The sequence below is a fragment of the Theropithecus gelada genome, chromosome 1 (genome assembly GCF_003255815.1).
Source record: "Theropithecus gelada isolate Dixy chromosome 1, Tgel_1.0, whole genome shotgun sequence".
In the NCBI taxonomy this organism is placed as follows: Eukaryota; Metazoa; Chordata; class Mammalia; order Primates; family Cercopithecidae; genus Theropithecus; species Theropithecus gelada.
The window spans coordinates 173816176-173888264 of NC_037668.1; the positions used below are offsets into that span (position 1 = coordinate 173816176).

The 72089-nt window shown below is 34.9% G+C and overlaps 1 protein-coding gene across 2 annotated transcripts; it reads right to left on the reverse strand.

Moving 5' to 3' along the window:
- Positions 1-919: 919 nt before the first annotated feature.
- RGS18 (regulator of G protein signaling 18) lies at positions 920-48920 on the reverse strand. 2 transcript variants are annotated; one of them, XM_025401224.1, is made up of 6 exons: positions 48905-48920; positions 27446-27688; positions 26884-26985; positions 25770-25831; positions 5425-5591; positions 920-2434 (listed from the first exon to the last, which is right to left on the reverse strand). In XM_025401224.1, exons 2-6 carry the CDS (start codon positions 27562-27564, stop codon positions 2177-2179), a joined length of 708 nt encoding a protein of 235 aa, XP_025257009.1. In that variant the 5' UTR covers positions 27565-27688; positions 48905-48920; the 3' UTR covers positions 920-2176. The 2 variants fall into 2 exon arrangements, with proteins under 2 accessions (XP_025257009.1, XP_025257000.1); XM_025401215.1 differs by lacking the exon at positions 48905-48920 and having other exon boundaries at positions 27446-27727.
- Positions 48921-72089: the final 23169 nt, after the last annotated feature.

Sequence of the window (72089 nt, forward strand, 5' to 3'; positions counted from 1 at the left end):
TTTCTGGGTTTTCTATAATCTTGTGCCCTATTCCTAGACAAACATCCCATGTTAACTTTTAGTCTTAAGTTTTCCTTCATTAATTATACTTATTTGCCTCTTTTCCTTGGATGCACGTCAAGAGTTGCTTTGGAGAATATCAAGTGAACAAATTAGAATTAATGAGTGTAGGGACCATAAAGAACACTAGAAAGTAGAAATCCTGAGTCTTTATCTTAAAACGAATGTGGATGGAGAGAGTCCTTAGAAGTTATATAAACTTCTGAGGATCCCACATCCAGTTAGAGGAACTCGCATACTGAGGCTCTCAAGTCTAGTTTCAACTTGTGCATTCTGTCATCATTCAGCCAACACTCAGTGCTTTCTGTGCATCTGTGCTTGGCTACTTTCAGTTGTCCAATTATTTATTTTGTTTCTGTATTTGTCCATGTTTTCTCCTTCAGAGAGTGCAAAGTTTTTGAAGTCAGTGATTAATTTTATGAAGAAGTCCTGGTATGCTTTTGAAGCATCTCATTGAATATTTCATAATTTAACAAAGAGATCAGATGATTTTGAACAGCATTATATATGGAAAAGCTACATGATACATATTTGTGGTACCTGAACAATGCTATTAAAATCAGCCCATGATGTTTCTGATGAGATCACAAAGTTTGTATCAAGTCTTAACTCTGTATATGAAACAATTAAATTCTATACAGAAAAAGAAAACAGGAATTAACCAAGGAAAACATAAAAATCACCTTTTTAGTTGATTTCTGAAATGCAAGATACTTTGTTTTTATATTCACAACAGTTTAAACAACTGATACAGCATTAAGATCAATGATACCATAACTCAATACTTTCTATCCCAATATTACTCTAAAAGAAGAAAACATGTTTATTCCTTATTACATAACAGGAAGGATAATCAACATTCAGTGAAAGCTTTTATTGTCAGATAAACTTAACTGTATGAATGAAGTTAAAAATATTTATCACTACAAACGATCTAAAGTTTTTACATTTTACATTTCCACTAACATTATGTTTCCAAAGCCTAATGCACGGCATTTTTAAATACAAATATTTACAGACCATGTAACACATTTAAAATTAAATATCTCTTTAAAACAGTGACATATAAATGCATTAGTATAATCTTATTTGAATAATAATTACTTAAGCAGATTTGTTTAACAAGAATATAATCAATGAGATAACACTTTCTGAATATGAACCAATGCAGTAGATGACCAAATCGCCAGGGCCTTAGACTCCTTGCTGCTTCTCCTCATCTCGTTTCTGATTTCTACCCACAATTCCAAAGGGCCAAACATGAGACCTCCTGGGCAAACCCTTCTCTGGTTTTTATTCAAGCCATTGATGGCCTAATAGTTTAGTAGCAAGTTTTCTTAGCAGGTGATAAGGTAGTCTACTCGGTTCCCTACCTGGAGATATGCAAAATCTAGTCATGTTTCTGTGACCAACAGAAGTGCTTTTTATAACTGGGTATGTCAATGCTCACTTAGGAATGAGTTCAGATGTGGATCTTATTCTCAGTCATTAATCTAGATTATATTTAAACTGAAGTTCTGTAGAGATGAATGTGTCTTCACAAAAGTTCCTGTTGCTGTTTTATAACTAGAAGTGATGTTACTATTCTTGGGACAGGGTTAGTAGTAACCCAATAATAAATGTTCTTCCTCTCCCATTGTAAGAATCAGATCACTTCTGCACTATTACCGATAAAAGAGAACATTCATTATGGAAGATGTTATATGAACATTTGGATATCTGAGTATTATTTTGTTTATATAACACATATTATGCCGCTTTTGTAAAAAATCCCAACTAGATTTTTGTTTGAACTGTTGACAACTTTGCAAAAGCTTAACTTTTACTTAACTCTACAATCTTATAAAACATTATTACTTTTTTCTACTGCCTTTTAATTAAGAAATAAGTTTTTTTCTGATTATGAATGGAATGACATCAAATAGAAGGTTTTACAGAATATACTGGCAGATACTGTATGTATTTTGTTAACAAAAAGTTTAGTTTTTACATTTTTAAAATCATTTCACATGACATATTTCAGTTTAAAGGATGGGGCCAGATCTTAACATAAACATGTGATATGTTAGAAGCAGATGTATACGTTTGTCATAAAAATGAGCAAAATAAATTTTCTTTATAACCAAATGGCAACATCTGATTGTACATCTTGGAATTCATTGCAGGTAAATGAGCGTGATCGTCTCCTAAGATTTGTTGGTCTCTGAGGTCTTCCTTCAATCAAGTCTAAATAGATGTCAGATTTCAGAAAACGTGTATAACTGTCTTGTTCCATGAGCTGATACACTCTGCTTTGTGCAGCATCAAAACTGTGGAGGGTAGGTTGAGTGATGCTCTTTGTAATGACTTCTTTGGTGTGAAAATCAAGGTTAACCTGGATAAACAGGAAAAAAAGTGATATTATAGTTAATATGCTTATGTAAACAACTTTGAGAAATAGTACAGGACTGATGCAATGTTGGAGTGGGCATAGTGGACTTAGAAACTGATATAGTTTGGATGTGTGTAGCCTGCCCAAACCTCAGGTTTAATTGTAATCCGCAGCATTGGAGGTGGAGCCTGGTGGGCAGTTATTGGATCATGGGAGTGGATTTTTCATGAATGGTTCAGAACCATCCCCTTAGTGCTGTCCTCGCGATAGTGAGTGGTTTCTTGCAAGATCTGGCTGTTTAAAAGTATGTGGCACCTCACTCTCTCTCTCTTTTGCTCCTACTCCTGAAATGTGAGATAACTGCCCCTCCTCTGCCTTTTGCCATGATTGGAAGCTTCCTGAGGTCTTCTCAGAAGCAGATGCTGTTAGGCTTCCTATATAGCCTGCAGAACCATGAACCAGTTAAACTTATTTTCTTATAAATTACCTAGTCTCATGTATTTCTAATTTTTTTTAGCATATACCAAAAACTTTATTCTTTCTGTGGCTGAATATTCCATTCTATGGGTATACCACGTTTCATTTATCCATTCATTTGTTGCTAAACAATTGGGTGGTTTCCACATTTTGGTTATTGTGAACAATGCTGTTGTGAACACTGGTGTTTATTACAATGCAAGAATGGCCTAATATAGATGCTTGGGTGTTTTCCTCTATTCTTTTTTTTTTTTTTGATATGGTTTTTTTTAAAATTTATTTATTATTATTATACTTTAAGTTGTAGGGTACATTTCTTGACTAGCATTTCATCTGGTTCTTCTCTCCTGGAATTCCTGGTCCTTCTTACTCTCTACGAATTTAGAATAATGGCATATTGAACCGCTAAAGATCATTTAAATAATTAAAGCATAACTCATTTTCAAAATAGGTAACTAAACCTCACAGAGGTTAAATTATTTGAGTCATGGGAAAAAATGAGCTGGGGCATATTTGAGATTTTAATATGGGACTTCTACTTATTCCAGTGCTTATTTCATTACATTATGATGCTTTCCTCCAAGCAAACATATGCTGCAGTATGAATGTCTTTTAAAGATATAAAATTCTTTAATGTCTTATATCATAGCACTGCATATATATCTGGTTCTGATGGTGGTAGGTTTTCAGGTAGAGGCTTTCTTTCCCCTTGTCCATAACACAATGCAACTAGTTGCCTTTTTAAAAAAACAAAAACAAACAAACAAACAAAAAAACGATGTCAAACGTTGGTTTTGGGAGAATCACTATTTATAAAACACATATTAGAAAATTTGAAACTCTAATTAATATTTGAGGGCAGTCAAGTCATATTTGCTGGTTTTATAACCATTTTAGCAATTGTTTCACACAATTACTTCACACTGAGTTTGGAGTAAAAGAAAATCTCAATTGTTTTCCACTTGAAAACTTGCCTAGTTAGGTTTACCTCAACTCTCTATTGTAAGATTTTTCTTTTAACCTGTCTTTAAAGTAGCGCTAAAGCAAACAGAAGTCTGTATAAATAGATGAGCCAAAATTAAAATAGTACATGATACAAACTTCTTGATGTCTCTTGACTTCATCACTTATAGAAATCTTTAGTTTCTATGAGAGGTTGCTTGTGCTAAAGTGATTAATTAAGTGAATGAATCTAAATGTTTCAATTACTCATATTCACTCTTAGCCTAGAAAGAAAATAACTCTGAGAAGTGACTTTAATTGTACTTTTTCTTCTATGATAGTATTTTACAATGTCTTCCATTTGTATGGATAAATCTGTATAAATATCTTCACTCCAGCAACATCATGAACATTCTGGTAGAATGTATGAGGGTACAAATTTGATAAAGGCAGATTACCTAAAAAATTTAGCTCTGAATAGACATTCCTCAAAAAAGACATAAAGTGCCATTTTGGACAAAATGTTCAACATCATTACCCATCAGGGATATGCAAGTGGAAACCGTAATGAGATATCAACTCACTTCAGTTAGAACGGCTATTAATGAAAAAGACAGAAAATAACAAATGTTGGTGAGGATGTGGAGAAAGGGAAACTCATGCATTGGTGCACTGGTGGCGGGCATGTAAGGTAGTTCAGCCATTATAGAAAATAGTATAAGTATTCCTCAAAAATTAAAAATAAAACTATCATATGATCCAGCCGTTCTACTTCTAGGTATATATCTAAAGGAATTGAAATCAGCATGTTAAAAAGATATCTACACTCCCATGTTTATTGCAGCACTATTCACAGTATACAAGAGATGGAATCAACCTAAATGTCCATCAAAGGATGAATGTATAAAGAAAATGTTTACACTATTTCTTTATACATTACCACAATAGTGGTACATATACATATACCACAATAGTGACACTATTGAGGTATAAAAAAAAACAAAGAAACTCAGTCATCTGTGGCAACGTGAGTGAACCTGGAGGACATTATATTAAATGAAATAAGCCAGGCACACAAAAATAAGTACCACATGATCTTACCTGTATGTAGAATCTAATAAAGTTGCTCACATAGAAGTAGAGAGCAGAATAGTGGTTACCAAGGGCTAGGTAAGGTAGGAAGGATGGGAGGATGAAGAAAGGATGAATCAACAGGTACAGAGATAGATAGGAAGAATAAGTTCTGGTGTTACATTACCTAATAGGTGATTATGGTGAGTAATAATACATGGTATATTTCAAGAGTGCTAGAAAAAAACATACTGAATATTATCACCACAAAGAAATGATAAATGTTTAATTTGATGAACATGCTGTCTGATTTTATCATTATACAATGCAGTATATATATTAAAACATGACAATGTATTCCATTAACATGTATAATTATTACATGTCAATTATAAATAAAATTAATAAAAATAAGTTGGGAAAAATATAATTCACAATTTTAAATAAAATTATTAAAAAATTTTGAAAGCAGTTATGCATTTTTACAGTTATCTTTACTGTACCTCTTTTGGAGCATCAGTCTTTATAAATTTCTCATATATTGCTTTTGCTTTAAGGTGAATTTGTTGAGGTCCTTTGCTTTTCTTGAAATCTTCACAGGCTATCCAAAATTCAATATTTTCCTCACTGAATTCAGTTTTAAGAAATCTGGTAAAAGCCTCTAGTCCATCTATCAAGAGAAAATAATATAACTACAAAATATTATTAATGTTGGAAACATTTACTGATTGATAATAATTGATAATAAATAAAACGTAGTTGGAAATATTAACAGAAAAGCTACATCCTCCCTCTAATGCAGCACCGCAGGACACATCTTGCACAATACACATGAGAGACCTCATGTAGTTTTCACAACCATAAAAGGAAAGTATTATTCCCACTGAAATAAGGCCAGTATCTCACTCAGGCTTAAGTTTGACTTTAGGACTAAGATTAAGAGGGACCCCCTACAGTGGACCTCACTTTGTGTCTCTTTTATCCATTCCCCTCCCAGAGTGTGAGGGGTGATTGCACAGAGTCAAGAAGCCATTACATTTGGAACGGATCCTACCTACTTCTACACCATGCCTTTGAATTTCAGGATCTTGAGACTCCCTGACTAAAAGCTCTATACTTCCAGCATTTACACAGCCTTTTCTCCAAGTCCATCTACCAAAAACACACTGACTCACTGGTAGGTATACCCTTAGGCCTGACTATGAACGAGGCTTCAATTTCCAGGCTGGAGTGTGTACTCAAATGTGCGAAGAGCTGCTCACAGTGTGAAACCAAACCATGGGGGGAAAGAAAAAGGTGCTAGGTCATGTTTATAGAGTGGAATTGTTAAGTGTCTGAAAATTTTAAATTCAAACATCATCTTCCAAGTGGCTTACAAAGTATATTTGTCAAAGCAGAAGGATAACATATATATTTATTTTAAAGTTATTAGTTTCCATAGCTCATAAACATTTAGACATACAGCATGGGACCTCTTTTTCACACTTTGTCTTGCCCCATAAATGTTAGGGGCAGCTATCAAGTCTTGTGGAAGACAGTCTGGGCTCAAATTAGTGTTCATTTAGTTACTCTGTGGCCCTTAGCGTATTACGTTTTCTTTCTGTGTCTTAGTTTTTCAATATTTATTTATTTATTTATTTATTTATTTTTTGAGGCGGAGTCTCCCTCTGTGGCCCAGGCTGGAGTGCAGTGGCCGGATCTCTGGTCACTGCAAGCTCCGCCTCCTGGGTTTACGCCATTCTCCTGCCTCAGCTTCCTGAGTAGCTGGGACTACAGGCGCCCGCCACCTCGCCCGGCTAGTTTTTTGTATTTTTTAGTAGAGATAGGGTTTCACCGGGTTAGCCAGGGTGGTCTCGATCTCCTGACCTCGTGATCCGCCCATCTCGGCCTCCCAAAGTGCTGGGATTACAGGCTTGAGCCACCGCGCCCGGCCTAGTTTTTCAAGATTTAAAATTAAGATAATAATGATCCCCACCTGATAGGGCTGTTGAGAAAATTAAATGTGTTAAAATACACAAGGTGTTTGAAACAGTAAGTGGGACATATTAAGAACTCCATATGGGCTCTAATGGTGGCTGTGATGATGATGGTGATCTTGATAATTTTTATTTAAGGCTCACGAATATGACATTTACATAACTAAAAAAGTGGCAGACTGGATTCAACCCTAAGACAATGTGACTTCGAAACTAGGGCTCTTTCAACTATCCTTTTTAACACTCTACTTATTTTTAAGCCTTTTAAAAGTTAAACTTTTTTATTTTGAGAAAATTATAGATTTACATGAATTCGTAGGAAGTAATGAGAGAGACCCCCATGTACTCTTTATCCAGTTTTCACCAATGTAACAACTTGGAAAACTACAGTGAAATATCACAGCTAGGATAGTGACATTAATTAATATAATCAAGATACAGAAAGTTACAAGTATAACTCATGTTGCCCTTTTACAGCCACCCTTACATCTCCGCACATATAACTCTTTTTAACACCAGGTAACCACGAATCTGGTCTCCATTGCTATAATTTTGTCAACTCAAGGATGTTATATAAATTAAATCATATAGTATATGTTGTTTTAGATGTTTCTGTTTTCCACACAGTATGATTCTGTGGAGATTTATTCAAGTTGATGGATGTATCAATGGTTTGTTTCTCTTTGTTGCTGTATTATATTCCATGATATGAATATACTATCATATGTTTAACCATTCTGCCATTGAAGGAAACATGGGTTATTTCTTTTTTTTCTTTTTTTTTTGTTATTACAAATAAATCTGCTATGAACATTTATGTATAATTTTAAAAAATGTACACAAGTCTTTATTTATCTGGAATAAATTCCAAGGAGTGAAATTGCTTGGGTGTTTGGTAGCTGCACCATAGAAATGTTGAGGGAAGGGAAATATGTTCCTAATGGATTTTTCAGATAAACTTTCTCAGAATAAATCACATTTGAGTTGGATTTAAATGAGTTTTAGCAATCTTTCTTTAGATTCACTCTCACTCTCTAGTTATAGCCCATTTCTCTTTCTGCTGTGCTTATGTAAGTTATTGCATAAGGAAATATCATGAGTCCCATCTGGACTTCCCACTTGGTAGCATCTGATAGTACTGACCCCCTCCTTTTTCAAATACTCTTCCACATAGGATTGTAGGATGCCATATCTCCTAGTTCATACTGTGTGATCGTTTCTTTGTGTGTTGTCTGTTTAGGTTTAACTCCCTCTGTTCTCCATTAAATGTGCTATTTGCTAAAATTCTGTCCTTTACATTCTCCTTTTCCTTCTTCTTTCCTTTATCTTCCCTATTTGCCCATCTTCTCTCTTGACATTTTCCTGAACTCCTTCTTTCTGACATCCAACTGTACTTTATGCATATTGTTAACACCTACAGACAAAATGAGGCATTAGAAACAATTCTGAAAAATAATAAAGTTTTTCTTTTACATGTTGATATCATTAAAATATTTTAATCTTCTTACAAGAAATTTTTTAAAAAAATCTTAACTTCAAATATTCCTCTAGCTACTAACATATCTTTTCTCCTTACAAATATAAAATCTTTGATTAAGTTTTCTACACTTCGTCCCTTAATCCCCTCTATCTCATTTACTTTCCAACACACAAAAATGTGGTTTCTATTCAACACTTTACTCAAATTATTTTTGCCAAATTGACTTAATGTTATAGTTAGTGAACATTTTGTTTTCAGTCCATATGTTATTTCATCTCTCCACAACAGCAGGCACGGTAGAGAATTGCCTGTAATTCTCTTCAATGGCAGCTAAACTCCAGAGTTTCCTATTACACCTCTGACTATTGCATCCCCAAATCCTTCTCAGTTTATCCTTCTTCATCTTTCCCTTAAACTCATTTCCTGAAAAATTACTTCAACACCCAAATACAATCAATATGCAGATGATTCTTAGAACTTATCTCAAGCCTCTTTTTCCTGAGCTCCAAGTTCATATCAAGCAACATGTGAGAAACATCACTGAATTGGCCATTGAATTAGTCATATGAATGGTGCATTTATCATCTTTACCCCAAACCTTCCCTGCATACATTTCCCATTTATTGACTCTATCCACTCAGGGATATAAATGGGAACCCTGGCATTTATTCTCAGGGATTTTTAATTTTCCTCTTATCTCACACATAGCTGATAATCAAATCTTGTAAAATTTCCCCTTTCATATATCCTACGTCTGTCTTTTTATTTTTGTGCGATCTGTAATTACTTTTATTTAGACGGGAACTGTCTCTCACACAAATTATTATAAAAACCTCCTAACTAGTGACCCTGAATTGAGGTTTTCCTTGTCTCTTCCTCCAATCTCCAAGTGTATTATCCACATTCTAGTCAGCAATATCTTTCTGCAGTACAAATTTTATTATGATTCTTCACCGTTTAAAATGTCCCAATAGCATTCATCTCTTCCTACCATGTTTTTACACTGATTTAAGCTCCACTCACAGGGAAACATGTATAGTTCCATTCATGTGCCATGTTCCTGAATCTCTTAGTTTTAGCTCCTGTTGAGAATACTTTTCCCTTCCTATTCTAAATCCATAAAGCAATTTTATTAATCTAATCCATACAGCCTATATTCATTGAGGTTGAAATTACATTTCATCTTGTCTGGAAAGATTTCACCAATCTCTAAAGAATGAGTTGGGTGTCCTTCATATATGGCCTTTTACTGTGCTGAGTAAACTTAAAATATTGTACTGCAGTTGCCTGTTAACTTTTGTTTTCCAGGCTACACTGTAACATACATAAGATGAAGACCCTTGTCTAATTTGGTGACCCTTGTCACCAAATTTCCAGTACCCAACATGAGAAATAACGCAATAATTATTTAATAATACTAAAATAAATTATCAACAAATAATTGAATTAATGATAACAATACAGAATTATATTTAAAAACATGAAACAGTTCTAGGAAATATTTTGTGTACTAAATGAAATATCAGACCTATCATATTTACAAGAGATATGGACAATCAGAGCTAGTAACATAAAGCAAAAAATAAAATAAAAATCCACAAAATTTTGTCCTATTGTGAATATGGACAAAAATATGTAATTAAAAATAGACCAGTTTATTAAAAAAGTTAATTCTTAGCTTGATGACGTTAATCAATTAATATTCTAGTTTCATGCTTGGCAAGCAAAATTTTTAATACACTTTGGCGGCTTCTTTGGTCGTATGAAAAGGTAGAGAAATGGCTATCAGTGACAGTTTTATTTCTGAATCTATATTATTAGTTTGGAATTCAACCTTATGAGTTTTGCCAATGTGAGCCTTCCACTGAGAGCTGGGTCCTTCCTGGCATGCCAACAAGATGACAGCATCAATTTTGAGAACTTGTAAAGCAGAGTTTGTGGTGAATGCCAGTTTATATGACTTTGGACAAGCTGACAAACATTTCTGGAGGTACACTGCTCTCTGTTGGATATCACTATAAGTTATTCAAATATAATGTATTCCTTATTTTGTTCAACTACTTTATTAAATATGTTTGTTTGCATCCTGAACTCCCCACTGAATAATTCATTAGTTAATCTAAACAATATTGATCACATGCTATGTTCCAGACACTGGTCTAGGTACCAGAAGTGGACAAAGCCTTTGATTTGATATTTAATCTATAGAGCCCTACCTTAAATAGAAAAACAGATTACTATTACACCATTAAGAAGAGGAGAGTCATTACAAAGTAGTGGGAACCAGACTTGTCCTCCTACCACAAATAACTATAAAACTAGAAAAAATATTGAGGCAGTAGTTTTCAAGCAGCATACAACTGGCAACAGGTGAGAAGAAAAACACATAAAGTGAGTGCTAGGTTTGTTCTGGCTTTCTACCTGGGGGCATTTTTAAGACTGGAATGCATGAAGACGGAGGCTAAACAAACTAAGAAGTCTTGCTGAATTGAGGAGGCAGAGATACGAGTTTGGGCATTATGATGTATTTGGAATTTGTGGGTCAGGCTACTGAAAAAAGGAGACATGCAGAAGGGTGTGGGACAGTTTGACAGTTTAAGTGACCTTGTACCAACTTCTTCTCTCTTTTTTGTCACTTGTAGTTCTCAAAAATAAATGTACAATGCGCTGACAATGCAACATCCTGAGATAAGAAGAAACTGACCAGAATAACCGTGCCCTGTTCCTTTGCCACCCCAAAAGAGGATCTTCTTTAACATTTTAGTCCAGGGATACCTGTATTCCCTCAGACACAAAAACCAAGACAGGCTGCTTTCTGGGATCCCTCAGCTGCAGTGCAATTGGAACATCATAGATAAGATTTAATTCACTCTTAACAGCTTTTCTGAGTGTTGAGGGAGCAGCTCATTATGAATACTAGGCTTCTGTTATCCCTTGCTGCCTATTTGCAAGTACTAAAGTTGCTTTGCCCAACTAGTTGTATCAGTGTTCTATCATAGTGGATTTGTGCAAGTAATCAAAAATTGTAGCCCAAGATATAGGGGGCTTAATTGGTAACCAGTGCACAGTGAATCTGCTTTATAAGGGGACTCGGAAGCCTGCATGCAGTTTTCCTGCAGAGTCTTGACTGAGGGCTAAGCTGCACATGAGCAGGGCAAATTTTGTGAAGTCTAGAAGAGGATAGATGCTATGGGACTGAGGCAAATGGAGATAGGAGAGTTTTGATAAGTCTGGATGACTTTGGATTTCTGGCTCAGCCATAGAAGAGATACCAAAGAAAGGTCATGTTTCTGGTATAAATACTATGTCTTGTCCTACTACTAAGAAAGGTCTTGTCCTCATGCTAAGACAATTCTGAGAGACACCAGCCTTAATCAGAAAAAAATCAGGAGGATACAACAGTGATTTAATTCACTTCCAGAAAAATGATTCAATACTCTTTAAGGGAAGAACACATAATTTAGACTTCTATGTCTTCCTCCATGCTCACATGCAAAAAAAAATTAGTCATGTAAGGAGATTTTCATGACTCATTATCAATATTTTGTTAGTTGATAAAATATCAATAAAAACTGATCATGAGGTATCTAAAATGTTAGAAATAGCAGACAAAAACTTTAAAAAAGCTCATATAAATGTTTTGAAAAGCACAAAGGTTAAAAAAGACTTAAGACAAAATTTAAACTATAAAAATAATCGAGTTGAAATTCAGGAAATAAAATGTAAAGTATTTAAAATAAAAAAATATTGGATGGTCATGGCAACAGATTAAAGACTGCAGAAGGGATGGGTATGCTAGCAGGCAGTTGGATAGAAGATAGATTTACTTAATCTAAATAAGGTAAGAAAGGAGAAAAAGAAAAAGAACCACAAAATGAAGAAACAAACAGAAAATAAATAATAAGATACTAAATCCAATTCCATATATATCAATGATGAGATAACATTTAAATGAGCTAAACATTCCAATTAAAAGTCAGAGATTATCTGACTGGGTTAAAAAGTAAAAACAGACTACATATTAGCAATAAGAGACACATTAAGTGAAAAGCATCAGGAAGACAAAGAAAATGGATAAAAATGTTACACAGTGCAGAGGTTAAGCATAAGAAATCTGAATAAAAAATCTTCACATGGCTTGAAAAAGTAACTTCAAAATAAGGAGTATTTCTATTTTGTAATTTTTATGTGAACAATTATTACTAGTACATAACAATCCTAAACATATATGAACTTAATTTAGAGCTTCAAATTATATGAAGCGAGCTAATAGAACTAAGAGAAGTAGAAAAATTCACAATTTAGGTATAGATTTTAATTCTGCTTACTCATTAATTCATAGAAAAAAGGAGACAGAATATCAGTGACAATATATAAAACTTAAACATCATTAATTCGACTGAATTGAAAATTACAAAATGATCTACCAAACACATCTTTTCAAATGCACAAGGAATATTATCCCAGATAAACTCTGTGTTAGACTCATAATATGAGCCTAAATAAATTTCAGAAAACTTGACACCTTACAGATATGTCCTTTGCCCACAAGGGGTTTGAATTAATAACTGACACTAGTAACATAGATAAAAACAAAACAAAAATAAACATTTGAAAATAAGCACACAATAACCAGTGTGTTTGTGATAAATATGTAATAAACACAATAACCTACATGTTAAAGAAATCACAAGGAAAATTAGGAAAATATTTATACTTGAATTATAGTGAAAGTACAGCAGATCAAAAATTTGTGAGATGCAGCTTAAACAGTGGTCAGAGATAATTTTATTACACAAAATGGTGGTCTAGTAAAAAAAAAAAAAGAAAAAAAAAAAACAAGAAGGGTATAAAAATTAAGATCTAGTTTCCACCTTAAGAAACTTGAAAAGAAGAGAAAATTAAATACACAGTCAGTAGAAGAAAAAAATAAAAATAAAAACAAGAGGAAAAATATACGTAATAGGAAAACTACAGAGAAGATTAACAAAGTCAAAGTTGGTTCTGAAAAACATTAATAAAATAGAACCCCTAGCAAGAGTCTTTCACATTAGGAAGCAAACCATAAATATTAGTATAGATCTTACATATATAACAAATAAATGAATATTATGAATGACTTAATGTCAGTAAATATAATTTATATGACATAGGGAAATTGTTTAAAAAAACAATAAACCTATACCCAAACTGACACTTGAAGAAGTAGAAGATCTGGTAGCCCTAATTCAATTAATAGATTTTGTAAGAAAACATTTCTCTCCCCCCCAAAATATCTGGGACCAAATTTAGTAAATTCCATCAAACATTTAAGAAAAAAAAAATGTATTTTAATCTTACACACTTGCTTCAAGAAAATTGAGAGGGGGTGAACACTTTCCACCTCATTTTATGAGATGAGGATAACTCTAATACCAAAACTTGACACTCTCCCCCATAACAAAATAAGTAAAGACTAAGAAAGAAAGGAAGAAAGTTACACAATATCTCTCATGACTATAGCTGCAAAGATTCTATACCAAGTATATTTTTTAAAAATCCAGCTATTTATAAAGAAGGTGCAAATATTCTGGCATTATGGCTGAAAAAAGTTGAAATAAATGTAGCTTTGTCTGTTCAACTCATTTTAACTTAGATTGCCACATTTTGTTTTAATGTTTACAGCTCTCTAGAACTATTCCTCATGGTCAATGACTATTGCTAATATAAAAAGTTCCATATAAAATGAAACAAGAAGAATACATTTCTATTGGTAGAATTACGGTAATAACTAAGAGGTTTTACATTTATTACATGTTTAGAGGTTTTGAAGGTTAAGTGTTATTTATATACATTACCTCATTTAATTTTTATAACAGATACATGGAATATGTCTTATTTTCATTTTCTTAGATGAGAAAACTGAGATTCAGATAAGTTCAATTGCCCCAGATTTCATACGTGTGTGTGTGTGCATATTTTTTCTCAGGACAGCATTGTCCCCTTTGGTAGGCAGAGAAATAACCCTCCAAAGTTGTTCATGCCCTAATCTGCAGGACCTGTGTGAAAAAAAGGAACTGAATATAGTGCAGGACCTTGAGATGGGGGAGATTATCAGCGTAGATCTAATCTAATCACATGAGTCCTTAAAAGTAGAAGACGCAAAAGAGTACATCAGAGAGATTTGACCTAAGAAGGACTTGACTCTGCTGCTGGCTTTGAGTATGAAGAAGATGGACATGACCCAGGAAATGTAGTATATTCTACAAAGTGGGTGTCTTAGTCTGCTTTGTGTTGCTATAAAGGAATACCTGAGGCTGGGTAGTTTATATAGAGAAAAGGTTTATTTTACTCATAGTTCTGCAGGTGGTATAAGAAGCCTGCTGGCATATTCTTGGCTTCTGGAGAGGGTTTTGAGTCAAAACATGGTGAAGACCAAAGAAGAAGTAGGCATGTGCAGAGAGGGATCAAACCCGCGGGGCATCCTGGCTTCATAACAACCTACTCTCGAGGGAATAAATCCATTCCCCTGAGAACTAATCCAGTCTTTCAAGAGTGAAAACTCACTATTGCTGAAACTGCACCAAGCCAATCCTGGGGGAACTTCTCTCATGGTAGAAACAAGTACCCTAGGTGCCCCCTTCCAACATCACCACATTGAAGATCAAATTTCAACCTGAGATTTGGGGTCAGCGGACAAACAAATCACATCCAAACCACAGCAGTGGGAATGATCCTCTGTCTGTAGCCAGCAAGGGAAGGAAGTAGCTGGTCTATAACTGCAAACAGCTTAATTCTGCCAACAATCCAAATGAGCAGAAACGGGATTCTTCCTTAAACCCTTCAAAAAAAGAACAGCCTGCTGACATCTTGATTTATTTTGATCAAATCCATGCTGGACTTCTTACACAACTGTAAGATAATCAAATTGTGTTGTTTTAATCACTGTAGTTGTGGTAAGTTGATACAGCAGCAACAGGAAACCAATACAATCCTGAAATTATTCTTTTTGCATCACCATTTATTCCTCCTTTATATAGACCTTATCTTCTTTGTCATGAAGCATCATTTTTTAATGTTGTAAGCAATCTTTTTCATGTATGAGAGTTCCAGGAACTTACTGTTTAGGAAATCAGTAGTTAGACAAAGACATGACAACCTACAGAAATCCCTAAGCTTTATAATATGGAATGATTCCAGCCACTACCACGAGAAAAGGATGACATAGGGTCTCTTCTGCACCATGGCTTCTTCATTGGGATGTTTTCAACGGGACAAAGGGAGATCCATTTCTTTTCCTCAGTAAATTGACCATGAGCAACAGATGTTAGTAGTTACATATTAGTTAAGAAACTAGAGAGACAAGGGAAGGTTGGGTTCAAAAAGAATTTGACAAGGCATTGTAAAACTGACAAGCAACTTACAGAACTTGTCTGCAGTGGTGAGATGCTGGTAAGATAATTTCTAGTCAAACACAACTCTCCAATGAAGGCCTTATTGCTAAGTGATTCCTGAATGAGTCAGCAAACTCTGACCACTGAGAAGCAAGAGTGATCAAGTTGCTCTTCTTTCTCTAGCTCAGTTAGTGTATTATTTTCAAGATTGATTTCTCACCCTGAGTGATATGCTTTTCTCAGACTGTAAAAGGGAAACATAAATGAACAATGGTTCTTTGAGGCATTTTGACACATTGTACATTTCCTTCGAATACCTAGAAATATATAGGTTTTCAGAGTAAAGTTAATGGTCTAGCTACAAAATAATTGCCAAAGTGAACAGCAGGGTGTCAGATTTGCTGGTTGTACTGTGGCTTATTAATAAGCGCATAAGAACCCATAGGGATTATTGTTCCTTAGAACGTTCCTATTTGATTTTCCTTCCCATAATTCCTTTCACCATCTGCATTTGAGAACTTGGGCTTGTATAAAAACAGTTTGTGCCATGAATTGTCCAAGACTATATTCCCTTAATTTTTAAAAACGAAATTGCAATATCCTCTCAAGACTTCACGTAAACCTGGAGCCTTAGACTGATGACTTTAGGAAATAAGTTGAATAAGTATTGCTTGGCTGCTGATTGACAGCAGTTTGAGAATTTATTTCTTTTCCATTATGTAACTGGAGGGATGGTTTTACTACTTAGTCTATGGTTTTACTTGTCTTTTTTTCCCCCCCCCTAATTTCTCCTCCTCTGTCTTCTATAATGATCTTGGAATAAAATAAGGAGACAAAGACAAAACATGCTGACATGCTGTGTTAGTTCATTTTGCATTGCTATAAAGGAATACCTGAGGCTGAGTAATTTATAAAGAACATAGATTTATTTAGCTCATGGATCTGCAGGCTGTACACGCATGACACCAGCATCAGCTCAGCTTCTGATGAGGCCTCAGGAAGCTTTTACTCATGGAGGAAGGCAAAGGGGAAGCCAGTGTATCACAAGATATGAGGCAGTGAGAAAAAAGGCAAGTCGCAGGCTTTTGTAAACGACCAGCTCACACGTTAATTGAAAGAATGAGAACTTGCTTTTTACTGTGAAGACAGTACAAGCCATTCATGAGGGATTTGCTCTGTGACCCAAATGTCTCCCACTGGGCTCACCTTCAGCTTCAGAGGTCACATTTCAGCATGACATCTGGATAGGACACACAACCAAACCATATCACATGCCTTTCAAACCCTAAATTGTAATTGAAGTATAATTTGAAACGTAGGGCAATGTTTAGGTATGTAAAAGAAAGCCACAACAAAAAACAATAATTTATGCACTAACTGACCTGAACTAAACTTTAGGCAGTTAGCCTTAGCCTCTGCCCAGAACTACTTAACACAAATTCTTCTTGAGAACTTTCCCCTTGATGAATAAATTTAAGATAATGGAAACCAGCTATTTACTACCTATACTTACTTAATCTTTCAAGTTGCTAAAGTATTTGTCCTTTTTCTAAATTAATATCCATTTTTTACTAGACTTAACTCTAAAAAACATTCTCTTAATTTATCTGATAACTATCTTCAGAACCGGCAGATTCTTTCTAAGTTTTTAAATATAATTCTAAAATGTCTTATTTCTTATTGCAGGGTCAGTATCTTAGTATGCTTTGCTTGCGAGTTGCTATAAAGTAGATTTCTGAAGAGAATTTCTTGGCTAGATATTAAGAAATAACTGGAAGCAGGATAGCAAAATAATTGTGAGAAGATTTTCAGGTAATCCTAATTAAAAAGAAAGCAAAAAGTAGTCATATGGAAATGTGCCCTCTGCTGATATTAAAAAGCATACCATTGGGTGTTATTGATCTGTTTGTTTATGATAGAGTCCTGCCTTTCCCCATTTCACAATAAGAGGCATTTTTATCTTGTCCTTCCTTGTTCCTCAGTTACTATTCAAATGGAAATTAAGGCAAAGTTTGCACAATAAAATGCCAGTTACATTACAAGGAAAGAACAACCTGTTTCAAGGTCATATTTCCAAAGAGGAAAGAAAGTATGTTTTATTAGAGTTGCACTGACCCAGTGAAGGCATAAACGTTTTCAATTTTAATCTATTGCTCTCTAGCCGTATGTTATGCATAAACATGGATTGATCAGTTTTTAAATATCAAATTATTCCTAAGGTGAGTTACTAAATAATCTTCATGATTTCAGAAGAATATGACCATTACTTCTATAATTAACAAATCAGAATTATAATAAATTTTTTGTACTGTCAGCTAAAAGAAAATGCCAAGAAGCCAGATAGCTGAAATTGTTATTTATTAAAATAACTTTTTAACCTACCTTTTAATTACTGATTTAAAAAAAAAAAAAAACTTAGTCTGAACCTGAGAACTGTGTTATATATTTAAACAGTATTTACACAAGCTAGGAGTTTTGAGTGTTCATTAAGGTCTTAGCACATGCTATAGGCTTTTTATTGGCACAATTCCATTTAATTTTCACATCAGCCCTATGGAGTAAGTCTTGTACTCATGTTTATAGATGAAGAAGTTGACGTTCAGAGAGTTAACTTGCATTAAATCTTACAGATGGTAAAAGGTAGTGCAAGTTCTTGAACCCAGGTTCATCTTATTTAAAATTACAGGACCTTTACAAGTAAACTGCCATAAAGAAAAAGTCCCTACTGTTGAGGAATATGGAGATTAATAGGCAAGACAGGCATGTATGAACCAAGGACTGAGGAAGGACAATTAAAAGAGTGACTTATTCTGTCCAAAGTAGCAGAGGAAAATCAGCTTGCATAAAATTCAAATAGAGGTCTTCCAGAAAATAACATAAACATTATTTCAAATAGAGTCCTTCACTAATTCACAAGCATGAGTGTCGACTCTGTGCCATCTGCTGTGCTCTGAAATATTATGCAAAAGCCCTTTGTTACCATGGTTAGTCTTGTGCTTGATACAGATACTCAAAGTGAAGTCAGCGTACTAATATCAAGAAAAGTGCTATGTATGTTCCGAGTGCTCACGATGCATTAACTAAAGTGAATGGATTTTGTTGGCATAATATGAATATAATAGTAAAGGAAAAATACGAATTCAAGAAATGAATAAAGGATGGATGAGAAAGAAGTTTATTAATTAACATTTTAGGTAAATAACTTTTTAAAAAGTAATGTGCAATGCTGTGAAAGATTATCCCAGCACGTTAGTTACTTCCTGTTTCTCTTACGTACTTTGGGCAGCTGCATTAAGTCAGTTCACAATGGAACCATTTCTCATACAGAGGCAGTAACTTACTAAACAGTCCTTTAGAAGGCGGCAGTGGTGAATGCAGCTGCCAAAAGTGCTTGATAGAACCTGGGATTAGAATTCACACTGGAAGAAGCTGGCTCAATGTGTCATACAAATATGAAATGCTTGTAATTGCATGTTTCTAAATTGAAACTCTGGCATCTGTTGGAGTATTTTTCTGATGCCAAGAAACCAAATGAAACAAAAAGTCAAGAAAATCTGAAGTTGGAAACCCAAGTACCGTATAATATCCGAGGTACTAAGTTGCATTGTTTCTTCTGTAACATTAGACTTTGTAGGTCTGATTTGCCATAGAATGTGGTTTCTTTTGCCATAATGAATGGTTTATGTGATCCGTTATAATTTGGACTGAATTTTATTTATTTTTAATCTTTAGATAAATTAAGAAGTTGAGTGCTTGTTGGCCAGGCATGGTGGCTCACGCCTGTAATTGCAGCACTTTGGGAGGTCAAGGCAGGCAGATCACGAGGTCAGGAGTTCGAGACCAGCCTGGACAACATGGGGAAACCCCGACTCTACTAAAGATACAAAAAATTAGCCAGGTATGGTGGTGGGCGCCTGTAATTCCAGCTATTCGGGAGGCTGAGGCAGGAGAATAGCTTGAACCTGGGAGGCAGAGGTTGCCGTAACCTGAGATTGCGTCATTGCACTCCAGCCTGGGTGACAGGGTGAGATTCAATCTCAAAGAGAAAAAAAAAAAAAAAAAAAGTTGAGTGCTCGTTATGGTTTAGCTTGAGTCAGAAATTTAAATTTTTAGAGCACTGGAATTCTTTATCTTGCAGAAAATTGGTAACCAAAAATTAGGAACTGTAACTTGAAAAGCCACAAGGTAAAAAGTGTAAGAAAAAGTACTCATTTCCTTTCCCAAAAGTGAAGTACACATTTCCTTCTAGTTTTTACTCAAACTTAGCAATACGTATTTTCCAAAGTATAGTCAGTTTGTATTTTTAAATCCAGGATGTGCAATGACTTACATATTCTACTTCCATCCTACATGTTACAAATTATTTTCAGAAATTACTTAGAACCACAATTCGGAGTGTAAAAAGTTCAAGTAAATAGTTATTAATAAAAAGGTTAAAACTATTGTAGTTTTTAGCAATGACTGGATAAAAGGGTACACACGGAAGAGGAACAGTTATGTGGTAGTGGAAAGATTTTCTAATTGATTGAAATTCCCCTCATGTGATATAACATTTTCATTCAGAGAAGCACTTATCAACAATGTGAGCTGGTTAGAACATCTTTCCATAAGTCAGCCTTCCATATTCTAGGTGTGCACTTACAAAAGCCTGCAAAACTTTTGATAAGGTTTAGGGCTGAGAAAAAATTTTCAAGGCCGGGCGCGGTGGCTCATGCCTGTAATCCCAGCACTTTGGGAGGCTGAGGCGGGCGGATCATGAGGTCAGGAGATCGAGACCATCCTGGCTAACACGGTGAAACCCCAGCTCTAATAAAAATACAAAAAATTAGCGTGGCGTGGTGGCGGACACCTGTATTCCCTGCTACCCGGGAGGCTGAGGCGGGAGAATGGCGTGAACCTGGGAGGCAGAGCTTGCAGTGAGCCGAGATCGCGCCGCGGCACTCCAGCCTGGGCGACAGAGCGAGACTCTCTCAAAAAAAAAAAAAAAAAAAAAGTTCAAACTCTCTTCTCTTTTTACAAGTCTCATTCATTCTCCTCTGTTTTGCATGTATTACAGGCATCATTATCTTCCTATTACAATAAAAATGAAATATAAAAATCTTTGGCTCATCCTTTTTTGTTTCCTATTCCTTCATCTTGTCACTCTATAACATACATACACATTGATTAAGTCAATAAGTTTCTCCATTTTTTTTTTCCTAAGAGGGTCCTTACTTTGAGTTTAGCTTTTATATAACAACTTTGTAGGTAGTCCATATTACATGCATGGAATTTTACCTTTCTAACCTTCAGAGTAATCTTTTTAACAAACAAAGGCTTCCCAAGTTTGTTCCCAACTTAATTATATAATGTGTTTATTACTCTTTGCCTCAAAGTAAACTTACTGCTTTTCCAGATCATGTCAAAATCTCTTAGTACTCTAAGCGTTTCCTGGCCTTTATCTCAGGAATTACCTTTTCTTTTGCCAATTGAATTATTGCATACATCTATTTGATCTCTTTTAGTGATCTTCTAAAGCCTACATGATATACTGAAAGTTCTATATAATATTTTAAAAACTATTTAGCGAGTTATTTTAGAAGTTACATATTATACAGCAGTGTCATTTTACTTTCAAGGGTGCCTTACACAGAACCATATACATATATGTAAACAAATAAAAACACATATGTGTGTATCATATACCTCTATATTTTATTGGCATCAATTGATTTTATAAGTTCAAATTGATAAAATTAACTTTTATAAAGCCAATCAAGTGAGAAGATTGATAAAACTAAATTAAAAATTTATGATTATGAATGACAGATATAGTTTGATATTTCATTTTTGATTTATTACTACTTTTTAAATTTAAATAGCCCTTAGAAATTACTGGTTTATATATATGTAGTATTAAACTACAAATTTTTATTTTTCATTTTGAGACTTCAGACAAATTTGACAATAAATAGAAATAGCAGAAAAAATACAGACTTATAGCTCCATTGAACCAAATAAGAAACAGAATTTAAATTATTGATGGACTTCATTGTGTTAAAATGTACTATATGACATTCTTGAGATCATTTTCTAAAGTATTTTATTCTACAATAGATTTGGATTTACAGAAATATTTTGCAGAAGGTAGTACAGAATGTAGTACAGATTTAGAAGAAGGTAATATGCCCCCTATTCAATTTCCCCCTGTTATTAACATCTTACGTTGGTATGGGACATTTGTTGCAATTACTGAACCAACACTGATACATAATTTTTAACTGAAGTTTATACTTTGTTCATTTTTTTAATTTTAAAAGAGTTAAACTATGTGACAAAAATTTGAATAAAATAGGATTATCAGAACACCTTCTCAATCATTTGATTTCTGTGGAATAGATCAAAAATCGGTGACGTTTCTGTTTTGGTCTCATGGATATACTGTCTCCCTAAGCTACCATCCCTTTTCAAATTGTATTTTTCAGTAGAGAGTTATTTTGGTTTTAATTCCCTAACTAAATTACATTGTTTAACACCCCATTCCTATACTGATTCTCTGCATGGATGGTCTCCTCTCCTTGTTCAGCTAGTGAATTTTGATTAATCCTCTAAAATCTAGGGTAAAAACCATCTATCCTGTGGTTTCATTCCTAAAACTGCTAATAATCAGTTTATGATGGTTCTAGTATTAACTGTTTTTGTCAAACTGAACACCCAAATTTCCATTGTATTTGGTTTGATTTATCACTTCATTTCCCATTTGACTAAACTGAATAAATTTTGTTTCCTTTTAATAGATATACAGAATTTGAGAAAAGTATGCATTTTATAGCATTTTATAAAAGAAAATTTTGTAAAATTTGATAGAGCAAAGTCTTTCTTGAAGTGTGTGTGTGTGTGTGTAGGATCTTTCTCTTTAAATACACACACACACACACACACACACACACGCACTCTTCTCCTAGAGTCAAGTAAATAGAAATAAACTGAATTTAACAATTGCAACCAAAAGACTTGTTTCACGTGACTATTTTAAGCTTTATAATTTAATATTATTATAAGCATTGTAATAAAAAATAATTGGATTAGGAAAGATTGAGTAAAATAATACTGGTAGTATAAATTTTGTGAATTCAATGTAATATATTTAGCGTTGTAATCATGACAGGTGGTAATATCCAGTGGGTTAGTGCTGATTTCTTTAAATGTGTCTCTTCTTAATTTAAATTACAGATAGTTTGCCGCTCTTTAATATTACCAGTAGAGAAAAGAGAGAGTAGCAGATTCGATTTTGTCCTTTTGCTTTTTACCACTTTTAAAGAAGAAAGATTACCGAATGCTAGATGAGGATTTTCTGTAGGACTAATTACCCTGCTAAATCTTTCTATGCTTTGAATGAGTAATGAAACTATGATGAAATTATTATATACCAATTTATTAAGTGAAAACAATCCTGTCTATATGTTATTGTCAATTGAAAAATTGAAATTTTAACCCTCTAATTGATCATCATCCAGTTGTAAGTAGACTGGAAACAGAAAAAAAGATTATTAAGCTGGTTAGTAATTATTATTTTTTATAATAGCAGTTATCATTGGCATTCATGTAGTGTCCAAAATTTATTGGCTTCTTATTCATCATCTCATTTAATCCTGACAGGAATCTATTTCTGTTGGAGCTAAAAACATTATCTTCATTTACAGTCGAGGAAGCTAAAAGTCAGAGTGATTAGGAAGCTTAACTAAGATTATACAACCATTTATGTTTTAGGAGAAACCTAAAACTCAAATTTCACTGGAATTCTGGACTAACTTCTAGAAATAAATTCAGTTCTATTATTTTCCAGGGGATGTGCTAAGTTTCGGAATCCACAGATGAAAAGACATATGTTTCCTTCTAATAAATACTTACGTTATAAAGAAATTAATCCCAGTCCTATTTGTTTTTGTTGTTTTGTTTTGTTTTCTCCGTCTCTGACTGGTGAAGAGTCTAAAGGGCAGTGTGGTACCAGAATGTTGAATGTAAGAGGAGATTTTAAAATAAACACATTTGGGGACATGAATTATGGAAGCAAGTTTCACACCAGTTATTGTAATTAATCTATAAAGAACATATCTGAAACTGAACCAAGACAGTGGGAGCAAGAAAGTGAGTACGGGGGAAGTTTGACATAGATTTGGCAAGAATTTTAACAACAGTTTAGAAATTGTTGTATATGGAGGCTGGGCACAATGGCTCACACCTGTAATCCCAGCACTTTAGGAGGCCTAGATGGGTGGATCACTTGAGGTCAGGTGTTCGAGACCAGCATGCTAAAAATACAAAAATTAGCCAGGTGTGGTGGCGCATGCCTGTAATCTCAGCTACTGCAGAGGCTGAGGCAGGAGAATCCCTTGAACCCAAGAGGTGGAGGTTGCAATGAGCCAAGATCATGCCAGTGCACTCCAGCCTAGGCTACAGAGCAAGACTCTTGTCTCAAAAAACAAAAACAGAACAAAACAAACAAACCAAAAAAAAAAACAAAAAAGAAAACAAAACAAACAAAAAACACCAAAAGAATTGTATACTGGAAATGAAGACAAGTGAATACAGAAGTTGAAGAAGGCTGTTAAAGTTACTTTTCCCAAAAATAGGAAGTGATAGTAGCTAGCATTAGAGTGAAATACAAGGAATAAATGTTAAACTGTGTCAGCACGAACTTTCTTATCACTACTCTCCATTCTCATTGATCACATCCTTACCTAAGTTTAAGCCTTGATTTCTCTACCTATAAATATTACAAGTCAGAGGCAGACATCTGCTTTCATTGGCAGAGGGAACGTTTTCAGGTATCATCTACTGATACAGAATTTTTATATCATTAAATTCAGGAGAACATGAAAAGGTCACCAAGACCTTATAAAGAGTTGAACAATTAAGGAAGGGAACAAAACAAAAAAAAAATTACGTCAGAAAAGAAAAGTTGTTGTTACATTAAATGGAGCACAGTATTTGAGGCTGAAATACAGATATTCCACTCCCAACTGATCTGGCAACAGGAATCCTTTCTTCCAGTAGACACCTTAAAATTGTGAAAGGCACGGGCAATGTTACAAGGAGTAGTTAGAGTAGTCTGGCTAACCTCATCTTGGAAGGGTCTTGGAAGAACTGGGAAATGATTGTATTTTAGACAAAGACTAAGGTAAGAAACTGGACAAGTTGAAGGTACAAAAAGACAAAAGCTCTGGGCTTGAGGTGGATGTTTGTCAATGATAAAGCATTGCTGTTTTTTTAGCAGACTCTGACAAGTTCAGGGCGGAGAATAATAAATCTGTGATTGCCTAGCCACATCACCTGCTCAGTTCAGTCTTTCTATCTGAAAGAAAACATAGAATGAATAAAGATAACAAAGTTCACTCATTTGCTACCTTATGTAAATTGATCCTAAAGAGTGACAGTCCAGGGGGCCTGCCTCCTAAGCCATGCTATATTATCATAGTGTTCCAGAGTCAAATGAAGTCTTGATGCTTGTCCTCACCCTCCATCTCATAGACAAAGCTCCACCTTAAATACACACTCGATTCTCAGCATTTCTACAAAATTTTGCTTTAAAAGTAGACAATTGATGTGAAGTACAGAATGAAGAATTTATAAAATTTTTTAAAGCTGTGTTTTTGTGGGTTTCCTGAATGTCCATCAAAAGAACTACTTTATATTTTTAATCCCTGAACAATGAAACTAACATGAATAGTTTGTTAATCATGAATTTAATGAAACCGAGGGTTTCATTCAAAAATCGGAAACATTTAAAAATTGAAACTAGCTACAGTATAAATAACTAATATTTCATCCACAGTAGGTAATTCTAAACAAAAAGAGAACCTTAAAATTTTCCATTATTTGAATTTTCTATTATTTAGTTACTTCTGTTGATCAGAAAATTGAATTATTGAAAATTAACAATCAGACAAAAATTTTGTGACATTGTTTCATATAATTACATGCACAGTTTGTGTCATTTTCCATTAAGCAATAAAGTATTTGGTGAAAGTACCACTAACCTCTATGGGAAAGCAGTTTGTCAAATGATTCACCCCATTTCACTGCCTCTTCAGGGGAGACTCTGTACAAGAAACAAAATGTTTTATAATGGAGTGTGCAGAAAGTCTGTTTATGAATCTGTTCTAACATGCTATTGTACTGCTCTTTTCAATTTTATTTCACAGTTTCTCCTTTGATGATAATATAAGGAAACTTGTATTTACATTAGAAACTTTTAAAACATTGTTCAATTTTCGTTTAGAATTTGTTGAATAATGTGTTAAAATAACATTAATTTTTTTCTCACGGATATGTGAGTTGTTTTATTTTTTAATTAAAAATGAATCCTTTGTTAGGTTAAAAGGCACAGAGAACAAATATAAAGAAATCAGGTCTACTATCTGTTTAAATTCAGCAAGTAGAAGAAACTAAAGTGACAGTATCTTTCAGTTAAAAAAAAAAAAGATTATACTGCAATTTCCTTGAAGTTGTAACCACACTAGGCTGCAAATTTTTTTTAACGGATACAGGAAGTTTGACTAATAAAGTGTCAAAGGGATAAGAAATATAAGATATTTGACTACAAGAAATATTCTAGAGATGCTGATAATGTGGAAAATTGAATATATTTTCTTGGATTTTTTTTATTATACTCAAATTTGGAAGAATTTGTATGAAACTAGTTTATACGGTTTTTGCATTTTCTTTTTGAATTAAATAAATGCTAAGTATTAAAAGACATTATTTGTGCTTTACTTGCTATAATGAGGGTTTTTTCAAACTACTGAAGAAAGAGATGAATAGATCTCTACTATGACAACATTGCATTGTGAAAACTCTTAAATTAATGAGCATTTTATCAGGTTATAAGAAGTAAAATATATCATTTAAAACTGACAGGTATATAATTTTAAAAGAGCAGCTTTAAGTGTTCACGTGATTATTCAATGCAAGGGATTTAATTCAAGTGGTTTAATTTTATGACATATTTCTAGTCTCTTCAAATGAAATTTCTAACTTTCCTTATACTACTATGTAATTTTCAATAAAACAGAAATCCCTAATTGCATTTTTCTTAAATCTTTAATGATAGAATCAGCAAAATGTTCCTCAAAATACTGAAAATTTATTCACCTTGTTTCTTTGGCCAAGTGCCCAGATCTACTGGAGCAGGTGTCTTCATGAAACTCAGGTTTCTGCACAAGAAGACTTAGTCTATTTCTTTTTTCCTTAGCTCTGTAATAAAGAGGCCTTCGTGTCAGGACAATGTAGACGACAGTTAAAATCTCTTCTGTTGACTACCAGAAAATGTTGTAATTGGTGAATACCCACGCCTACCCAAACCCACTCCCACACACTTAAATACTGTATTTGTGGAGGAATTAGGCTAACATATGGAAATGTTTCTCCTTTTGTTCACCGATAATCAAGTATTTGAGATTATATTTCAATAAAGATTGTACTAGTTCCTCTGTGTGGCTAAAATTGTTACACTTTTTTTTTTTTTTTAAATGAGAACACTAGATTTCACAGTTAGTTGTTTACACCTAAGAAATAAAAAGGTGTTTTTTCCCCAATTAAAACAATGCAATCAATATATTTTCCACCCAATAGTTCAAAAACAAGTGGTAATGAATCTTCAACCTCAATTATACTTTTAAGAGTATAAGACTGACTTAAAATTGTATAATTTTACCTGATTTTGGCTTCTTTGCTTGTTTCTTCTTTTCCTGAACCATGTATTAACTTGAAAAAAGTTTTTTCTTTTGATTCACACATATTTATTTGAGAAAAGAAAAGCAATGTTGTTTCCATCTTCCCTCTAAAATGAAGAGATGTCTAATTTATTACATCCTTCTCTAGTTCGTTTGTTAATGCTATTCCATACGTATACATAGTATAATAAAAAGTTATCACAACTCTTACAAGAGCTGTGTTTCTTTCTGCCTCTGCAGAAATGCAGAACTGAGGAAATGAAGTACAGTTTGGTCCTAAGTTGTTTAGGGAAATGATACCACAAATTTGCAAAATGACTCTTGGTCTCCAAGATAAAGACTAGTATTACCACAGTGCAACTTCTCGTTCAAGTTTGCGCAACCAGAATGGTTCTTTAATAGACTCAAAAACACTGTCATTTCCCACAGGAACTTTTCAAACAGTTAAGTGTGTGGACTGTGTGTTAAAATGTGTTATGAGAAAGTATTATATCAAACACTAGGAGATATTTTCCCCAGTTCTTAAAAAAGTATTTTTCTTACTGTTGTTACATGAGTTAAGTAAATCACATTTAACTGACATAAGATTATGTAATGTTAATCACATTGGCTTAACATATTGTAACAAAATAAGACAATAGATCGGAATTTTATGGTTAAAAAAGATCATAGAAAGCATTTAATTTAGTAGTGTTGGGCCGGGCACAGTAACTCATGCCTGTAATCCTAGCACTTTAGGAGGCAAAGGTGAGCAGACTGCCTGAGCTCAGGAGTTTCAAGACCAGCCTGGGCAACATGGTAAGACCCCGTCTCTACTAAAAATACAAAAAATTACCGAGGCATGGTGGTGCGCACCTATAGTCCCAGCTACTCAGGAGGCAGAACCACGAGAATCCCTTGAACCTGGGAGGCAGAGGTTGCAGTGAGCTGAGATCATGCCGGCCACTTCACTCCAGCCTGGGCAACAGAGCAAGACTCTGTCTCAAATAAATAAAAAATGTTTTAAGCACAGATCTATAGAATGATTTTAGACATTTTTGAAATTTTTATCAGTCTGTGATGAAATGGAGAAAAATAATATGAAAAGGTTTTTTTCTTAAAGCTTTATTTTAATTCCTTTGATATAAAGGACTTTGCTATTTTGAATTTGCTGTCCTGACTCTTTTGTTGTTAAAATGTTCCTTATAATGTAAAAATGTTCTTTATAATGACATGGATTAAGTAGAGATGGTAGTTTTTATGTTTTCTAATGTCTTTATTTAAAAAAATGTCGACAACTTCAAATTGGTTTAGCCTCCACTTCTTTCACTGTTTAATAGAATCCAAAAGTCTTACAAATGCAGTTATAGTCCATAATTCAAATTTTATTGAAAAATAAACCAAAGTTCACAGGTATTAGGTAATTTAATCTTACAAAGTTTCAGAGACAGGCCAGTGGAAAATCTGGAGTTATCAGAGCCTTTGATCACCTACTATGTTCTTTAGCCCTTCCAAGAATCTTTAATCTCCAGTAGTGAATGCTTTCATCTAAAATGGTATATATTGAAAGCTAAGTTATACAAATCTAAAAGAAAATTTTATTTTCAGTCTTTTTGAAGTATTGCTTTACCAAGACAATTTATCGGGGATACCTGCTAAAAGCTCAAAACATTTATTTATATGAATTTAAAGAATATCTAGTATACATTTATACGTATACCCCCTGATTCCATGACTTGTACTTCGAGCATATTTTAAATCTCTCAACTTGGCTGATAATTGAAAAATATTATGTATGATGGCATTTTGCATCGAGTTTATGCTGGAACTGGATGCTGATAATGCAGATTATGCTTCCACCCTGCTGTGCCCTAGTAATGGTTAGTATCCACTATGTTTATATCAGTTTAATCCTGTGAAGGTGAATGAGACCAAGAGAAAATCATAGGAGCATGGACATCAGCCGGTCACTAGGACTATAACCTAACTGTTAACTCAGAGAAGTTAAAGACGTAAAATTAATATATTTATTTTTCATACGATATGTTAAATTTGGCTGGGCATGGTGGCTCACGCCTGTAATCCCGGCACTTTGAGAGGCTGAGGCGGGTGGATCACGAGGTCAGGAGATTGAGACCATCCTGGCTAACACGGTGAAACCCCGTCTCTACTAAAAAAACCACAAACAAATTAGCCGGGAGTGGTGGCGGACGCTTGTAGTCCCAGCTACTAGGGAGGCTGAGACAGGAGAATAGGCAGGAGAATGGCGTGAACCCAGGAGACGGACCTTGCAGTGAGCTGAGATCGCGCCCCTGCACTTCAGTCTGGGCGACGAAGTGAGACTCCGCCTCAAAAAAAAAAAAAAAAAAAGTTAAATTTGTGTGTGAAGTGTGTTATACACAATGCTCATAGAACTGTGGAGAAAGAAATTGTGAAAATACGGGCACAAGTTGCCGGGTGCAGTGGCGCATGGCTGTAACCCCAGCACTTTGGGAGGCTGAGGTGGGTGAATCACGAGGTCAGAAGTTCAAGAACAGCCTGGCCAAGATGATGAAACCCCATTTCTACTAAAAATACAAAAATTGTCTAGGTATGGTGGCAGGCACCTGTAATCCCAGCAACTTGGGTGGCTGAGGCAGAGAATTGCTTGAATCCGGGAGTTGGAGCTTGCAGTGAGCCGAGATCATGCCAGCCTGGGTGACAGAGTGAGACTCTGTCTCAAAAAAAAAAAAAATACATATATATATATATATATATATGTATTTTTTTTTTTAATATGTATATTTTTTCGTATGTTACATATTTTAGAATTGCTTATAAAATAATATATTTTGTATTCTCACCGTAAAACAATAAGTATGTGAGTAAACATCATTCTTTTGGGCATGGTCAGTTATTATTTAAACATTTTTACTTTTAATGTTAAGGTTTTGTGCGTGTGTGTGTGTGTGTGTGCGTGTATCTACCCATGTGTTTCCCTTTTCTAGCTCTCTTCACTCCTTTGTGCAGGCCTGGAATCCTTTTCCATTAGCATAAAGACCTGTCTTCAAATTTTCTGTGGTGCAGGTGTGCTAACAACAAATATATTCAAGTTTTGATTTTCTGAAAAAAAAAGTTTTGTTTATATTATGAAGTGGCTAAATCAAGCAATTTAACATATGTATTATCTCACATACTTATTGTTTTACGGTGAGAACACAAAATATTTTATGAACAATTTTCAAATATATAACATATGAAAAAAGTGTCTTTTTCCCCATCTTCAGGTGGACGATATTTTCACCAGAAAGAATCCTAGGATGATTTTTCTTTTCTTTAGGACTTTAAAGGATCTTACACTTTTGTCTTCTGAACTCCATTATTTCTGTTGAGAAATCAGTGCCAGTTTCCTATGTTCTAATATGTCTTTCTTCTCCTGTGACCACTTTTCAAATGCTTTTATAACTATTTTTAAAACTTTGGTTAAGATAGAAATGGTGTTTTTTCTACTTGAAATTTGTTGAGCTTCCTGGTCTTGTGGGCTTTAGTTTTTACAGCAGTTGAAAACTTTTAGGCACTAGTTGTCCCTTTTTTTGTTTCTCTTTCTCCTATCTTCAGATATTCCAGTTACAGTATGTTTGGCTCCTTAACACTGTTCCTCTGGTCACTAAGGACCATTGTTTCAGCCTCTTTTCTGTCTCTTTCTCAGGTTAGACAGCTTCAGTTGCTATGTCTTCAAGTTCATTAATCTTTTCTTCTCCAATAGCTAGTCTCCTGTTAAACTTGTGCGGTAAAATATTCATTTCAGCTACATAAGTTCCATTTTTATAGTTTGCATTTCCTTCCTTATTATACTATTGTTGGTTTTATATTCAAATACTTAAAAATATTCATAATAGCTGTTCTGAAGCCTGTTCCAAAAATGCATCTCTGTAATTCTGGATCTGCTATTATTGACTGATTTTTCTGCTAATGATGGCGTATTTTCCTGCTTCTTCAGATCTCTTGTAACTTTTTATTGGATGCTGGGCGTTTTGAATTTTATGATGTTAAATATTCAGGATTCTTTTATTCTCCATTTAATGATGATGAAGTTGCTCTTGGCCAACAATCATTTGTGTATCACCTCTGTCTTAAAGACCTGTGTTTAAATTTGTTATACTGGATCTACCGTAGATTTAATTACTAAGGCATAATGATTCTTAAATCTCTAATGCATTCCCAGGGTGTTCAATAAGGTTTTTCTACTTTGGAGGATAAGAACTTAAACGTACCTGAACGTGGTATGAGCTCTGTAAATTAACCCACATCCCTGGCAGGAATCCTTTGTCAGTACTTATGCAGTTTTGTTTTTCATCTAAGCTGCTTGATATTCAGCTAGACTCAAAAGTACTCTTATATAGTATTTTTAGACTTTTTCTAGTATTTGTCTTGTAAATTTCAGTCCTCTCACTCTCCTTGAATTTAGATCACTATTTCCTCAACTCAAATGAGTGTTTTTGCTCTATTTAAGGAGTACCCCTATAAACTTCTCAATTTCTAAATTCTAAATTTGAGATTTGTGTTCCTTCCCTGCACTGCAGTCTTGAAAGGAAGGCAGGGGCTTACTGTCTCTGGCTCTCTTCTGTTACGGATCACAGTTCTCTATGCGTCTCTTAGAGAGATAGAGAGAGTTTTCTATCTCTTATTTTCACTGGCTAAAAACCAGTGTATTGTGTCTTTTTACAGTTTTCAAGCTGTTTATGGCAGGAAGGGATGTGTCAGTTGATCATAATCATCATCGTCATCTTTAAACATATATATAATATGCATATACAGTATTATACCCTGTTACCTGAATTCCATTAATACTGTTACTGTTCAACAAATTTATCGTAGTTTTAAAATTAATTTTCCTATATGTCTCAATAGATTTATTATAAATATTATTAATTTTAACAACCCTTTTTCAGTTATCATAACTTTATTTTCCAGCCTAATATCATTGGTTTATAACTTGAGTACAGTAAATTAATAGTTGGAATCCTTGTCTTCTTTTCCTTGGCATTAGGAGAAAATAAGGCTAACTTAAATGAGGCTAGGCTTCAGATTTATATTTTGTGTATGTGTACATTTATACAGTTATGTTCCTTATTCTCTTATAACATTGCATAGAAATTGGCCTTTGTACATTTCTATTATTTTCATGTGAAATTAATTTCTCTGTGTTTTTTTTGAATGAGGTAGATTTCAAGAAAGTTTATTTGGTTTAATTTATTTAATTTTAGTACTAGTAATCTAAAAACAATTTAAAAATGAATAATTAGTGGCAGTTCTAATTATCATATTCTGTGTCCTTGAGAAAAAAGAATTCTTAATATAGAATAAGGGACATGCAAATGCAATAGAGAATAGTTTAGTTAAAAGCACTTTAGTCTTGGAAATTTGATTGCAAGCATCAATGTAAACAGAAAATTGCTACTGTGTTGGTCATTGTTTCTAATCTTTTATAGTGGACAGATCTAGGATATATATAATTCCTGCCTGTAAATGTTTTCTAGTCTTTTCCACTATAAATACTTAGAAACAGTGACTAATGCCATAGCAATGAGACCTAGATTATGGTCTTGAAATGTCACTTCTCACTCCAAGAAAACTAGGTTTGCTGAAGACATCGCTGATTCCAGGTCTCAGACAGGACATAGCAAAGTTGAGCCTAGCAAATATTGTCATATCAGTTAGCAAATAAGCCATCAAAGACTGATCAATTTAAAATTCTTCAAGAATTTTGTGGGTTTTCTACTAACCAAGATGACACCATTTGAACTGCAATAATTTTAATAAGTGCAACGGATTAAACAGATCAAACTTATTTATATCTATGAGTTCATAATGATATTAAAAAAGAATTGCCTACTTTCAGATTATCAATAGAAACTAATCCATTGTTATTAAAATTGTTTAAGAAAGGGAAAAAATTAAGCAGGTAGCCTGCAATTTTTATTAACTCTATCATGGGTAACAAAATACTAGATGAGATAAATTTTTTAATAAAAATACTCTAACAAACACATAAAAATAAAAATAAAATAATTACATTAGAATCTCATCATTTTAACCCCTAACAAATGATTAAACTTAGGTATTGTGATTCAATGGTTGTTAAGATCATATAAAGACATGGCAAAATTTTGTGCTTTTTATAGCCTTGCTATAAAAAGTTTTTTTTTAAACTTATAGGTTTTTAAAAAGACCAAACTTAAGTCTGATTCATTCTCTGGACCCAGCTGTCAATGAGTAGAAATGACAGAGGACAGAAGATGGAAGAACATGTCGAACTGCACCATAAATATGCAATCACCAGAATCCAGATCCTGGGGGCAGCTACAGCACAGTTCTTCAACAGATAAATTGTAAGAAAGAGAAGCAGATTAAAATAAGAGGGAAATAGAATTGTCTCTGTGGATCAAGTGAAAAATCATAAACTTGTGAACCAAATAAATATAGCTTTACAAATAAAGGACTAATTGCCTAATGAGTTCTGCCTGAAAGTGTGAATGTTTGTTTTTATGTAGGAAACACCCATGTTCCTATACTTATCAAGTAGTCAAAATCAACATAATATTTTACTAGCTATTTTGAGAATAAATTTGATAAAGAGCATGAGGTAAGATAATATGAAAAGAATTTGTATACCAGAAACCAACCAAGTTTCCCTTTTCACAGTTATCCCCAAACTATTCTCAATCATAGTAACTTAACTTTTTTTTCTTTTTTTAACGCAGCAACACTGCAAATCCTGGATCACACTTGTCTTCTGAAATTTATAATACCCCAATGGAGTTTCACCATGTTGGTCAGGCTGGTCTTGAACCCCCGACCTCAAATGATCGGCCCACCTTGGCCTCCCGAAGTGCTGGGATTACAGGCATGAGTCACTGCGCGTGGCCATATCTTTTTAAAATATAAATCTGATCGTGTTAAAATAAAAATACTACTACTACTAAGAGTAATAGTAATGAATAAAATATAACAAAAAACAAATTCATTGTCTTTCTGTAATGCAAAGGTGAAAGGGACATACACAGTCCTAACATCACACAGTGAAAATGTTAAATATGATTTCTTAAGGTAGCTCACAGGCAGAGAAGCAGCAAAGCACATACTTTTTCTTTCACACTTGCATCATTCCGCATAAAAGACTTGTCACGGGCACAGGTGTGCATGACACATTGTAAAAGGGCTATAGGTGGGAGACCTCATCTCATCCATTCAAAATATTTATAAGGAAAGAAGGATAGATAGCATCTGTGTAACGAGAGTGTCCTGGATTAAGAAAGGGAGAACTCCAGAGTTCATTATTAAGTTGGTGCAAAAGAAATTGCGGTTTTTGTCATTACTTTAGCACCAACCTAATACATTCTTCTACTGAGCTATTTCACAAACTGTTAGGCAAAATTCTTCCTAAACTACAGTTAAAGAAGAGGAAATGGTCATCAGGGTCATTCAGATTTGCCTCTGCTCATTCCCTAATGACAAACAAAATAAAAAGCTTCACTCAGCTTCCTGATGTGGCCCCTAACCATCTTTTCAACCTCTTTTCTCGCCTCATCCCTTCTATCACTTTAACTCCAGCTGTTCCTCATTCTTACCCTTCTTAGGATGGGTCATGCTGCTTTGCAACACCTGGTCTTTATGCTGTCAGAAAAAACTATTCAAATACTTTGAAAGGGAAAAAAAGATTACTGAGTGTCCTATCCAGTATGTCCTTTGAAGTTATTTTCCCCTTTCATTGTCGTTTAGGTATTCTATAGTTCTATAAATCATTGAACACCAATAATAATGAGCATGCTTTTTTCATTTTTATTTTTTAGACTGAGTGACAGAGTCTTGCTCTGTGGCCAGGCTGTAGTGCAGTGGTGCCATCTCGGCTCACCACAACCTCCGCCTCCCGGGTTCAAGTGATTCTCCTGCCTCAACCTCCGAGTAGCTGGGACTAAAGGCACCCACCACCATGCTCAGCTAATTTTTGTATTTTTAGTAGAGACAGGGTTTCCCCATGTTGGCCAGACTGGTCTTGAACTCCTGACCTCAAGTGATCTGCCCGCCCCGGCCTCCCAAAGTGCTGGGATTACAGTCGTGAGCCACCGTGCCTGGCGAATTAGCTATAACATCTTACTGATTCTCTCATTAATTAGTGAGTTAAATACAATTTTATGTTATTTCATTTTATTTTTTGAGATGGAGTTTCGTTCTTGTTGCCCAGGCTGAAGTGCAATGGCGCAATCTTGGCTCACTGAAACCTCCGCCTCCTGGGTTCAAGCGATTCTCCTGCCTTAGCCTCGCGAGTAGCTGGAATTACAGGCGCCTGACACCACACCCGCTAATTTTTGTATTTTTGGTAGAGGTGGGGTTTCACTATGTTGGCCAAGCTGGGCTCGAAATCCTGACCTCAGGTGATCCGCCCGCCTTGGCCTCCCAAAGTGCTGGGATTACAGGCGTGAACCACCGTTCCTGGCCCAAATAAAATTTTAAATACTTAATATCTGCAAGGGAGTCATGATTTTGCCTGTAAAGATATACTTTAACAAAATAACCCATTTGTTCTCCATTGATTTACCTTCTTGTCCATTGGATACAGTGGTTACTCTTTAAATATTAAGCTTAGACATTGCATTATTTCTTTTCTTTTTTTTTCTTTTTTTTTTTTTTTTATACTTTAAGTTCTAGGGTACATGTGCACAACGTGCAGATTTGTTACATATGTATACATGTGCCATGTTGGTGTGCTGCACCCATTAACTCATCATTTACATTAGGTGTATCTCCTAATGCTATCCCTCCTCCCTCCTACCATCCCACGACAGGCCCCAGTGTGTGATGCTCCCCTTCCTGTGTCCAAGTGTTCTCATTGTTGAATTCCCACCAATGAGTGAGAACATGTGGTGTTTGCTTTTCTGTCCTTGTGATAGTCTGCTCAGAATGATGGTTTCCAGCTTCATCCATGTCCCTACAAAGGACATGAACTCATCCTTTTTTTCTCAAGGATCTAGAACTAGAAATACAGTTTGACTCAGCCATCTCATTACTGGGTATACACCCAAAGGATTATAAATCATGCTGCTATAAAGACACGTGCACAGGTATGTTTATTGCGGCACTATTCATAATAACAAAGACTTGGAACCAACCCAAATGTCCATCAATGACAGACTGGATTAATAAAATGTGGCACATATACACCATGGAATACTATGCAGCATTATTTCTTTTCAAAGCTATTTATGACTTAGCTAGGCAAAACTGACCACCCCATCCACGGGACCCCACTTTATCCAATGTAATTTTATCGTAACAATTGCCAGATTCTGTTGCAATCATTTTATCACCTATATTATATTGTACTTGATTCTAACTTCTGGCTATGGGAAATTTTTTTCATATTCATTTTTGTAAATGGAGTATATAGCACTCTGCAGCACAGGAATATTTAGTACACATTGTAACACAAAAAAATGTTGAAAACCACACAAATGTTTGCTATAAATAATTATTATAAGACTAGCACCCTTGTAATTATTACCCAGGTTAAAAAAAAATAGTACTTTGCCAGCCACCCAGAAGCCATGTGTCCCACTACAATGACAAATCTTCCATCTCTCCATGGGTAACTATTATCTTGAATTTTATAATGATCACTTCATTATTACAGATTGTAACCCAGGTATATATCCTTTGATATGTTTCTCTTTTCCTTTTTTTAACTCGATATGACTTTTAAGTCTCTTTTAATGGTGCCCTATCAATTTTTTTTTTTTCATTTTTCTTTTTTGTTGTTGTTGTTGTTGTTGTTGACAGTCTTACTCTTATTGCCCAGGCTGGAGTGCAATGGTGCCATCTTGGCTCAACGATGCAACCTCCACCTCCCGGGTTCAAGGGATTCTCCTGTCTCAGCCTCCTGAATATCTGGGATTATAGGCACATGCCACCACGCCCAGCTAACTTTTCTATTTTTAGTGGAGATGGGTTTTCACCATGTTGGTCAGGCTGGTCTCGAACTCCTGACCTCAGGTGATCCACCCACCTCAGCCTCCCAAAGTGCTGGGATTACAAGCGTGAGCCACTGCATCGGCCCAGTTTCTTTCTTTTTCTTACAAATTAACTGTTGGTGAACAAGGCTGTAGTTTCCTGTGCAGTCTGGATCTTGGTGATTGTACATTAATGGTACAGTGCAACATATTTCTCTGAGTGACTCGTCTGAATGATACTTGCAAGTAATAGCCTATTGGTGTGGTGAATATTTCAGGAATTAAAGGAATAACTATTTGTGGTCATTGCAATTGACTATATGTACATACATTGTAGTTGTATGATAACTTATTTCCTACCACATGCAATGACTTGCCAAAATGAAAATTTAAAGCATATGTAATACCCAAAACTATTCTTACATCCTTTTTACATTACAACATATTTTAATTATTTATGTAGTTGTCATATTTGATACTTCATTGAATATATCCAAAAAGATTGAAAAACTTACCTTTGTAAATTCATAGAATTATGTAATTACCTGATGGGTTCTTCTTGCCCAATGCACAGATAAAGTTAATTCAATGGGACAGTGGTATTCTAGTAGTAATAAAGTTTAACAACTGCAGGGCTAGCCAAGAAGAAGAATGGGAGTTTATTACTCAACTCAGCCTCCTGGAAAATTCAGAGGCTAGGGTTTTTCAAGGATAGTTTGGCAGGCAGGAGCCTAGGTAATGGAGAATGCTCATTTGTTGCACCAGGGATGAAATCCTAGCGAGTCAAAGCTGTCTTTTTTTTCACTGAGTCAGTTCCTGGGTGGGGTCACAAGACCAGCGAAGGAAGTTTCTTAGTATGAGTTACTACTGCAAGTGGTGCCACCTGGTTCATCAGAATACAGGGTCTGAAAAATACCTCAAACACAAATCTTAAGTTTTATAATAGTGATGTTATCTATAGGAGCAATTGGGGAGATTACAAATCTTGTGACCTCTGGCTTCATGATTCCAGAACCATAATTTTAACCTTGTGGCAAATTGGGTTAATTTTACAAAGATAGTTTCAGTTCCTGAGTAAGGAGTGGGTTAGTTTTGGAAAGGGACTGTCATCATCTTGATTTTAAACTATAAACTAAATTCCTCCCAAAGTAAGCTTGGCCTGTGCCCAGGAATAAACAAGGGCAGCTTGGAGGTCAGAAGCAAGATGGAGTTATGTCAGATTTCTTTCACATTCATAATTTTCAAAAAGGCAGTTTGAATCGCAGCTGTGAATGAACGTCATCCCACAGTTCAGAGAGTTAAGAATGTGAAAAATTAAATGACTTGCTCACTGTCAGCATATTATTAGCATGGTTGAAACTAGAATATTTTCATAACTCCAGTCCTTTCCTAAGCTTATCTGCAAGTGGCTTAAAACTTTTGGCTGAGAAAATGTTTTAGTGGTTTCCCATGTTCAGCATCTCTCTCATTGCTTGTGACTTTACTAGACCTCTATGAGGTTCCTTTTCCTCTGAAGTTGACCCGGATCACCTGGCTGCAATTGTGTTTGATAGGTTTCTCCCCTGGGAAGTTACCTCTCTGACCTTTACATACTATATTCATGGGAAGCAAGTCACCAAGTTCAACCCACACTCAAAGGCGAAGAGGGCAGAATTAAGGTTCACCTTTAAAGGGAGCGTATCTACGCATATTATTTCTAATTTTCATAAGGTAGTTATCTTTTTTCCTCTATTTATTCAATACTTTATCAGTAGAGACTCATGTATACTTATATTTTGAGTTATAATCCAGTACCACATTATTTATTTTCGTCTTCCAGCTTTGGACCTTGGTAATTCATTCAGATTGACTCTTTGTTGCAGCAACTATTAAAGCATGGAAAACAAAAATTATTAGATAGCAACAGGTCCTACAGAGAAAATTTTAACTTACTGTGATGTATTTCACTTATTTTAAAAAAAATAACTTGAAAAAAAAGTAATACAATTTTTTTTTTTTTTTTTTTTGAGGTAGCGTCTCACTCTGTTGCCCAGGCTGGAGTCCAGTGGCACCATCTCTGTTCATTGTAACCTCCTCCTCCCAGGTTCAAAAGATTCTTACACCTCAGCCTCCCAAGTAGCTGGGACCTTAGGTGCATGCTACCACGCTCAGATAATTTTTTTTTTTTTTTTTTGTAGAGAAGGGGTTTTGCCATATTGCCTAGGCTGGTCTAAAACTCCTGGGCTCAAGTCATCCGCTTGTCTTGGCCTCCAACGTGCTGGAATCATAGGTGTGAGCCACAATGCCCAGTCTATGATACAATTTTCACTGCATTTTGAAAGTAGGTAGAATAGCATATTGAGTCTCCATACAATTAACTCCTGGCTTTAAAATTAGCAATGTTTTATTATTCCTTTTATACTTTTTTGATGAAATATTTCAAATAAAAATCTAGACATTAATATTTATATTTTAAAACTTTAGGCCGGTTGTGGTGGCTCACGCCTGTAATCCCAGCACTTTAGGAGGCTGAGGCGGGTGGATCACGAGGTCAGGAGATTGAGACCATCCTGGCCACCATGGTAAAACCCCCGTCTCTACTAAAATACAAAAAAATTAGCCGGCATGGTGGCTCATGCCTGCAGTCCCAGCTACTTGGGAGGCTGAGGCAGAGGAATTGCTTGAACCTGGGGGGCAGAGGTTGCAGTGAGCCAAGATCATACCACTGCACTCCATCCTGGCGACAGAGCAAGACTCCGTCTAAAAAAAAAAAAACCAACTAAAACAACTTTAATATATATTTGTGAAAGATATTTTCTTAGATAACTACAATGCCATTATCATACAAAAAACTTTAATATTCTGACACCCAGTCCATATTCAAATTTATTTGGTTACTCAAAAATGTCTTCATATAGTTTGACAGAATCTTAAAATATGTCCACACATTGCCATTGTTATGCTTCTTAAACCATTTCTAAATAGAACATACTTTGTTCCCTCACCTCCTCCCATTTTTTTTTCATGTCATTAATCAGTTGAAGTAACTGGGTGACATACAGATTTGTGTCCATCACCTGTGTTCATATAAATGAAAGTTAGATCTAAAGGCTTAATTGCATTATTTACCCCCTTTTAGGTAAGAATGTCTCACAGATGGTGATGTTCACCTCATAATGTGTCACATCAAGAAGAATATAATGACTGGAGAACCTAAGATAGTTAATTGATTTCAGCAGGCAATAGCACAGTTCCTTCATTGTAACATTGTGCTTGTTTCCCCACTGGTCAGCAGGTAATGCTTTGGTGGTATATGAATACTGTTATCCTTTACCAAATATATTGATGATCGTTGCCCAAGTCTATTATTTAGATAGCAATCACAAAATCATCTTTTCTAATTCTGTATCTTCTGTTTGATTTACATGGATTTTTAAAATAACTTTTCCAAGCTGGGAGTGGAGGCTTATACCTACAGTCTCAGCTACTCAGGAGGCTGAGTTGGGAGGATTCCTTGACATCAGGAGTTTGAGGTCAGTCTGTGAGACATAGTAAGACCCCATCTCAAAAGAATAAAATAAAATAAAAAGAATAACTTCCTCATTAACCAGGACTTTTTGTTTATTCTGACATACAGTTCATTTGAAGGGCTAGACAAATAATTTGTCTCCCGTAATTACTAATTTTCATGGTATTGAGTTGTTTCTCTAGTACTCAGGGTATTTTGTCTCTATTTGTTTTTATTTGCTCTCTTGCTTTTTGACTATCATTATGACTTCATAGGTTATTATACAGTCAATGTGTTAGGTATCAATTTCAGTTATTTCTCTTCTTAATACTCAAATCGTCTTATCCTGGCCCAAGCGAGCAACTTCAAGGTGGCTCCTGGGTCATTAAGGAACTAAGCCATTAGCTTTTTTATTGTTTCATTTATTTCTGGCACAACCAGATGTTCAGGCTCATCTGTATATTTCTTGTCCCAGTCCTAAAATCAGTCATATTTCCAAGGAGCTCTAATCCATTTAACTTGGGAATAATATTTACAATCCAAAATGAGGGCACTATGGGTGTTCTTTGCTGTAGAGTTGTTGTCATTGCTTCTAGAATAAAAAGTGTATTTTCAAAAGAAGTAAAAAGTTCACACTTTGATTTTACGACTTTTTTTTACCTGGAAAATTATTTCCTAAAACCCTTATTATTTTCTATGTTGTACAACACACATAAAATGATTTAGCATTACCGGTATCAATATTACCACCAAAATAAGGCTACTGAATAACATTTAAATTTTCTTTGTTTTTCCTTTTGTTCTTACAATATATTCCACCGAGGATATGTATTCAAAATATGAGGTTCTATTTTTTCCCTATATTATTATGTGACTTGGTGTTTTTCAAAATATGTAATAATATTACTTCTATCCATGTCATCCTTCTCTTTCCATTCTCTTCATACATACATGCATACATACATACTATATATTTTTTTCTTCATACAGATATACGTGTATCACTTCATACAGATGCAAGTATATATTTCTTCTATATCTATGTATAAATATAGATATATATAAAACTCTGGTTTATAAAAATAAACCAAAGAATAATAAGTATATGTATTTTTTAGTGTTTCTTTTTATAAGTATAAATACACCACAAATATTTAAAGTTTCCCACCATAAAATACAAATGCAACATATTATCTGTATTTCTCACCTTACCATTGAAAATTTTCCATACACAAACTGTTCTGTAAACATTTTTATTTACCTTGCTACTTTTACTTAACAGATATATGCAGGAGATCATTGCATATCAGAAAATACAAATCTCCCTTATTTTTCTACTAAATTATATGAGTATTTTATAGTCCAAGATTATATAGGTTGCTTTGAAACATTGCCAATATAAATAGGCTGTAGTCAATAACCCTGTGCTATGTCATTTAATTTTTGTGCCTGTGTATTTTGGGGATAGACGCAGGTTTGATGAATTTAATGCTAAGTGATAAATACTGTGCTGAAAATCTGTCTCTCTAAAGGTAACCTATTTTGTGTTCTCACCAGTAATGAAGGAGAGTGTTTGTTACCCCAGGGCTTCACCAACAAATTGCATTGTCAAGCTTTTGGATTTTTACCATGTAATAAATATGAAGTGATTCTTCATCATTTTCTTTTGTTTTGTTTTAGTGTTTTACGCTTGATTTTTGTTTAAAAAATAACCTTTTATTTGGAAATGATTATACATATGAAGAAAGGTTGAAAACATAATAAAGTGAATTTATATAAACCTTTCACCTCGCTATCTGTAAAGTTTATATGTCAAATAATCGTGGCACAATTATCAATACAAGGAAATTCATGTTGGTAGAATACTATTCACTAAATGATAGGCTCCATTCAGATTTCACCAGTATTTCCAAGAATTCGTGTCCTATAATGTCTCTAACTGTGTATTTAATTTCACTGTTTCTTATAACCAAGGGTGAGTATAGTTTCATATATTTAAAGTCCATTGTATTTTTTTTTCTGTGAACTCTTGTATAGCTTTTGCCCATTTGTCCGTGAGGTTTTGATCTGTCTCCTTTGATTTGTAAAATCTCTTTAAATGCTGGAGATGCTAACACTTTTTATGTGTTCTGTGTTCTATTTGTCTCACGGTTTGTCTTTTGGCTTTTGCTTATGGTTTTCTAGTGTATGTTTTAATAAAATTCTCTCTTTAATATAGTTAGATTTATCAAGTGTTTGAGTTTATTACTTTTGGATTTTGAGTTATATTTAGGGAGATTTCTATCCTCTATGAAGCTGAATGAAACATGCTCAAGGGTCCTGTTAGCGACTGTATAGTTTCATTTTTAATATTTAAATCTTTGGAGCATTTGGAATTTATTATCTCCTAAATACAGGGTAAGAATCTAGATTAATCTTTTTTTTAATGATTATTCATGTGTCACACCATAATTAATTTCAAAATTCCATCTTTCCCCACTGATTTGAATTCAACTTTCTTTTCTTTGATATCAAATTTCTCTACATATTTAAATCGATTTCTAAACTTTGTATTTATCTTATTGGTCTATAAAAATGCAGGAATGGTATGTTTCAAGTTGTGGAGACTATAACATGTTACACACTTAAAAAACTCAGTCTTCTTCCTTTTGTGTCAGGATTTTCATGGCTATATTTGTTTATTTTGTTAATGTTATTGTTTAGGTCAATGTCTGGTACTGGATTCTGTGGCAGGAGCGTGGCAGAGACATTGTATCTTTACTTTGATTTCATTTATATTGTGTCTAATTTTATTTAATATTGTCCTATTTAAAATTGTCCTGTGTGTATTTCAGGTGTGTTTTAAAGTTTTGACTCAGATGTATTTTACATACTTTTGTGATTTTGTTATCCTTTCAAAGGGGAAAATAAGGATCTGAGATATTTTTCTTAAAAATCATCTCTAAATGGGAATGTTGGAAATTGTGTTACTGTAGTAATGCATGTATAAATCTTGTACATAAAAAATGACTCGTGCCTTCCAGTTTCAGCCCCAACAAATAAAATACTTAGAAGTCATCATTTCCATTTTTACAGCAACAGTAAAATAACTGAACCATGATGTCTTGGACTCATCAGAGAACTGGGGTCACAGGGCAAACCACCACCTGAAAATCTGCAGAGACAAGTGCATCTAGAGAGGGATAGAAACTGAAATCTTCTTACCTGGAACAAAAGCTGCTGGAACTATGAACTGATAGGAATACTTATGTGGTAATTTTAATGAACTGCTTGAGGTCAAGTGAAGACTAGTGTGAGGATGAGAGCCTCCTTGGGGCTACAGTCTTAGGAGCCCTCATATTTCTGTGGCCTTTCATTCCAGAAATGCCACCAGATTTTTATGACGAAAGTCCAAGAAATATCCCTTCTTGGCTCTGGCTAGGGAAGAAGACTAACCGCTATGGGCATGATCATAGCCTTCTCCATAACGAATGCTTATTTTCCAGAGAAAAGGATTTTGCCAGTGTTCAATTCTGAAACTATCTCAGCTGAAGGAAGAGAACTTCCTTCTGCTTTCCTGTCTCACCTATGTGGTGGAAAAACAGAAACATCAGGAATCAAAGTTTCACAGAAATAGACTCAGAATGGTGTAGCCAGAGAAAGGAGTAGGGGGCTGAAGATAAAAACAAAACAAAACAAAAACAAATGAACACACAACACCTCTACCACTGAAGAATCACTTGTTTTTATTTTATTTTATTTTTTGAGATAGGGTCTCACTCTGTCACCCAGGCTGGAGTGCAGTGGCACGATCATGGCTCACTGCAGCTTAGATCTCTTGGGCTCAAGCTATGCACTCTCTTCATTCTCCCATGTAGCTGGGACCATGGATGCACACCACCACTCCTGGATAATTTTTTGATTTTTTTTTTCTTTTTTTTAGAGAGGGTAAGTCTCACCATGTTGCCCCATCTGATCTGAAACTTCTGGGCTCCAGCAATCCTCCTGCTTCAGCCTCCCAAAGTGCTGGGATTATGGGCATGAGCCACAGTTCCCAGTCTGAGAAACACGTGTAATGTTTGTGAAGGTCACAGCCCCAAGACCACCTAACTACCTCATCAACAGGGTATAAAATAATCATAAAAATGAATTCTTCCTGAAAGAGCTGCAGGATCCAGACTTTCGAACAAGAGTACTTAGGGAAGCCCAAAGTCAAGTGAGGAGACAAAAACAAGGACAGTAGAAGAACTTGATTTTAAAACTCTCTCATGTTGTCTCATCATGTGAGATGCCGGATATGACTTTCTACTCTATAGAATAAAAGCTCTTCGTGGGCAGAGACCATGTTGTATCATCTTGTCATCTTCTGTTCTAAGAAAGAATAGGCTGTCAGCGTAGCTTTTAAAAGTGGGAATATGGGTAAATAAAACACTCATGATTTCATATTTTGAGAATTTATACAGGAATTATAGAAAACCCAGAGACTTAAAATCCTGATTCTAGCATATTTATTATTGCATCCAAAATATCCATTTGCAAATGTTGATATTTCTTCCTGTACATATGGTTTACATTTACTATAGATGAGCGGGTAAATCAGAGGAGGCCAGTAATGACTAAGTGTGCATTGTAGCTGGCATCTCTGTTGGAAAGTTTTTCATAATTTTGTTATTTTTAATTTTACAAACATTTCACACAGAGTCCTGGAGTGTTTGATAATGAAATTCCCTCCCATCTCCACAGGCACATGTTCATTCACACCACTCTTTTTTAAAGATAAAGATGGTTGCTGTTTTGTTGAGGTTTGTACATTTCCCTTCTGGTCTTGATTGAACTTTCTGACATTTATCAGTAATTACCTATGACTCCAAGTTTCCTTCAGTGATGAGTTACTGATTATTCTTAGGAAGTGTCTGCAAGAAATGACTTTTGAGAAAAGTTTTAGTTGAAACCTTCTTTGGTCATAGGTTTTATTCTGTTCGTGGAACCTGGCAACTTTCATGCCTATTTTCCTTAAATGATAGTCAAAAAGGTTTTGTTTGTTTATTTGCTTTAAGAAATACTAGAATATACATAGCTAAAAGGAGGTAATTTAAGTTACAGTGCTGATGCCAAAATTAAGGAAGGTAACTATCAATAATCAAAATGTGTGTGTGTATGTGTGTGTGTGTGTGTGTGTGTGAGATAGAGAGAACCAGAGAGAGAGAGATTTTCTTCAGAAATGCTTTTGTTTAAAATATTGCTTACAAGTGGATTACTAAGGAACACAGGAGAGCCTTAAATTCCACATGACTGAGTTTTATCCTTGGGACATAAATAACACTAAAATTTTCATATATATTGTTTTATATATATACATATATACACATTTATATATACATATTCACACACATATATGCATATATACATTATATGTATATATAACATATATAACATATATATACATATGTATATATATAACAAATACATTGCATTGTTTTGTATTTGAAACCTGTTTCATAATTTTGTATTTAAATGTTTCACATGAAGTTCATAAAAATGATTTAAATACTAAAATTTGATATTTTTCTTTTCATTTAGTCCAAAAACTGGAGAGAAATAGCATTTCAAGTGACATTAGAGCTCAGCTCACTGGAAAGTTAGATTTAGATTTTCTTCAAGCATAGTTCATCACGCATTTTCATAATCTGGATAAAATAATTTTTGAGGCTGCTATGGTCTGAATGTCCTCCAAAATTCATGTGTTGAATTTTTTTTTTTTTTTTTTTTTTTTTTTTTTTTTTTTTTTTTTTTTTTTGAGATAGAGTCTCGCTTTGTCACCCAGGCTGTAGTGCAGTGGCGTGATCTCACTCACTGTAACTTCCTCCTCTCTGGCTCAAGAGATCCTCACATCTCAGCCTCTCAAGTAGCTAGGACTACAGGCGAGAACTACCACATCCAGCACATTTTTAAATTTTTTGTTTATACATTTATTTTAACTTCTGGCGTACATGTGCGGGATTGTTACATAGGTAACTGTGTGTCATGGGGGTTTATCGTATGCATTATTACATTACCCAGGTATTAAACCTAGTATCCATCATTTTTCCTAACCTACTCCCTCCTCACATCCTCCACCCTCTGATAGGTCCCAGTATGTGTTGTTACCTCTATGCGTCCATGTGTTCACATCGCATAACTCTCACTTATAAGTGAGAATGTGTAGTATTTAGTTTTCTGTTCCTGAGTTAGTTTGCTAAGGATAATGCCTCCAGCTCCGTCCACATCCTTGCAAAGAACATGATCTTGTTCTTTTTTATGGCTGCACAGTATTCTATGGTGTATATGTATCACATTTTCTTTATTATTATTACTATACTTTAAGTTCTGGGTACATGTGCACAACGTGCAGGTTTGTTACATATGTATGCATGTGCCATGTTGGTGTGCTGCACCCATTAACTTGTCATTTACATTAGGTATATCTCCTAATGCTGTCCCTCCCGTTTGCCCTCACCTCACAATAGGCCCCGGTGTGTGATGTTCCCCACCCTGTGTCCAAGTGTACTCATGGTTGAATTCCAAACTATGACTGAGAAAATGTGGTATTTGGTATTCTGTCCTTGTGATAGTTTGCTCAGAATGATGGTTTCCAGCTTCATCCATGTCCCTACAAAGGATGCAAACTCATCCTTTTTTATGGCTCCATAGTATTCCATGGTGTATATGTGCCACATTTTCTTAATCCAGTCTATCATTGATGGACATTTGGGTCAGTTCCAAGTCTTTGCTATTGTGAATAGTGCCACAATAAACATACGTGTACATGTGTCTTTATAGAAGCATGATTTGTAATCATTTGGGTATATACCCAGTAATGGGATGACTGGGTCAAATGGTATTTCTAGTTCTAGATCCTTGAGGAATCGCCACACTGTCTACCACAATGGTTGAACTAGTTTACAGTCCCATCAACAGTGTAAAAGTGTTCCTATTTCTCCACATCCTCTCCAGCACCTCTTGTTTCTTGACTTTTTATTTTTTTATTTTTTTTATTTTATTTTTTTTTTAAATTTATTTATTATTATTATACTGTAAGTTGTAGGGTACATGTGCATAACGTGCAGGTTTGTTACATATGTATACTTGTGCCTTGTTGGTGTGCTGCACCCATCAACTCGTCATTTACATCAGGTATAACTCCCAATGCAATCCCTCCCCCCGCCCCCCTCCCCATGATAGGCCCCGGTGTGTGATGTTCCCCTTCCCGAGTCCAAGTGATCTCATTGTTCAGTTCCCACCTATGAGTGAGAACATGCGGTGTTTGGTTTTCTGTTCTTGTGATAGTTTGCTAAGAATGATGGATTCCAGCTGCATCCATGTCCCTACAAAGGACACAAACTCATCCTTTTTTATGACTGCATAGTATTCCATGGTGTATATATGCCACATTTTCTTAATCCAATCTGTCACTGATGGACATTTGGGTTGATTCCAAGTCTTTGCTATTGTGAATAGTGCTGCAATAAACATACGTGTGCATGTGTCTTTATAGCAGCATAATTTATAATCCTTTGGGTATATACCCAGTAATGGGATGGCTGGGTCCCACTCCTCAGCAAATGTACAAGAACAGAAATTATAACAAACTGTCTCTCAGACCACAGTGCAATCAAACTAGAACTCAGGACTAAGAAACTCAATCAAAACCGCTCAACTACATGGAAACTGAACAACCTGCTCCTGAATGACTACTGGGTACATAACGAAATGAAGGCAGAAATAAAGATGTTCTTTGAAACCAATGAGAACAAAGATACAACATACCAGAATCTCTGGGACACATTTAAAGCAGTGTGTAGAGGGAAATTTATAGCACTAAATGCCCACAAGAGAAAGCAGGAAAGATCTAAAATTGACACTCTAACATCGCAATTAAAAGAACTAGAGAAGCAAGAGCAAACACATTCGAAAGCTAGCAGAAGGCTAGAAATAACTAAGATCAGAGCAGAACTGAAGGAGATAGAGACACAAAAAACCCTCCAAAAAATCAATGAATCCAGGAGTTGGTTTTTTGAAAAGATCAACAAAATTGACAGACCACTAGCAAGACTAATAAAGAAGAAAAGAGAGAAGAATCAAATCGACGCAATTAAAAATGAAAAAGGGGATATCACCACCGACCCCACAGAAATACAAACTACCATCAGAGAATACTATAAACACCTCTACGCAAATAAACTGGAAAATCTAGAAGAAATGGATAATTTCCTGGACACTTACACTCTTCCAAGACTAAACCAGGAAGAAGTTGAATCCCTGAATAGACCAATAGCAGGCTCTGTTTCTTGACTTTTTAATGATTGCCATTCTAACTGGTGTGAGATGGTATCGCATTGTGGTTTTCATTTGCATTTCTCTGATGTCCAGTGATGATGAGCATTTTTTCATGTGTCTGTTGGCTACATAAATGTCTTCTTTTGGGAAGTGTCTGTTCATATACTTTGCCCACTTTTTGATGGGGTTGTTCAATTTTTTTTTTTTTTTAATTTGTTTAAGTTCTTTGTTGAGTCTGGGTATTAGCCCTTTGTCAGATAGGTAGATTGTAAAAATTTTCTCCCATTCTGTAGGTTGCCTGTTCACTCTGATGGTTGCTTCTTTTGCTGTGCAGAAGCTCTTTAATTAGATCCCATTTGTCAATTTTGGCTTTTGTTGCCATTGCTTTTGGTGTTTTAGTCATGAAGTCCTTGCCCATGGCTCTGTCCTGAATGATATTGCCTAGGTTTCCTTCTAGGATTTTTATGGTTTTATGTCTAACATTTAAGTCTCTAATCCATCTTGAATTAATTTTTGTATAAGATATAAGGAAGGGATTCAGTTTCAGCTTTCTACATATGGCTAGCCAGTTTTCCCAGCACCATTTATTAAATAGCGAATCCTTTCCCCATTTCTTGTTTTTGTCAGGTTTGTCAAAGATCTGATGGTTATAGATGTGTGGTATTATTTCTGATGGCTACGTTCTGTTCCATTGGTCTATATCTCTGTTTTGGTACCAGTACCATGCTGTTTTGGTTACTGTAGCCTTATAGTATAGTTTGAAGTCAGGTAACGTGATGCCTCCAGCTTACTTCTTTTAGCTTAGGATTGTCTTGGCAATGCAGGCTCTCTTTTGGTTCCATGTGAACTTTAAAGTAGTTTTTTCCAATTCTGTGAAGAAAGTCATTGGTAGCTTAATGGGGATGACATTGAATCTATAAATTACTTTGGGCAGTATGACCATTTTCACAATACTGATTCTTCCTATCCATGAGCATGGAATATTCTTCCATTTGTTTGTGTCCTCTTTTATTTCATTGAGCAGTGGTTTGTAGTTCTCCTTGAAGAGGTCCTTTACATCCCTTGTAAGTTGGATTCCTAGGTATTTTATTCTCTTTGAAGCAATTGTAAATGAGAGTTCACTCATGATTTCGCTCTGTGTTTGTCTGTTATTGGTGTAGAGGAACGCTTGTGATGTTTGCACATTGATTTTTGTATCCTGAGACTTTGCTGAAGTGGCTTATCAGCTTAAGGAGACTTTAGGCTGAGACAATGGGGTTTTCTCAATATACAACCATGCCATCTGCAAACAGGGACAATTTGACTTCCTCTTTTCCTAATTGAATACCCTTTATTTCTTTCTCCTACCTGATTGCCCTGGCCAGAACTTCCAACACTGTGTTGAATAGGAGTGGTGAGAGAGGGCATCCCTGTCTTGTGCCAGTTTTCAAAAGGAATGCTTCCAGTTTTTTCCCATTCAGTAAGATATTGGCTGTGGGTTTGTCATAAATAGCTCTAATTATTTTGAGATATGTCCAATCAATACGTAGTTTATTGAGAGTTTTTAGCATGAAGGGCTGTTGAATTTTGTGGAAGCCTTTTCTGCATCTGTTTAGATAATCATGTAGTTTTTGTCTTTGGTTCTGTTTATATGATGAATTACATTTATTGATTTGCCTCAGCCTCCCGAGTGACTGGTACTACAAGCTTGCACCACCACGCCTGGCTAATTTTTTTCATTTTTAGTGGAGACAGGGTTTCACCATGTTGGTCAGGCTGGTCTCGAACTCCTGACCTCAAGTGATCCAGCCACCTCAGCCTCCTAGAGTGATTACAGGTGTGAGCCACTGTAATCTCCTAGGGAAGAATCTATTTTTCTTTATTATTTTATTATTATTGTTATTATTATTATTATTATTATTATTATTATTAAGACCAGGTATCACTCTGTAACCCAGGCTGGAGTGCAGTCATGGCTCACTCTAACTTCAACCTCCCAGGCTCAAGCGATCCACCTGCCTCAGCCTCCTGAGTAGCTGGGACCACAGATATAAGTCACCATGCTCTGCTGATTTTTTACTTTTTATTTTTGTAGAGATGGCTGGTCTCAAACTCCTGGGCTCAAGCCAGTCTTCTGCCTCAGCCTCCCAAAATACTGGGATTACAGTTGAGCCACAGTGCCTGGCCAAGAATGCATTTTCTTGCCTTTTCCATCTTCTAGAGGCTGCCTGCATCCCTTGGCTTATGGCTCCCTCCCAAAGCCTACAATGGGAGTTTCAGTTTTTCTCCCATGGCATCCTTTTAATACTGACTTTTCTGCCTCTATCTTCCATGTTTAGAGATGCCTGTGACTACATTGATTGCACATGAATAAACCATGATAATCTCTCTTTTAAGGTCAACTAACTAGCAAACTTAATTTCATCCATTACCTTAATTCCCCTTTGCCTTGTAACTTAACATACACATAAATTTTGAAGATTGAGGCCTGGATGTATTTGGAAGGTGATTCTTCCTCTTATATCCTTTTATAGCAAAAAAAAAAAAAAAAAAAATCCAGAGAACAAGGTGGGGGTAACATTAAATCATGTTGATAGTTGAGATTTTGGTTGAATGACAATGTGCCACATCCAAGGTAGAAGTGATTTGGAGTCTACATGCATTTTGTTGTTCAGACAGATTTCTGCTACGGTCTCTCTGACTAATGCTTACATTTTAGAATTCAGATCTCTAATAAAAATGTAACTTTGGAAAGAATAAGAATTTTTTTTTTTTTTTTTTTTGTCTTCACAAGTCATTTACGTTCTTTACCTCTTTACTCCTGGTACAAAGTGGTTCTTTTAATATAGTGATATATTAAAGTTATTCTCTGAGTCACAGATGAGTGATACATTCTCTGAAAAGGAAAATATGACTAATTTGCCTGATAGCAACAGCCTTTCAGAGCAGTTTTTCCCAACTATTTCAAACACAAATGTGTTTTTATAGTATCAATATAATTATACACCATGCTTGTTGTGGTACTTTCAGCATCTGTTGATTGAGAAATACACCATGACAAAAACTACAGTGATTTTAATATGCTTTTAAATAAGTATGTACATTATTCATCATGGCATATATGTGTTTCAGATAATGGAATATATAAGTGCATGATGTAATACTACATATTTATTTTACATCCATGACTTATACGCAAAAATATTCACCTTCACTTTGTAATCACTCTGCACTTCAGAAATCCGTGGTATACCAGATTATAAACTACTTCCTAAAAGCCAAAACCGCTCAACTCTATCTCTCCAATCCTCATCAATGATTATATTTTTGTTCAAAAATGCCATTGTCTTATTTTTGACACGTAAATAGAAGAAGCAAGGTCCTAAACCTACATGGAAAAAGTGTTGAAAATTCTAAAGAAGTATGCAAGTAAATCGATTTTTCATTCTTATCTCTAGTAGTTGTCTTGCATAAAAAAGATGTAATTTTAAACTAATATACAAAATTAAATAAGATACTCTCATTAAATTATACTTAATAGTTTAGCCCAGTTCTCAGAACAAATCCTTAAAAATGGTTGAGTCAAATGCACATCCAAATTTTACACCTGACTGAAGCCTTCAAGAAACAGGATCCTTACTTTTGATAAACCCAACTTCCATGCAAGTGAGGAGTATTTTGTAGGCATTTATAATAATATTAAACTCTCCACCTGAAACCTGAAATATATTGTTTCATTGAGTTCTCTATCCTGGAGAGATTGCTTTGATTTATGGGAACATAATTAGAAAATAACTTTTAAAAATAATCTGTTTGATGAGATTCATAAATTCATAATTATCAATGGACAAATAGTGCATTTTCATAGGCTTCTCATTTAATTTTTCTTTTTTTCTGCTTTTCATTTTCTGGTAAAATTGCTATTTACTAGAATATTTATTAGAAAAAATACAGAGTTAAAATTTTAAATAATCATCATAATACAGATATTTCTTGTTTGCTTATTGAGATTTACTTAGAATAATGTAGAGAGTAAATAATGTAACTAAAATAATTACATAAAAGAGATTGTTAAAAATTTAGGTTAGTAAAAAGTAAAGGTCAATGTTAAATTATATGGTTTGGCTAGCAAAATAAATCACTTCAACTTATCCCATTCATTTTTTAAAAAATAATGCCTGTAGAAGTATTTTCTTTCCATTAAGGTTTGGCCTGCAGTTCCTAAATATTTAAACAGTTTTCCTAGTTTACTTAGATGGTGCATTTAAAGTTAATTTTACTTAAATATATCTTGGAAGTAGACTGTAGGCTTTTTTGGTCAGGTGACAGTGGTATTACTTTATTTTGAAATATAATTTCAAAATATTTGAAATTTAAGATTATTGTGGGCCTACAAATGCAGATATCATGTTAACAATTTATAACTTTATAATAGTTAAAATTTCCTGAAATCTGATGGAGAAAGTGAATTATATAAGAGAAAGCTACTGGCATATTTCCATTGCTAGGGGCTAAAGGCACAGAACATTTACAGATTAAATAGTGCGTAAATTTTAGTTTATGTGCCTATTATAGGCACTGTCGACAGGAAACAGGATGCACGCAGTGTGAAACATGGCTTGCAGTGCCACTGGAGGCTTGTTCTCTGAAATTCACCGAGTATACTGCCATTAACAGCATGTGTACTAGCAGCCTCACATTTTGGGTTTATTTACAAAGCTAAACAATGTACTGAAAGTTGATTATTGATCATAAATATTTTCATAAACAATCATTGAATTTTTTCTCAAGAGAGTATTAATCACTAAAAACCAGTAACAGGTAAACAGAGCATCTTGTTTTTCAGACCGTCAAGTAAACTTTCTAAGTAAATTTCTGGTACACCAGGCAATCTACACTAGTTACTTAAAAATCATATGAATTTTCTAGGAATGCTGTGATGAAAGTATTTTATTACTAGTGCTTTTATAAATATCACGTGATTTGAGAGTGAATTTTAGTTTCTTCCTTTGAAAACTATGTAGAGACACAGAACAGAGTTTAGCCCAGATTAAATACCAAAATGTTAAAAAATTGTGTGTTCTACTGGTTAGATGTTATTGTTTAATATTAACTCGAGAGAAGCAATGACAGGTAGCTTTAAAGAGCATAGATTTGAGCCTCAGCCTGTCTTTGGCTGCTCAATTGCTAATTGAGTGAACTGCAGGTCAGTTAGCTTCACTATGCTTCAGTTTCTTTCTTTTTTTTTTTTTTTACACGAGATACTAATAGTATTTACCTCAAAAAGTTTTCATGATGATGGAATGAGTTAATATAGGTATAGCACTTAAAACACTGCCTGACATCTTATAACTGCTTTTTGAAAAAAAGTATTAACCCATTTATTATTTTCAGTGTCTAGGACATTAGGTAGTGTGCTACCCCGGAGTCCCAAAGCCAAAGCGTTCTGGCCCCTTTTCTCAGAGCTTACAATGCAATCTAAGAGAATGCGTCTTAATAGATCATCTCAATATAATGTGTTAAGGGTTCTAACATGAAATTCATGCTGGTTGCTATGGAAGAAGCTTGACTCTGTTTTGGGTATAAGAGAAAGCTTTCTGGAAGATAATATCTGAGCTGCTTTTTCGAAGATAAGAAGTTATCTCAGTGAAGAAGCAGAGGAAGAGCAAGCATCTCAATTAGAAAACAGCATGATAGAAGACACAGAGGCATGTAATAATCTGACGTATGCAAGGAACTTCAAGCAATTCCACACCAGAGAGATTAATCATAAGAGCCTATACCTGGATATGACAGCACCCTCCAATCCCCCACCCTGCCTCCTCCTCTGAGATAACTCAAATGTTTTTATATTGGACATAGATGCTCCAACCCAACAGGGTGTCTACTGCTCATTTAAAGTTAAGTAAACCCAGGAACAAAGAGTTAGGGACAGGTACTTTATGTGAGAGTTGGTCCAGAAAACAAAAGTAAAAAAACACTGGACAAGAAACAGTAAGGAAGAAAAGGAAACAAGATATGTGTTAATAAATGGGTGTCTATTTTGGGCATCGGGGCGTAGGTCTGTTGGGGCCTTATGAGGAACCATGTAGGACATACTTCCAAATTGTTCCCCAGAAAGATGGAGAGGCTAGGCTATTGAACAACTTTCACTCTCCCACCTCATTCCCCTGACACACACAGCATTGGTTGGATGTTGTGCCTTGAAGCAGTTACTCCTCTGAACTCCAGTTGCACCTGGTCTTAGCCAGCAAACTTTCATGGGACCGGAATTTGCTCTCGTGCAGACAAGGAGAGAGATGCAGCGTTTAGAGTGGAATGTTATCAGCATGGCCACAGCTGTTTTCTACAGTTGAAGATGAATTCAGAGGTAGACTTATGAGTTAGGGTTGTAAGGACTAACTGTGGGCACACATTTCAGTGAACTGTCAGTCTTCTAAATACGTTGGTTCTGTGGACCCTGGAATAAGGAAGGAGGCAGGGGCTGACTGGAGAACTGAGATACAGGTGGATAAGTAAGGAGAGAAGAGATCATTGAGCATTTCACAGATCATGCAATACTTGCAATTTATCTTGTATCCTGAAGAAAGGCTTTTAAAATGATTTCAACAGAATGTGAAATGTTTTAATTTGCATTTTGGATCGTCTTCTTAGGTTGTAAACATCATCCTTAACTAGAAAATCACATAAATTTAGTTATTAGGTTGGATATGATATAAAAATGGGTCTTGGCCCACACATGAATATCTAGATTTAGCAAAAGAAAAAATATTTGAATTCTGTATTATAATTTCTATAGAACTGAACTTACTTTTTAACATATTTTAAATGAGTTTAAAGACTAAGTAAACCATAGTGTTTTTAAAAGCATGGAGTAACATTTACATATTATAGGATTTCATCAGTCTCAATCATGATGTCATATACTGAATAAAAATGCAAAGATGCACTGCCTATATTAATGAACGAGTGCATTTAGAGCCACGTTTTATGCATAATACCTGATGAATGCAAGCAATTTACCTTTTTAATTTTTACTATAACCATATGCTATTTTGCATACAAGCAATAGGATAAGATAGCTTTATAATATGAATTCTAGGTGTATTCCAATTAGTCTTCAGTCAGTGGAGACACGCCAGAGAAATGACTGAGAGACAAAACATAAATTACTTATTTCTAGACAATCTAGCATCAGTTATAGGATTTAATATTGATTTTATGCCAACAATTTTGTAGGTTAAATGAAGGAGTAATTGCTTTAAAAATGATTTTTAAACAAAGGAGTAGTGATTTGTAACCAATGTGACCAAGTTACTTGAAGTCAGTATTTTGAACTTCTGTAGACAATCCTTTTAATAACCCTGCTTGTTTTCTATTTTATAAAACTTCTGTATACTGCTTTTCAATCTTAAATGCAAATGCTTTGCCAGAGGAAGAGATCTCTCTGTGCCTTCCCCATTGACATTGTTTAATATGCACATTAACTGCAATAAACTATTTCTTAAGGTGAGGATAATTTAAATTGGGGAATTCATATATAAATCAATCAGAATAAGGCAGAACATATTCATTAAAATATATTCAGTTATATCAGACCAGTTATAGATTTGTGTACATTATATTTAAAATTTAAAATATTTGCTATTGAGTTGTTAGCAAAAAATGTTATTTTGCTTAAATGTTCATGAGTGTATCACGTACATATGCGTCTTGGAGTGTGCATCAATGTGTGTGTTATATGTGAATGTATAGAGAGATATACACTATTATTATTTTGGAAGATAATTTACTTTGGGAGTATTTTTTATGGTATTTTAAAAATTCTAAGTAGATATTATTTTCATTGACCAATTGTTGAGAGCCATCTAAATACTAGACTTTGACCGGTAAAGAAATACACTTCCTAAATTTCCATATTGTGGAGGAGGATGTAGCCCTCTCTGTCTCCAACTTATTAGTGGCACTGCATGTTGCTAAGATGTAAAATGGAGAGCTATCAAAATGGGAGACAGGTAGCTTCTCATGGTCTTCAATGTAGTGTCTATCAAAACAAAACATATGCTTCTTTATAAAAATTACTCTTTCAGACACTTCAGGAAAATTAATACATAAGCAAAGTTCAAGTATAGGTTCTCTCGGCCTCTGTTATATAAACATTAAGTAAACACAAATGCACAGTGCAATGGCAGTGGGCTGCATGACATTACAAATCAATCTCGCTAAGCTATAGCACTTCTCAGCCATATAATTTATGATCTCAACTGAGCTGTTCTGATGACAAAGCATACAGACCCGTCTTAAATTGTTCAAGTAATTTTTAGCACAATATCATTGCTTATCCTTTTTTGTCATTGTTGGATAAATGAAAACTTCATATGGAACACAATTGTTCTGTAATACTTCTCTTAGTGTTTACATGCTTAGATTCAGAAAGAAAAACTACTGCTCAACCAATGATTCTTTACCACTGTCATTTTCTCTGATTCATTCAGACCACCTCAGTCATTTCTATGAGACTCTACTGCTTTTGGTCTAATATTCTAATGCAGGTAATTTGTACTTTTAGGAGAGTTTGGGACCCCATAAAGATTGACTCGTATGAAACATGTGTCTACTTTCACTCAGACCAATGTTTATACAGTTTGCTTTGATTTACTTACCTTTCTACAGTAAAACCATCCATGTCCCTCAGAAAAGTCAATTTCTTCATTAAATGTTCAAAATGCATCTCACCAACTAACTTGTTGTATGACATAAACTCTGTATTTATAAATGCACTTTTATCAATATGTTTTTTTTTTTTCCAGGATTCCTGACACTAAGATTATTCTTTTCTCAGAGCTGGGCACTGTCACATTACCTGCAAGCCGTGGCCTATCAAAATGGAAGTACAGAAGGGAATGTCTGGGATAGTTAATAAAGGAAAACAGGGACTCTTTTTAGCATATTAACATACCAAAGTTAATGCTAAGTGGTAGACAATCTTAGTTATAATGAGATATGTTTGCCTTGCAGTAATTGGATTTTAAGTTTGGACTGGGAAGATATATATATATATTTCTCTTCCCACCTTAACTGACCTAGGCCAAAGCCTGAGAAAAAGTCAGATCCTGGGGGAGATTGGAGGAGTTCAGAGATTAAGAGTTCCTTGAGGGGAGCACAGAGGAGGAAGAGTGGTACCCTGGGTTCACTTTTATGCCAATTTAGTAGACAGACATAAAGGATAGGCAAATATTTATACATGTGACAATATGTATGTATTATTTTATTAAATAAAAATAAATACAAGATCAAGGTGAGAGATGGCATCTGTTGTGCATATACACATGGCACCCATTTTACATATATTTTTACGCGATCCTCAAGCAAGATTGAAAGAAAAGTGCTACAACCAGCCCCAGCTTGCAAATGAAGAATGTGATGCGGGGAGAGGTATGTAACCTGCTCCAAGTCTGCAGATAAGTAAAGCAGTAAGGATTCCCACACTGGTCTCTCCACTAATTGCTTGAATTCAAATCTTTCAAAAACAATTTTTTTTGGAGAGATAAACTTATACAAAGTTTCTTATGTTATTAAGTGTATTTTCCTAAAGGCAATAATTTTAATTTTCTTTCGTTTCCCCAAATCCCACACCATTCAGTTCTATTTCATTTGTACCAACAAAATTACCAATATGATTTTGCTAAGCTAGCATATTTAAATGCAAGTTAAATGACTTGGAATTAAAAGATATTCATAAACATTTCCTGAGGTATTTTAAAATTGCATAAACTTTCAGTTCTTTATGGATTTGTGAGAGGGTATCATATTTACTAAGCTAGATTCTGTTCTTATTAGCAAAACAAAGTCTTTCCTCTCTCACCTGCTTTTTATATTAAAAAAGAAAATGCTCTACTTAAAGACTACCATTGTTAGCCCACATCCTGTCTTTCCAAAGGCTTTGTAAAAAATGCTGAAGCAGCAGAAATAATACCTGGGTAAATCCTGTATGTAATGAATAAGTGTAAAACTGTTCAATTGCTTCTAACTCCTCTCATAAGATCCAAGAGCTACCTGTAATAGCTAGTTTTTGATGCTCACAAACCCTGACATAGACGAAGTCTACTCAAATAACTCATCCAATTTTTAAAATTCTACTTTATTTCCTGATTATGCTAACTTTAATCCTTCAAAAAATGTTTCTTTTTTAATATCAAGGAATTATTGAAGCAATCTTCAGAACACCTTGGAATTTAATCATAAATGTAAGCACAAGTTTGTTACCCTGATGTATACAAATCTTAAAGAACAATATTTACTTTACTAAGCATGTAACTTTTAAAGACTAAATTTCTCACTGTCTTTCAAAGAAATATTTGCTATAGCCAATACCCAGGTAGGCACTTGGCTCTATTTCTAACACCTACATATTTGACATCAAATTAGTTAATCTTTCAGTTTGACAGTGTGACCTTTCTTATCTCATCCTAGAACAATGTTGATCACAAGTTACATCATACCATAAGCAAGATCAACAATATAATTTGTGGAGCTCAGTGCAAAATAAAAAGGCAGAACTTCTTGTTAAAAAATTATTAAAAATTTCAAGATGATGACATCAGAGCATTAAACCAAATGCTGGTACTCATAAGCACTGGGCTCTGTGCGACTGTTTAAGCCCCATGCCTAGGAAGCTAGCTCTGCCTATACAATTTCAGCTACTTGATTTGTTACCATGTTAATTATTGCTAATAATCTATCCCAGGTATTATATTAAAAAGCTGCTTATAATAATATATGCATGTGTGTTAGATTTTAAGAGCACCCCTGAAATATACTCATGGTAAGTAAACTTTGTCTCTATTAGAGTTGGTAGTATAAAGAACCAAAGCAATTATTATGATCTATCAAACTTATTTTCAGCTTTAACACGTAAAAAGATGACTGGATGCTGAATGTCTTTAGGAAAATGTCCTTTATGTCATCACTATACTAGTGAATGTCTCTAGCATTCTCTACAAAATGAAGATGTCATTTCTTAGATTTCGGGCTGACCATCGGGATGCTATTTTCTATTAGAGTGTCCCTGACACATACTATAAGGATTATGACTCCTGATATTGATTTGCTCTTCTCACCTAGTGTGTCTCAATGTATATTTTTCATAAGTGAGGGTATATATGAATCATTTTAATGATTTATCCCAGACTGGCAATTGTGGAAGTGTGATTACTTTTTTTTTTTTTTTTTTTTTTTTTTTTTTTTGAGACAGCATCTTGCACTGTCTCCAGGCTGGAGTGAAGTAGCATCATCATGCCTCACTGCAGCCGTGACCTCTTTGGCTCAAGCAATCTTCTCACCTCAGTGTCCTGAGTAGCTTGGATCACAGACATGCACCACCAGGCCCAGCTGATTTTTTAAATTTTTCTCTAGTGATGAGGCCTCACTATGTTGTCCAGGCTGGTCTTGAACTCCTGGTCTCAAGTGTACCTACCACCTTGGCCTCCCAAAGTACTGAGAGTACAGGAATAAACCACCACACCCAGACTGAGTACTTCTTATTACATAATTAGCATATTTTGTTTGAAGCAAAATAGAAAATTCAAGCATAAAAAGATTAAATTACCTATATTTTTGTCCCTCTGACTTATCAGGTTTTAATATTGGGATATGCTCCTCTATTTTTTCCCTGGTATTTAAAAAAAGGAGAGAATACTCTATGTATTTCTTTAAACTTTTTCTATTAACAATATATCAGGGACATCTTTGTAAATCAACAAACGTAGTTTTATATCATTTTTAATACTTGCATTTCATTCCATTATGTGGTAGCGGTGGAATTTACACAGCTCACTTTCTGTTGCTAGAGAGTTGGGACCTTGGCTACCAACCTTTTGCCGTCCTTTTTTTCTCAAACTGTGTTTCTGACCAAAGTATTCTTACGTCTTATCTTTCAGCTGCAGCCTTCTCTTTTCAATCATCACTTTATTTGTAAGAAAGCCATTGCACGGTTTTAAAAGTTCGATTTCTTATAGAATGCTGTTTCTCTCTCAGTTAGTTCTTGGGTACGTTTCACTCAACTATGACTCAGTCCTGCCTGGCCTCTTGCCCCTCTTCACTGACTGTAGTGGCAGTTTCCAATCTGATGTACGGTGACTTCAAAAAAGGGGCATATTTTCCCTAAGGGGTGACATTGCTACACAGAATATTAGTATTTTTAGGAAAATATAAATTCCTAATGATTTTTAAAAATTTGGTGTTAGCTACCCTTTGACCCTCCGGCCCATCACAAGGCATCATTATACACTTCCTTACCCATGGAGTTCTACATAGGTTGGCAATGCAGAGGAGTTAAATTCACATTGATTCTTGCAATTAGGAGAGTCTACTTCTGTGCTTTTTGATTTGGAGCTTGTACTTGAAACCACTATTTGCTTTCTTTGTCCACAACTTCTGAATATGTCCAGCCCATCTTTCTCAATCAGCCATTACAAAAGTATCTCTTAGTGACTCTGAGTCAGCTGCTTGAGATGATATCTACCTCTTTCTCTTCAGTGCCCTAGTTATCCATAAAGTGACTTTCATATATGCTACATGGCCTACATTCCAACATACCTCCACGTTTGATGAAAATCCATCGTCAGTGTTGTTTTTATATGATAGGGGTCTGCCTATCAACTTCCTATCACCTTGAGGTATGTCTCATGTCTCTGCAAAATAAATTTTGTCTATGCTACATAAATTATATGCTTCAAAATATACTCACATTTGATGAAAATCCAAATGGAATTTTATGTGATATGAGTAAAAATTTCTATGTTGGTAAGTATATTTTTCATTAAATGAATACCTTCCACACAATAATTTAATTTTTAAATTTTCTTGACATTATTAAGAATTTTATTTTAAAGGATGTATTAATTTTGGTATGTGTAAGAAAGTTGTGACTCCTCTTATTCACCTCTTCCATTCAAATCCACTTAATAATTAATTCTACCACTTAATTGTAAATTAATTAATTATTAATTAATTTTTATTATTTAACAATTTCTACCAGGTAACTTTTCTACAGATATATTAATAATCCATACAAGAATGCATTTGTTTAGTAAGTATTTATTTAGTTTCCTCTTATAAGGCACCATTCTTATACGGCAGTGGAATACAGCAGTGGAAAATGACAGAAAAAACTCTCCTTATTTTATAGGAGGCAAATGGAAAATAAACATATAAATAAATAATTTTAGATCACAAAAACTGTTGTTAATAAATGTAATCAGGCAAATGAGTCACTTTACCCCAGGCTGGCATGGAATGCCTTTCTTAGGAGGTGTTGTCTCTGTTGAAAGAAAAACAGCCATGCACATATCTGGAAAAAAGCAAGGAGAATATCAAGTGCAAAGGCCCAGAGAGCACATAGGATCATCAGTAATGTGACAATTGGGAGGCAGTAATGCCATGTTTTAATAATCACTGAACAAAGGTTTGAGAAACAAACTCATGCTATGAATCAAGATAGGGATGTGGATGACTGGATGAGGTGAAGTTAAAAACAAACAAACAAACAAACAAAAAATGCAGATTTTTCAAGTTGATGAGGCTAAGAAACTGAGAATCCAGGATGCTCAGTAAATTGTCTTAACTGATAATGAAGACTCCAAGAATAATGACAAAGATATTGGTAGAGAAGTGCATCAGAATTAGATTTGGCTGCTAAACCAGAGACCTGAAGGCTTCCACTTAAATATTTCACTTGCAGAATATAGTCAGGTTGCTGCAATATAGATTAAAATCAAATATCTTACTAAAAGTGAGGGGAGAACAGATGTTAGGGAGGTAAGGGTAAGTCCTTGGTTCATTGTCTTTACTATAAAGTATGAAGCTTCAGAAAGGCCTTCTACACATTCATCAATGTGTTTGATGAAAAATTTTAAAGTGCTGGTTTGTGTCTTGATATTGTTTTATCTCTACTTCAAAGTTAAATCCTGAACCACGGGGGATCTATACCTATTTATAAATAACAGAATCAATGAAAAATGGTGGAATTATCATTACTTATCAAGCTTAAGAAATCTCTACCTCAAATCTCCAGTACTCTGAAAAGTCACATGACAGTATTCTTATACCATCGTGATACGCAGCAATTGCTCAGTGCAGTAGACAGAGCATGGACAAGCTAGATTTAATGCTAGCTCTACTACTAATAACCAGTATGATGAGAGAGAAGTTATTTAACCTCAAAAAATTTGAGTTTTCTTCTCCTCTATAATCATGACCTGTGCAAAACACCTAGAACAATTTAATGGAAGGTAAACAAAAACTCTAAAATGCTGCCTTCTCATATCACTGGTTTGGAAGCTATGTTATCTATATTTAAAAGACATGGGTCCTTTAAGTTAGAAGACAGTTAATCGTATCTACACATTTTCTAATTTTAGGCTGTGTAGGAGTCATTGACTAAATGACAGATATTCTCACAAATATGTTAGGATTGCAATTTATGACCTACTGTGCTTTGGTGTAGCCATGAGAATAGTTCTAGCCAATGGGTTGTGAGCAGAAGTCAGTTCTGGGCTAGACATTGAGTGTCAGAGCAAAAAATCTTGCAAGGTCTCAGGTTTCTTTTTATAATGCATGGTAAGCAGAAATCTACAATCCATTCCTCTAAGATTCCTGCTGCTTGTGTAATTTCCATAGATTTTCCCCTCCCTGTGATATAGACAAGATCTGTGAATATGGTGGGATATCATTCCTGTGGTAGGTTATATTATGTGGCAAAGTTGATGGGATTTTGTAAATGTAATTAAGGTCTCTAATCAGTTGACTTTGTATTAATCAAAATTATTCTAGGTGAGCTTGATCTACTCAAGATATCTCTTAAAAGATATATTCTCCTGCTGGCCTTACCTTCATGAAGTGAGTTGTAATTTTGTCCGTGAGAGAGACATGTGATAAAAACTGTGAGTGACACTTAGGACCTAGAAACATCCTCTGTCTAGCAGTCAACAATCAAAATGGGGCCCAGTCCTAGATCCATAAGGAATTGAATTCTTCCAACAACCATATGAGTTTGAAAGAGGCCCATGACTCCATAAGGAATGCAGGTCAGCTGACGCCATGACTGATACCTTGTGAGACGCTGAGCAAAGAATGCAGTTAGATTGTGCTCAGTTCTTGACCCACAAAACTTTGAGGCAACAGAAGTATATTGTTTCAAGCCACTGAGTTTGTGGTAGTATTTTACAAAGCATCAGAAAACTAATAAACAAGGTGAACAACAATATTTAAGAGATTGTTTTGCTGGACAAATTTCCTCAGTGAAGATTATGTGTACAACAATCTTGCCAAACCACAGTGTACTTCTAAGAAGGGAAAAAAGACAAAACTATTATTTTAAAATATTGAGATCCAGAATTTTTTTCTTTTTCTGTTTTTCATCTATAGCCTAAAGTAGCCTGTTCTAACTGATACAAATTTGGCAGCACAAGCATGAGACTATAATAATAAAATAACATATTTTACATTGCTTTAAGTGATTTGCTGAGGTGGTGAGAAAGCTGTTATTAGTGACTACAAAGACATTTATTTATGTTGTATAGTGGAGAAACACATGCTAAAACTGTCAAATGTGATAATTTGCAATGTAGATAATTTATCTTCTGACCCTGCAACTATAGGAAAAGTATTTGAGAAATAGAATGTTAGAAATGTATGTTGGTTACTATCAGCTGCATTTGGGTAGGTAACGCAAGAAAGAGATGGATTCAGAAAATAATTGGGCTTGTTTGTAAGCAGGAGTGAAAGTCTAGAGAGAGTCCAACAATGTGAGAAATTATAGGATTGGAAAAGGCAATTACTTCTCAACCCTGACCAGTAAAAATTAACATAGAGAAATTCTTTGAATAAAAAAGATTGATTACAACAGCTAAGCAGCAATTATGCAATTAAGGGTTTTGTGATCACATTCATTGTTGTAATCCCTTTGTGGATTAAGATGATGGGAAGTACATCCATTTGAATGGACAAACGGTTTAGCCAAAAAGACTAAGGGTATGACTTTCTCACTAAGCCCAAAAGGCTCAAAGTACCTATAGTTAAATTGAGAGAAAGGCATATTTTGAAATTGAGTCTGGCTGTAGCTCATGGCACATGAAACTGGCTATCATCAAGTAGATCTGAAGCTAACTTTTTGAGAATGTTACACTATCAAAGAAACTCTGATCCTAGGCTAAAAGCATCTGTGACTATTTAAAACTTAACTCTTGGGTCCCCAACTTTCTGCAGAAGAGGATAAGAAAGTTGATTAGCCCCTAAGGAAGTCAGCTTTCTCAATGCCCATTTCAAATGTTGTGAGATAACTAAAGAGCAAAGATATCTTTGGAGGCAAAACCAAAGATCAAAGAGAACAAAGACTGGAACTTCCCAAGACTAAAACCAAGGCCTAATTGAGAGAAATTGACCACAACAAATAAAGGGTCTTCTCATGAATTTTGCCCTTTGAATTTCAGAATTGATGTAGACTAATAACATCCGTGTGTTTCCTTTCTTCCCATTTGTAAATGGGAGGCTTATTTTTATCAATCATTGCATATTTATTTGAGGGAAGGATATAAAGTTTTATAATGTATGTCTGGCTCAAGGTTCAGGGGAAATAATAAATAACTCCAAAACTGATAAGTCGGGTATGATGGAGCTATGGGGTTAGAGATAGGAAGAGAGATTGGGAGCCATAAGGAAGAAGAAAGACAAACAGAAAATTTAAAAAAAACCCCACACATTATAATGCATCTGGGGAAGAGGGAGGTTAGGTGAGCTGTGGTGCATAATTGTTCCCAGACAGAAAGAGCAATTGTGATGGGGTGGCTCTTTTGGTATAGGGCCTGAGTTGACTACAAGGATCTGAGCCTTATGTCATTCCCCTTATTACACTTATTACACATGTAGTGCAAGGTAACACTGCAGTATTTTGGATTTAGGTCACTGAGATTTGAGAGTTACTTGTTACCATAATATAATATTACTCATTCTTACTGACACACAAAAAAAGTCTCAATTACTGCCTCAAACATAGCTTGTAAGAAAATATATTAATCAGATAAACTAATATGGTGTTTAGAATCCTTCAAAAGTTGATGTTTGGAATGGAATTTTGACAATTAATTTTAAACTTGTTTTTACAAAAAATTATGATTATTATCCTGTAGAAAGTTCTACAGTGAAATAGTTATTAAATATTAAATATTATTAGATTTAAATGAGAGGGGATTGGCATTGCCAGAAGTAACATAGAAGCTGCTTGTTTGATGTGGATTCTATTCATATTATTAAGAAAGATTATTTTAAAATTTCATTTTAACTTTGATGTAAGTTGAAGTACTGAAAGTTAAATTTACATGTTTTGAATTAATTTACCTGTGAATTAAGTTTACTATTCATAGGAAATGTTTCAGCAATTTATCCAAAATGACATGAATATTCATTTTAAGTTTAATTCTACTAAAATCCTTAATTATGCCAACACTTTTATGTTGATAAGATTGTAATGAACAACCAACATAGCATCATTTTATTTGTCACCAGAGAAAACCTATGTTTGTCTCATCAACAAGTTTCAGGGCAAAAATAATTTTTTGAAAGTTTAAGTAAAGGAAAGATTATGGTAGAGATGAAATTAAGCATTTTTGCAAAGCATAGCATCCCTTTCAGTTAAATCTTTATAAATATTTTGTTGCAGTGGCTTGATTTTTTAAGTGTAGTATGTTTTAAAACTATAACATTTATTATATTGCAACTTAGAAGTGGCGTGGTTCTTGAAGAAGGAACCATATGCTAGGTCTGTCAGTCATTTTCTGGCTTGGTGACCTTTAAAAGGTAATTTGACCTCTTTTTCTCCTTTTAAATCTTTGTAAGTGGGAATAATAGCTTATGGGAATGTTACAAATCATAAACAATTTTTACCTATCTGTAGCATTTTATAAGGAAAAAAATAACAAGTTAAATTGGAAGTTGCGTTAATACAAAGAAGTGGATTCAGCTATAGAGAACAGTAATGACTGGTTTCACAAGTAATGCAGAATCAGGTGAAGAAATAAATGTAAAGTGGCAGTATCAGAGGCAGATCCACCAGAATTGGGATACCTGCATTCTGAACTCCAGTTGCTCCTTCAGCTGCTGAGAGGAACACAGTGAACTTCTCAGATACGTTTGGCAGGATCTAAGTGGAGGGATACTAAAGGGGGATTAAAAGCAGATAAACCCATTCTTACATTAGATATAATGGGGAAATATAGGTAGGAGTGACAGAATGGGAATTATGAAGGAAAAAAAAATAAAGCAGGGAAAGGATGAGGAAGAGAATGCAATTTAACAGGAGATAAGAGAGGCTTTTTGATAAAAATTTATGGTGAGAACTTATGCTGCCAGATTGTTATTTCTACTTTTTATTTCAGTTAGTGTAGACTAAATGACAATGTATTATATTTGAAGTCATTGGAAACAAGGAGGTCTATGAGCACTTAAGGTCTACTGAAAAGATGAATCTGTTTTGGAAATCATATTAATAAAAAGGAGAACATGAATATTAAAACTATTTTACAGAGTTTTGTCCCTACGGTTGATGCTAAATGACAGTTCTCACTGAATATGAACTATGGAGAGAAGGAAAGGTGATAGAATTGCTTCAAAGAATTCTGTGATTATTCGTGATTTCAGTGAAAGTTAGAGACATATTTGGACAGGGAAACATGATGATTAAATATAGTGACAAGGTAAAAATGGGAATAACCACCCCAAAGGTGCTTTTTATTTACAGAGAGAAACTATTGATGACATGGAAAATAACCAAAGATACCTTATGGAAGTCTACACAAATTGAGTATAATGTGAAGTTGGGTAGAGCATGCTAAGAAAGGAGGATAAGAAATAAAAGTACTTTAGGTTTTACACTTAAGGGAGGAGTAATGGTCTGTAAACATTTCTGGCTGGAAGGAAGTTCTCATATCTATGCAAATCGTCAAAGACAATGCCATCAAACAGCGACAGTCATTGCTAAGAAAGTCAAGTGCCCAGAATTAAGTGCAATAAAAATCATTAAGAGTAAATTTTACACAAATAAATGAGAAGAATAAGTTTAGTGTAAGTGAAGAAACTGAGAATGATTATAATAGTAATATTTATAAATATTATACCTCCCATTTGTTGAGATGGATAGCTTAGTAGTCAGGAGAAGTTTCTCTGGAGTCATACTGCTTAGATTTGTACCTTGGCTCTACCACATACTATCTGCATTAGCCCATTTTCATACTACTATGAAGAGATACTGGAGACTGGGTCATTTATAAAGAAAAAGAGCTTTAATGGACCCCCAGTTCCACATGGCTGGGGAAGCATCACAATCATGGTGGAAGACAAAGGGTCATCTTACATGGGGGCAGGTAAGAGGGCATGTGCAAGGGAATGTCCTTTGTAAAACTATCAGATCCTGTGAGACTTATTCACTATCAAGAGAACAACATGGGAGAAACCCACCCCCATGATTCAATTACTGCCCAATGCGTCCCTCCCACAACACATGGGGATTATGGGAGCTACAATTCAAGATGAGATTTGGGTGGCAAACCATATCACTATCTGAGTGTGACTCTTCCCAAATTGCTTAACACTCTCTGAGCCTGTTTCCTCACCTAAAATTTGGGACACAAATGTTACTTATCTATAAGATTGTTACGAGAATTAAAGTTACTCTATATGTATTTATCCTGAATTAAACATGTGCATAGCACTTAATCATCTGATATTCTCTTTATATATATTATTTTAAAGTTGTGTATTATCTATCTCCACTTGCTACAAGTAAGCTAGATTATGGCAGGAATCTTACCTATCTTCTTTATCACTCAGTCCCTAGGGATTAGAATAGTTCTGGCTGACAACAAGTGCTCAATATATATTTGAACAAATAAGTGAATGAAGACTTACAGTATTGATTACATTTGATTGGAGAACAGGGTAAAATTGAGATCAACTCACATGAGAAAGAAACTCATGTTTTGGGCTGAGATAGGTTTAAAAGAGAGAACAAGGATAAAAGCAAGGTAATGAATATCACGGTAAAGAAGCACCAGAATGAGAAGTTTTGAGACAAAAATTCCTTCATTTCTACCTTAGAACCAACACCCTTCGGTACAGGGTGACTGGAAAGATCCAAATAGGTGAGGGGGGATGTACAAATACTAGTCTGTGAGCAGTCCCCACCTTTCTTCTCTTTCTGTCCTTCCTTCCTTCCTTCCTTCCTTCCTTCCTTCCTTCCTTCCTTCCTTCCTTCCTTCCTTCCTTCCTTCCTTCCTTCCTTCNCCTTCCTTCCTTCCTTCCTTCCTTCCTTCCTTCCTTCCTTCCTTCCTTCCTTCCTTCTCTCTCTGTCTCTTTCTTTCTTTTCTTTTCTTTTTTTTTTTTTCAGAGTCTCGCTTTGTCACCCAGGCTGGAGTGCGGTGGCAGACCTCCGTTGACTGCAACCTCCGCCTCCCGGGTTCAAGCGATTCTCCTGCCTCAGTCTCCTGAGTAGCTGGGACTAGAGGCATGTGCCACCATCCCTGGCGAATTTTTATATTTTTAGTAGAGACAGGGTTTCACTATGTTGGCCAGGCTGGTCTGGAACTCCTGACCTTGTGATCAGTCCACCTCGGCCTCCCAAAGTGCTGGGAGTACAGGTGTGAGCCACTGCACCCAACTCCTTTCCTTCCTTCCTTCCTTCCTTCCTCCCTCCCTACCTCCCTTCCTTCCTCCCTTCACTCCCTCCCTCCCTCATTTTTTCTTTCCTCCTTCCCGACTCCCTCTCTTACTTGCTTGCTTTCTTCTTTTCTTCTATGTTTCTTAGAAAATTCTCATGTTAGGATGGTACTGGGTTCAAAATCATGCGAGATTAATAGAATAGCAATTGCTGAGGAAGATAGTTGGGCTTAAGGACCACTTTACAGAATCCTTCACCCTAGTAGATAGTATAAAGAAACCAGGTGAACATTTTTGGACCTTCATGATATTCAGCAGTGGCGAGACAGTGGGATGGAAGAGTCTGGAGTTGGAACAAGGTAGTGGCAGGTATAAAGTTTCTGGACCAGGACAGTGAGAAGGCTTGTGATTATCAGTAAAATGTGTCAGGATTATGACAAAATATCCAACCCTGACAAAGAACAACTAAGCAGATGCCATACTACAGCGGTTACTCAAGGAGCAGCTAGATCCCTGCACATTACAATTTCTTACAGTCAAAGCTAACTTTAGTACTTTCCTTAATTTTTTGTGTTCCTGACTCTACATAGTTTTCGGCCCCAGTAATTTTTTTTCTTTCATATTGCACATTAATTTAAAAATTAAAATTTTATTTGGGATTTTGTTGGGATAATTGAACTAGTATACAATCATTGTACTATTGGAGATGGAAATGGAAGACAACTTTTTTATGATGCTTGGCTGTGAAAGGAAGACTATTTCACAGAGCTGAAGAGAAAAATACATAGGTGAATATCAGGCAACAAGAAATAAAAAAACCACATGGAATAACAGACAGAAGAATTGAGCAATGCACTCAAGTGCTTATGGAGTAAAATGCTTCTTCATCTAATGGTCTTGGTTATGAACAAAGACTTCTAAGGATTTTGAAATAGAAGTTGTCCAGCTTATTTTAGTGATATATCGGAAGAGGATGCAATAACCAGCACAGTGATACAAGGTGCGTTAACGTTGGCATTTATGATATGAGAGGGTGGCCATCCAAACTGCAGCCTCTGACATTATTCAACATTGATTTAGAAAATTTTTATAAAAGTTCTGCTGCACAGGTTGACAAGAATATCAGAGGCCAAGATTCACCAAGCACAGTGGTATATCACAAGTGGCTAGAAAATTGCAGACTATTTGTTGAAATTTAGGAAAATAAAAAAAAAAAAGCATGAAAGTAGTTTAGAATACTTTTTCTGATGTTTATAGAAAGTTTGTGCTTTTGGTCAGGCAAGTCAAGATTGTTTTCTTTCTAATTATGCAAAAGTAAGCTTTTCCAGGAGGAAACTACTGGAGAAATAAAGACAAATGTATTACGCTTAGAATACAGTTCACAGGTTTTGAGATGGATATAAGAAAAGAATATAAAATAATAAAATAGATGAATATAGGCTACCAACAAAATTCCTTACTATATTGTATTTAGCCCAAACATCCCCTCCAAAGAGGGGCATATCACTGTTTATATGGTATTAGTTGAAGAGGATAATAAATCATCAGTGAGTTTCAGCCAGATCTGAGTAGTTCAAATATATATGTATATGTCAGAGAATCTAGATGGAGAATTAAAGAAAATAACGTTTAAATGGGGAAAATAATAAAATTCAAAGACATTGAGGGAGCAAGCATAATTTCTAGTCATAAAAATCTTTTACACACATAATGGCAAGGAATAATGTGTTTTTAAAAGTGAGAAGCAAATACCAAAAGATGAGTATGTGAGGTTGAGTTTGCATGTTTTCACCAAAACTCTAATTTTATTTTGCATTAGTTGAAGAGTAGTTTCCACAGAAATTCTCATAATTTATCTAACAAATTCCTCTGGATTAGCCTATGGATTAAGAAACAAATAAATATGTGGTCACGTATTTCTTATAAAAAGAAAGATGAAGTACAGATTACTGACAAAGACTCTCCCCTTCAAAAAATTTTAGTTTGGCTTTTCTAAGCCCATTTTTTAAGTAAGCCTCATCCTTGGGCCTGTCTTTAACCAGACCAGGACACTTGTAGGAAAAATCCTGTTAAGTCAGTTTAGTGAGAATCCCCCCATGCCTGGTATCTGATCACTCTAGCCTGCTTTCAGCAAGAATTCCGGTATATCAATTGAGCTAGGATTCCTCTACCCTTGAAGTCTCCTTTTAATAA

What these genes read in the sequence shown, in the direction of transcription:
- RGS18 (XM_025401224.1), bottom strand. Translation starts at nt 27,564, where the DNA reads ATGGAAACAACATTGCTTTTCTTTTCTCAAATAAATATGTGTGAATCA. An exon ending in CACTTGGCCAAAGAAACAAG is followed by an intron (nt 25,832 to 26,883) that starts GTGAATAAATTT and finishes TTTCTTGTACAG; the next exon opens with AGTCTCCCCTGAAGAGGCAG. An exon ending in AGACTGATGCTCCAAAAGAG is followed by an intron (nt 2,435 to 5,424) that starts GTACAGTAAAGA and finishes CTGTTTATCCAG; the next exon opens with GTTAACCTTGATTTTCACAC.